Here is a 60,948-nt window from a genome sequence, read left to right as displayed (position 1 = left end):
AAGAAACAAATATTCAATCAATTAACATCTTGTAAGAGCAGCCTGTCTCTTTAAATCACAGTTTGCCCACATAAGTCATCAGCATTCTTATATATCACTAACAAAATCCAACAGTCAGAGTTACAAAGAGAAATCCCATTTAAAGTAACTACTGATAGTATAAAATATTTAGGAATCTATCTGCCAAGGGAAAATCAGAAACTTTATGAGAAAAACTACAAAACACTTTCCACACAAATTAAGTCTGATCTAACTAACTGGAAAAATATTAAATGCTCTTGGATTGGGCGAGCAAATATAATAAAGATGACAATACTTCCTAACCTAATCTATTTATTTAGCGCTATACCAATCAGACTTCCCAAAAACTATTTTGATGACCTAGAAAAAATAACAACAAAGTTCATATGGAAAAACAAAAGGTCAAGAATTTCAAGGGAATTAATGAAAAAAAAAAAATCAAATGAAGGTGGCCTAGCTGTAACAGATCTAAAATTATATTATAAGGCAGCGGTTACTAAAACTATCTGGTATTGGCTAAGAAATAGACTAGTTGATCAATGGAATAGGTTAGGTTCAAAGGACAAAACAGCCAATAACCTTAATTTAGTGTTTGACAAACCCAAAGACCACAGTTTTTGGGATAAGAATGCATTATTTGACAAAAATTGCTGGAAAAATTGGAAATTAGTATGGCAGAAACTAGGCATTGACCCACACTTAACACCATACAACAAGATAAGGTCAAAATGGGTTCATGATCTAGGCATAAAGAATGAGATCATAAATAAATTGGAAGAGCATAGGATAGTTTACCTCTCAGACCTGTGGAAGAGGAAGGAATTTATGACCAAAGAAGAACTAGAGATCACTATTGACTACAAAATTGAAAATTTTTATTATATCAAATTGAAAAGTTTTTGTACAAACAAAACTAATGCAGGCAAGATTAGAAGGGAAACAATAAACTGGGAAAACATTTTTACAGTCAAAGGTTCTGATACAGGACTCATTTCCAAAATATATAGAGAATTGACTCTAATTTATAAGAAATCAAGCCATTCTCCAATTGATAATGGTCAAAGGATATGAACAGACAATTTTCAGATGATGAAATTAAAACTATTACTACTCATATGAAAGAGTGTTCCAAATCACTATTGATCGGAGAAATGCAAATTAAGACAACTCTGAGATACCACTATACACCTGTCAGATTGGCCAGAATGACAGGGAAAGATAATGCAGAATGTTGGAGGGGATGTGGGAAAACAGGGACACTGATACATTGTTGGTGGAATTGTGAATACATCCAGCCATTCTGGAGAGCAATTTGGAACTATGCCCAAAAAGTTATCAAACTGTGCATACCCTTTGATCCAGCAGTGTCTCTACTAGGCTTATACCCCAAAGAGATACTAAAAAAGGGAAAGGGACCTGTATGTGCCAAAATGTTTGTGGCAGCCCTGTTTGTAGTGGCCAGAAGCTGGAAACTGAGTGGATACCCATCAATTGGAGAATGGTTGAGTAAATTGTGGTATATGAATGTTATGGAATATTATTGTTCTGTAAGAAATGACCAGCAGGACGAATACAGAGAGGATTGGCGAGACCTACATGAACTGATGCTGAGCGAAATGAACAGAACCAGGAAATCATTATATACCTCAACAGTGATACTGTATGAGGATGTATTCTGATGGAAGTGGATTTCTTCAACAAAGACAAGATCTAACTTAGTTTCAATTGATCAATGACGGACAGAAGCAGCTACACCCAAAGAAAGAACACTAGGAAATGAATGTAAACTGCTTGCATTTTTGTTCTTCTTCCCAGGTTATTTATACCTTCTAAATCCAATTCTCCCTGAGCAACAAGAAAACTGTTCAGTTCTGCACACATATATTATATCCAAGATCTACTGTAATCTATTTAACATGTATAGGACTGCTTGCCATCTTTGGGGAGAGGGTGCAGGGAGGGAGGGGAAAAATTGGAACAGAAGTGAGTGCAAGGGATAATGTTGTAAAAAATTACCCTGGCATAGGTTCTGTCAATAAAAAGTTATTTAATAAAAAAAAAAAAAATCACAGTTTGCTTCACCAGCAGCAGCTTGATTAAAAAAAAAATGGCTGGAAGATGGGGGGGGGGTTTCCATGTGGCTGCTCTTCTCCCACTTTTTTCTACTCCCGAATACCTTACTTTCCCTTTCTAAAATCATTCAAACCTTTAATTGCTCCTACAAATCAATCCTTCATAAATCTTCTGCATTCTCTTATCTGTCCAGCCAGAGCTTTTATGGCCAGCCCAGGCTGAGTTTGAATTTTATTGCTTTTTTCCCTTCTCTCTTAACTAGAGCCGACTGCTCCCTCTTTTTTCTTTACTTAGAAATTAATATATCAAGTTAAAACGTTTAAAATTACAAGCAATTCCCAAATTTCTTAATCATTGTTCTTAAAACTTAACAGAGCTTTTAAATGAACAAAACAGATATACAAATCACACAGACTGCACAGTTAACAACATTAAACAAAATATTTAACACAGAGACTAGGGGCTTTTCCCTAGGAATAATCCGGAGAGAAATTTGTTTCAGCTTGAGATTCTTTCCTCCTAGAATCCAAACGGAGCTTCTCTAAACTTCCAAGCCTGTTTAGTGCATTTCTCTGCCTTCATAGAGAATGCCTAGATATTCCATTCAAACTTCTTTTTTTTTAGTAAGCCAGGAAAGAGTTAAGCACCAGTTTTTTTTTTTTTCCTGACAAAATTCCACAAGCCTGAGTTCTCTTTCAATCTATGTTTTTATTTTCCCCTTCTCTCCCCCTTTCCCACAAAGCTGCTACAGTCAGCCAGAGGTAGAGAGAGAGAAAGAGAAAAAGATTTTCTTTTCTTGCACTATCCAAATCTTGAGAAGCCCAAAAATTAACTCCCAAATTACTTTACCATGATTGAAGACCAATACATTCTGAGACATTCTGAAAGAATTACTACTCTGAATGAATTCCAATTCCAACAATTCAGCCTGATATTTTTCTAAGCCTGCAACATAGAGGCTGAATTCTTATCTCTTACAAGCTTGCTAACTTTTAACATGGAACACAAAATACAAAGCAAGCAAACAAACACACACAGAACTCTATTTTCACCTTTTACATATAGATTTATACCCAAATAGTCCTGGGAATATCCTCCCAGTTTTCTTCCCTAGTTAACATCCTGATAGAAATTCTTGGACTGCTTCTATCCCATTTTACAACCTTGTCCCAAATGAGGTATCCGTGGGGGTCACCCTCATGCTCACAGTCAACTGAGAGCTTCCTCAGAAAGTCCTCTATCATTGGGGTCGAAAGCAGTCCACACCAAAAACAAATTTAGGAAGGCTAATCCCTTGGGGTCTCCCTCGACCCAGCCAATAGACCCCCAGACTCGTAAGAGCTTTACTTCAAGTTTACACATGTAAGTCTTCCAGACAGTATTGCCGGTCATCAGTACTCTACTTCCTTCAGTGTTCAATGCTGCTTTCCACTGAGTACCTCTGCCTTGGGTCGTTGTCTAAGCAGGAAGGAAGGCTGCACACCCAGAGCCAGAAACCATGGAGAAAACTGCTTCATGGGTGCCTGTCCCTGTCTGGGGTGCACAGCCTTCTCCCCCAAAGATGCCATCCCGGACAAGCCCCCAACTGTGTGGGACATAAAAAGACCCTTACCCCAAAATGACTACTCAGAGACCACTCAAAGTAGAAAGCATTGTTTATTATAGCATCTCATGAGAGGCAAGGCAGTCCCACTGAGAGATAGAGACTCATAGTAGGAGGCCCACTCCCTTGAGAATGTTCACAGTTTTTATACATTTTAGATAAAGAACCCCCAAATCCCACCCTCTATATGTTGTGATTGGCTACATAAATCTCTATTCCCCTATTTGGTCAGTGTAATGCAGTAGATAAGATGATGCTATAGTTTCCGGCCACGTGTACTTTTTTAATCCCTTCTTTGGACAATGGAATGTAGTCTAGGCTTTATCTAAAATCACGTGACTTTAAAGAAGCCAAAACTGAGGCCTTAAGGCTTCAATTAATTTAGCTAACAGTCACTGAACAATATGTGCTTGAGCTGTGAGTGCTTCACCTTTTCCACATATACTTGATGCAAAATGTCTATTTCCTCTTCAATATAACTATCCTGAAAGTAGTTTAAAAATAGTAATTATATCTTTCCTAAGTCTTGTCTTTTCCAGGTTTAATACCCAGTTCTCAGGTTCATGTTCCCCCAACCTTCACTATCCTGCTCAGACTCCTCTGGTCATTTTCCAGCTTGTCAATGTTTTTTTTTTTTCCTTCCTAAAATGTGGTTTCTAGAAATGAACACAATCTAACAAGGGTATGTTAAATATTCTGAAGTAAATAAAAAACATCTCTTTTTTAATTGTGAAATCAATTTATTCATTTGTGAGGCTAATTTGTTATTGTTTAGTTGTTTTCAATCATGTCTAACTATGATCTCTTTCTGTTGGAAAGATACTGGAGTAGTTTGCCATTTTCTTTTCCAGCTCATTTTACAGATGAGGAAACCAAGGCTAACAAGGTTAAATGATTAATTCAGTCATACTAGTGCCTAAGGCCATATTTGAATTAAAATCTTCCTGATTCCTGCCTGGTGTTCTATCCATTGTGCCCACCCAGTTGCTAGATTTGATTTTGAAGGTGCTTCTGCCTCCCTTGTCTTCTCTGTACCTCCCTTACTATGATTCACTTTTGAATTTAGGGTAGAGGGATAGAGAGGTTTCATTGTGCACCACAGAAGATAGGCACCAGAGGAAAAGATGGTAGAAAAAGGGAGTTACCTATCTTAAAGAATAGACAGACAGCAAGACAGATTATTATAATGAATCTAGAGAAGGCATAAAAAAAAGAAGTAAAGAGTAAGGGAGGCAAACCTTTAATCATCAGATTAAAAGTCACAAAGCCAGTTGCACTTGATCAAGTTGGCTTTTCAATCCATAAAATGCATTAAGGAACATAGCTAGACTAAAGATAAAGGAGAAAAGGGAAAGAATTTTGGAGGTAAATAACGTTGTAGAAGCAACCCCTTTGTCAAGGAGAAAAGCTGAAACCACGATGACTTTTTCCTTTGCCATCAGATCAGTGAAGACTTGACTGAGGACCTGAAGACCTGAGAACCTGAGCCCTGGATAAATTCACATATAGCACTACCTAGAATGTGAGACGCTTGTGTGCTGGAAAAAGATGTAGTTTAATAGGGAAGTAGTTTACAATCATTGTTCCTATTATTCAGATGTGTAAACAGACATAATTGAATTGAGCCAATTTCTTTATGATTACATTCTATTTTATGATCTCCATATTAAAGAATTATAAATTGCTAGAAATGGAAGGAGTTGTAGAGAGCATTTACTTTGCTTCATTTTACAGATGAAAAAACCCCTTGCCCACCAAGTACCAGCTTTACAATGAATGCACATATCAAAACAGAAATCAGAAAAGGTATATGCAGAACACATACCAGACAAAATAGATGAAGGAGTTTTCTCATAGAAAGTAAGATATATTAGCTCAATCAAAAGAGAAGAGAAAGTTCCTGGAAGTGTCTGGTGTAGCAAATTGGGGATAGGAACATAATGGAGACCTCCTGCTCTTCTCATATCTTCCTGGAGTCTTTTTTTCTTTCAGCAAATGGAAATGAGTTTGGCTTCTTCCATTGCTCTCTTGAAGCAAGAAGCCATAAGAGACTTAAAGTGACTTGAAATTAGAAAACTGAAAGCTTAAAAACTGAAGACAATGAAAATCTCTCCCATTCTCTCCAACACTACCCTGACTTTCATATAGACAGACATAAGGCATTCATTTCCACCAATGATGAGACAGTCTCATAACAGTGGACCTTGGGACTGAAGCTACTCATGTATCAAAAATACAAATATAGATATATAATATGTAAATACAAACTATGTAGACCAACTAGGTAATGCAGTGGATAGAGTGCCATGTCTAGTCAAAAAGATGTGTTAAAATCTGACCTCAGACACTTACTAGCTGTTTGACCCTAGGCAATTCACTTCACCCTGTTTGGCTCAGTTTCCTCATCTGTAAAATAAGTGCAAAACTATAAAGCCACTCCAGTATTTCTAATGCAAACCCTAATTGGGGTCATACAGATTTGGACAGGACTGAAAATGACACACCAACTAACATACACAAAATGAGATATTTAAGTACATATTTGTATATTTTCTCCATTAGCTGTGATCTTAAGAGCAGGGACTATTTTTAAAATTTTGTTTTAATTTTATCTGTGTATCTCCAGCAGTAAGCATAGTGTCTGGCACATAATAGTTGTTTAATCATTGTTTACTGAATTGGTTTTTAACAATAGCTCATATTTCTCTAGAGCTTCACAATACATAAAGCACTTGGTATTCACTATCACCATGTGCAGTGGAAATATAGTGGGTATTATTTTTCATTTTTTTGCTAATGAAGAAATGGAGAACCAGAGAGGACGTGATTTGCCCAAGTTCATAATAGCTGTTGGATGGCCAAACCAGGCCTGGACATCTGACTTTGAGGCTAGCACAATACATTAATTTCTCCACTTTAGGGTTGACATTATGTTCTTAACCAACTTTCTTGGCTGGATATGTATTATTATTTTGTGTGTGTGCTTCCAATTTAAAGAATTAGTTAAGTATAAAATTACATGTCTTTCATTCTGTTCATAACCCTTTTGTCCCTATTTCCACCCTCATTTTGCAAAACCAGTCATTAAAATCCCCATGGGGCAGAAAACCTATTATGGTATATTCTAGCTGGAAAGAATTGTATCCCCATTTATGATGGAAAACCTGAGGGGCAATGCTGTAATTATGACTGCACCATAATGAATGTATCTGTGTGGTCAAAATTATAGGTTTTTTTCCATGTTATTTTTCCATGCGATATGTCCTTAACACTCAATCTAGATTGTGAACTCAGATTTTACTTGGCATTTCTCATCATCATGACTATTTGGATAATCCAAAGCTAATGATTAATAATTCAAAGCTAATAGTTAATATTATATTGACTCTGGAAATCAAAATTTCAGGAAGTGTTGGTAATTGACCAGTTTTCAAATACTGGATTCAGAGAGGGCTATGCTAGTATATATCAGGAAAATAGTGGATAAATCTGGATGATTTAAGAGCCATCTCTTAAATGTAGCATGGTGGATGCAGTGCTCAATTTGAGAGTTAGGAAGTCTTGTCTTTGATAGTGGCTTTGATGTTGGCTATAAGTAAGTCATTTAATCTCTTTCTGCATCAGTTTCCTTTAAAATGGGAATAATCTTTTCACTACCCTTTCACAGGGTAGCTGTGAAGTCCAAATATGATATTGTATAACAAGTGTACTATATAGAAACAAAAATTATCATTGCTGTTACTATTTCAGTCTTATGCCTTCACAGGATAGTTTAAACAGAAACCATAACTGGGTTGATGTAATGAATAAAAAATAATACTTAGGGAGGAACAGTCACTTGGCCTTTGGATATTTTTGTTTTTATTTAACCAGATAAATTGGCATATAGTGTTGGTGAGGAAACTCCCTTCAGCAGTGCAGATTGAAATGAAAATCCATGGGATTGTTTGGCCTGATCACTATAGATTGGTGTTTGAGGATTTTTTTTTTTTTTTTTTGGTTTCATGGATTTTATGAGGTTTTCCCCCCCTCTGCCTCAACTGTTTAATGTCAGCATTTTTGCATTCTTTTTTTGTTTGATTTTGTTCCCTAATTTTTTTTTTTAGTAAAGTGAACACTGCTCTTATGTACCTTCACAGAATTTGGGGGATAATTAAAAGGGGAATCCATGTTTTAGGAGGTCAAATTTGGATGGAATAGATGTCTAATAACAATAGCAAGCACTTATTTAGTGATTACTATGTGCAGGACACTGTGCTTTACAGAGCCATGATGGCAGAAAAAAGACAGGGGCTCACCTAAGCTCTTCTAAATTCCCTCCTAACTTTTATTTTGTTTTATTATTACAGCTTTTTATTTACAAAACTCATACATGGGTAATTGTTCAGCATTGACTCTTGCAAAACCTTGTTACAACTTTTCCCCTCCTTTCCTCCCCCTCCACCCTCCTCAGATGTCAGGTAGTTCAATATCTTGCTGCATAAGGAAAATCAGATGTAGAAAGAAAGAAAAAAACCTGAGAAAGAAAACAAAAATGCAAGCAAACAACAAAGAAAGAGTAGAAATGCTATGTTGTGCTCCACACTCATTTCCCATAGTTCTCTCTCTGGGTGTTGCTGATTATCTTCTTTACTGAACAATAGGAACTATTTTGAATCATCTCATTGTTGAAGAGAGCCACATTCATCAGAGCTGATCATTGTAGAATCTTGTTGTTGCCATGTGTAATGATTGTCTGGTTCTGCTTATTTCACTTAGCATCAATTCATATAAGTCTCTCCAAGCCTCCCTGAAATCATCCTGCTGGTCATTTCTTACAGAAGAATGATATTTCATAACATTCAAATACCATAATTTAGTCAGCCATCCTCCATTTGGTGGGCATCCACACAGTTTCCAGTTTCTTGTCACTACAAAAAGGGCTGCCACAAACATTTTTGCACATCTGGGTCCCTTTCCCTCCTTTGGGATCTCTTTGGGATATATATAAGATATAAGCCCAGTGGAAACACTGCTGGATCAGAGAGTATACACAGTTTGATAACTTTTTGAGCATAACTCCAAATTGTTCTCCAGAATGGTTGGATTCCTTCATAATTCCACCAACAATGTATCAGTGTCCCAGTTTTCTCACATCCCTCCAACATTCAGCATTATCTTTTCCTGGTTATCTTAACCAGTCTGACAGGTGTGTGGTGGTATCTCAGAGTTGTCTTAATTTGCATTTCTCTGATCAATAATGATTTGGAATACCTTTTCATATGACTAGAAATAGTTTCAATTTCTTTATCTGAAAATTATCTGTTCATATCCTTTGACCATTTATCAATTGAAGAATGGCTTGATTTCGTATAAATTTGAGTCAATTCTCTATATATTTTAGAAATGGGGACTTTATCAGAACCTTTGAATGTAAAAATATTTTCATAGTTTGTTGCTTCCCTTTTAATCTCGTCTGCATTAGTTTTGTTTGCACAAAAACTTTTTAACTTAATATAATCAAAATTTTCTATTTTGTGATAAATAATGATCTCTAGTTCTTCTTTGGTCACAAATTCCTTCTTCCTCCACAGGTCTGAGAGGTAAACTGTCCTATGTTCTTCTAATTTATTTATAATCTCATTCTTTATGCCTAGATCATGAACCCATTTTGACCTTATCTTGGTGAATGGTGTTAAGTGTGGGTCAATGCCTAGTTTCTGCCATACTAGTTTCCAATTTCCCCAGCAGTTTTTGTCAAATAGTGAATTCTTATCCCAAAAGCTAGGGTCTTTGGGTTTGTCAAACACTAGATTGCTATAGTTATTGACTATTTTGTCCTATGAACCTAACCTATTCCACTGATCAATTAGTCTGTTTCTTAGCCAGTACCAAATGGTTTTGATTACCACTGCTTTATTATATAGTTTTAGATATGGTACGGCCAGGCCACCTTCATTTGATTTTTTTTCCATTAGTTCCCTTGAAATTCTTGACATTTTGTTCTTCCAGGTGAATTTTGTTGTTATTTTTTCTAGGTCAGTAAAATAGTTTCTTGGGAGTTTGATTGGTATAGCACTAAATAAATAGATTAGTTTAGGGTGTATTGTCATCTTTATTATATTTGCTTGGCCTATCCAAGAGCACTTGATCTTTTTCCAATTGGTTAGATCTGACTTTATTTGTGTGGAAAGTGTTTTGTAGTTTTGCTCATATAGTTCCTGACTTTCCCTTGGCAGATAGATTCCCAAATATTTTATCTGATCGACAGTTATTTTAAATGGAATTTCTCTTTGTATCTCTTGCTGTTGGATTTTGTTGGTGATGTATAAAAATGCTAATGATTTATGTGGATTTATTTTATATCCTGTAACTTTGCTAAAGTTGTGGATTATTTCTAATAGCTTTTTATTTTCTCTGGGGTTCTCTAATTATGCCATCATATCATTTGCCAAGAGTGATAATTTTGTTTCCCCATTATTTACTCTAATTCTTTTAATCTCTTTTTCATCTCTTATTTCCAAAGCTAGCATTTCTAATACAATATTGAATAGTAATGATGATAGTGGGCAACCTTGTTTCACTCCTGATTTTACTGGGAATGGTTCCAGTTTATCCCTATTACATATGATGCTTACTGATGGTTTTGAATAGATACTACTGTCTATTTAAAGTCCACTTATTCCTATACTTTCTAATGTTTTTAATAGGAATAGGTGTTGGATTTTATCAAATGCTTTTTCTGCATCTATTGAGATAATCATATGTTTTTTGTTAATTTGGTTATTGATATAGTCAATTATGCTTATAGTTTTTCTAATATTGAACCAGCCCTGAATTCCTGGTATTACTCCTACTTGGTCATGGTGTATTATCCTGGGGATGATTTTCTGTAGTCTCTTTGCTAATATTTTATTTAAGATTTCTGCATGAGGGAGATTGGTTTATAATTTTCCTTCTCTGTTTTTGTCCTGCCTAGTTTATGTATCAGTATCTGTGTCATAAAAGGAATTTGGTAGGATTCCTTCATTCCCTATTTTTCCAAATAATATATATAGTATTGGGGTTAATTGTTCTTTAAATGTTTGGTAGAATTCACATGTAAATCCATCTGGTGATTTTTTCTTAGGGAGTTGATTAATAGCTTGTTCTATTTCTTTTTCTAAGATGGTACTATTTAAACAATTTACTTCCTTCCCTGTTAATCTGGTCAACCTATATTTTTGTAGGTATTCATCCATTTCACTAATTTTGATCATTTATTGGCATAAAATTGGGTAAAGTAACTCCTAATTATTGCTCTAACAATTTGATTTTTCTCTTTCCTTTTTTAAATCAAATTTGCCAAAGATTTATCTATTTTTTTTTTGTTTTTTTCATAAAACCAACTCTTAGGTTTATTTATTAATTCAATAGTTGTTGTTTTTTTTTTACTTTCAATTTTATTAATCTCTCCTTTTATTTTTAGAGTTTCAAGTTTAGTATTTGATTGAGGCTTTTTAATTTTCTCTTTTCCTAGCTTTTTTAGTTGCAAGCCCAATTAATTGACCTTTTCTTTCTCTATTTTATGCAAGTAAACCTCTAGAGATATAAAATTTCCCCTTATTACAGCTTTGGTTCCATCCCACAAATTTTGGTATGTTGTTCATTATTGTCATTATCTTGGATGAAATTAATTGTGAATATGATTAGTTTCACCCATTCATTCTTTAGTATGAGATTATTTAGTTTCCAATTACTTTTTGGTCTATTTTCTGCTGGCTTTTTATTGAATATAGTTTTTATTGCATTGTGATCCGAAAAGAATGCATTTATTATTTCTGCCTTTTTGCATTTGATTTTCAGGTCCTTATGTCCTAATATATGGTCAATTTTTGTATAGGTTCCATGAACTGCTGAGAAGAAAGTGTACTTCTTTCTGTTTCCATTCAGTTTTCTCCAAAGATCTATCATACCTAACTTTTCTAATTTTCTATTTACCTCTTTAACTTATTTTTTATTTATTTTGTGGTTTGATTTATCTAGTTCTGAGAGTGAAAAGTTCCTTTGCCTTTTGCAATATCAGATTCCAGGCCCTTCAATCCTTTAAAATGGAAGCTGCTAGATCCTGAGTGATCTTTATTATGGTTTCTCGGTATTTGAATTGTTTTTTTTTTTTTTTCTGGCTGCTTGTAATATTTTTTTCTTGGTCCAATAGTCAATAGTTCAGAAATTTAGCCACAATATTCCTTGGAGTTTTAATTTTAGTGTCTCAGTAGGTGTTTGATGAAATCTTTCAATGGCTATTTTATCTTTTGATTCTTTGACATCTGGGCAGTTCTCTTTGATGATTTTCTGAAAAATAGTGTCTAGGCTCCTTTTTTCATCATGATTTTCAGGGAGTCCAATTATCCTTAGATTGTCTCTCCTTGATCTATTTTCCAGATCTGTTGTTTTCTCAAGCAGGTATTTAACATTTTTTTTCTATTTTTTAATTTTTTTTTTTTTTTTTTGGTTTTGCTTGACTGATTCTTGATGTCTCCTTGAGTCATTGATTTCTATTTGTTCAGTTCTGATTCTTAATGAATTATTTTCTTCAATTACTTTTTTACTTCTTTTTGTAATTGTCCAACTGAGTTTTTAAATGAGTTGTTTTGTTCTATGGAATTTTTTTCTATTTCACAAATTTTCTTTTTTAAGTTATTTTCTTTTCCCAAATCACAAATTCCGTTTTCTTGGGAGTTTTTTACCTGTTCCATTTCACATTTCAGGGAGACATTTTCTTTTTCTCTTTATCAAATCTTTCTTTTAATGAGTTATATGCCTTTTCCATACTCTCTTAAAGAGTTTTCCTTTCTTTCCCCCATTTTTCTTGTAGCTCTCTTTTAAGATCTTTTAAAATTTCTTCTAGGGGAGTCTTATCTGGTGGGGACCAGGTTATATTACCCTTTGGGGCTTCATCTGGAGACGATCTGCTTTTAGTCTCCTCAGGGTTTGAAATCTATTCTCTTTCACTATAGAAGCTGTCTATAGGGCTCACTTTGACTTTTAACTAATTTTTTTAAAAATTGGGATCTACTTTTAGGGCAAAGGGATTCCAAGCTTCCTCGACAGACAAGGAATCAACAGCGGCTGGGATCAATGGCTGCAACGGGAGTGTGCAGAGTCACTCCCAGTGCTGGGTGGGTTTGGCCAGGTCCTGTGAGACTCTGGTGCTTTGGGGTTCACTCTTTAATTTTTGTGTTTCTGTTGGATGTTTTATAACTTCTCTACTGATCTACTGGCTTGAAACCAGGGCAGAGTAGCCAGCACTGTGGTAGATTCTTTCCTGTAGATTCCCCACCCTGCAGAGACCCCACCTGCCATGGGTCTGCTCAGTGTATGCTGGCCTCCATATCTGTACCTAGCCTACTCTTGTTCCCCTGCCTGACCAAAACAGACCTTTTCTGGTGATTTTTGAAATTTTCTTCTGCTGGTAATTTGCTGTATTCCCAATATTTGTGAATTCTGTTGGTCTAGCACTATTTCAGAGGCTGAATTTCATATTTAGTGTGAGGGTAGTAGGAGAGCTAAGAAAGAAGCATGTGTCCTCTCCACCATCTTGGCTCCCTCTCTCCTCTAACTTTTAACTAATTTCCCCCCAAAATTCTGGAGCAGCAGAACCCATAAAAGCACAGAGTGAAATAGTGTTCCAGTCCAAGATAATTTATATGGTGGTTGGAAAGATCTGTCACACACGGGTGAGAGTGGAATGCAGTCCAATGTAGGATACACCACCTAGATGTGGACCCAGAAAACCAGCAGAAGGAATTAGGAACAATTGATCAGCACTGACAATGAATGGCTGCTTTCAGATCTGTCAGCTCACAGACAGGAGATTGGACAGCTGATCATAGATTACAAGGGTTCCTTTACTGCTTCTGAGTGTAGAACTCTCTTCTATTGTTCATACTCAGTTCTGAGCTGTAGTCCTGGCTGGCAAGAAATAACAGGACATTAGGGCTTGCAGCCACAGGAAAGTGGGAGACCCTGGTCACAGTTCCAGAGCAGAAAAATAGTACTTGTGGTCACTAACAAAGCATAACACAGGCCAGGAGAGTAGCAAACCCTCTTCTCATTACATCATACTACTTTGAAGGACTGAAAACTTGCATTCTCTTAGAATTAGCTCTGAAAAGTAGCTGATAAAAATTCTGAAGCTTGGGGAAAAAAATCCTCAAAAACTTCCAAGAATATCATGGCCAAATTCTAGAGCACTCAGGTCAAGGAGAAAATATTGTAAGTAGCCAGAAAGAAATAATCATTGTGGAGCAGGCAGTCAGAATAATATAACATTTAGTACCTTCTGCATTAGAGGATCAGAGGTCTTGAAATATGATATTCTGAGGGAAAAGGAGATAGGATTAGAATTAAGAACCACCTATCTGGCAAAAGTAAATATAATCCTTCAGAGAGAAAAATGAATCTTCAATGAAATAGGAGACTTTCAAGTATTCCTTATGAAAAGATGAGACCTGAATAGAAAATGTAGACTTTCAAATATAAAACTCAAGAGATACACAAAAAAAGATAAATAGGAAAGAGAAATCACGGGTTTCAATAAGGTTAAATTGTCTACATTCCTACTTAGACAAATATACTTGCAACTCCTAAAAATGTTTTCATTATTAGGGCAGTTAGGAGAATACATAGAAGGCACATGGGATGATTATCTAAAAAAATAAAGTTAAGGGATGAGAAAGGAATGCACTGGGAGAAAGGAGTAATAGAATGGATTAAATTATTTGACATAAATGAGGTATGAAAGAGCTTTTACAGTGGAGGGGAATGTGGGAAAAGTGGGTGGAAGTGAGTGAACCTTATTTTCACCCCCTCATTAGAATTAAGTCAGAGGGAATTACACACACTCAGTTGGATATAAAAAATCTATCTTATCTTACAGGAAAGTAGGAGGGGAAGGGCATTAGGAAAGTGATAATATGTGATAGAAAGGAAGGTGAATTAGGGTAAATAAAAAAACAGGGTGAAAGAAAATAGAACAAAAAGGGGAAAATAGGATGGAGGGAAATAGATACACAGTCATTAGACTGTGAAAAAAAATAGGAAGTTTCTCTAATAAAGACTTCGTTTCTCAAATATATTGAGAACTGAGTCAAATTTATAAAAAAGCCATTCCTCAACCAATAAGTGGTCAAAGGATATGAACAGGCAGTTTGAAACAAAGTACTCAAAGTTATCCATAATATTAAAAAATGCTCTAAATCACTATTGATTAAAGAAATGCAAATCAAAATAACTCAGAGCTTTACTACCCCATGCCTATCAAACTGACTAAAATCACGAAAAAGGAAAATGATAAATGTTGGAAGGGATATGGGAAAATTGAAACACTAATATATTGTTGGAGAAGTAGAGGTATATTGATTCAACCATTCTCTAAAGCTTTTTGGAACTATGCCCAAAGGGCTCTTATGGTTACTCACATTACAACAACATCTCTCTATGACAGGACATTTTTATTTTTATTTTTTGACAAGATATTTTTAAGCCCTATATGGTGCACAATTGGGAGGAAAAGGCAGCAGGACAAAATTCAGTACCATGAAGTAACTTGGATTTAAAAAAAAAAGATCCCTTTATATAATCCTCTAAAGCAAAGGGTTTTGTTTTGTTTTGTTTTGTTTTTTTTTGGACATCTTTTATTTTTAAATTACAAAAATTTCTCCCAGAGTCTCTTTCCCTCTCTTCTCCTAGGAAGCCATATAATAAAACAATTTTTTTTTTAAAGAAAAAGAGAAGAGGAAAAGCGCCCAGCAAAACCAATCATTATGTTGATAATAACTAAGAATATACAATGTTCCACACCTGTGGACTTCCCATCTCTGCAAAGCTGTGAGGTGGGAATGTCTTATATCTCTTCTTTGGCACTTTGCTTGTTCTTTGTAATTTTGTAACATTCACTTTTTTTTTTTTTTTTTTTTGCTAGTTCACATTGTACTCATGTATATGTATATATATGTACATATATATAGTTTTCTTAACTTCTTCACTTTGCATCACTTAATGTAAATCTTTCTGTATTGAACAAATCAATCGTTTCTTATAGCACAGAATATTCTATTTCATTCATATACATTTAATTTGTTTAGCCATTTGCAAATAGATGTGTATTTCCTTTCCTTCCAGTTCCTTGCTATCATAAAAGTGCTCCTATAAAATTTTTGGTATATATATAAATCTTTTTTTTTTTTAAATCAGTGACATCCTTAGGATATATATTCTTAGAATATATATATATATATATATATATATATATATATATATATATATATATATATATATAAATCAGGAGTTCTTAGTCTCTTTTGTGTCATGGACTATTCAGCCTGGTGAAAACTCGACTCCAAGTAACAAATGCCTGATCTAAGAGATTATCCATTTAGGAGCTAGATGGAAAATTATAAGACAAAAAGGATGAAGAGAAAGGTTGGTAGAGATGAATCAGGAGATTGCATGATTTTGGGGAGTCTAAAATTTAAGGGAAACCAATGGTTAGGTCAAGTGAGATGATTTTGTGGCAGTATTCTGGATTGTGGCAGTATTCCCCATCATATGATAGGTAATGGTCCCTCATTTGTATATTTTATAGTCCATTAACAATTTCTTTCATTGCTTTTCACCTTATAATTTGTTAAAAAGCAGAGAATATATTATGTATCCTCTGCTTCTACCACACTTAAGAAAATAAGATTGAAGAAATTTTCCCAGAATCAGGACTGTTGTTGTTCAGTCATTTTAGTTGTGTCTGACCTTTTATGACCCTCAATTGGAGTTTTCTTGGCAAAGATACTGGAATGGCTTTCTGTTTCCTTCTTTAGTTCATATTACAGATGAGGAAATTGAGACAGAGTTAAACAACTTGCCTATGGTAACACAACTAGTAAGCGTCTTGAGGCCAGATTTGAACTCAGAAAAAATATTTTACTCATTTCAGACCCAGAGCTCTATCCACCAAGCCACCTAGCTGTCCCAGAACAAGAGTTATCATGGGGCAAACAGGACTTTGTTCCAGAGCAAAATTTGGCAGGGGTGGGTATAGGGCTTATTTTGAATGGATCTTAGATTTAGGACTGGAAGTTATCTTAAAACCATCACTGTCTTCATGTTTCTAAATCCTTTGACCATCCTCTATACCTTCCTTGCTTTCTCTATAATCTCCTGAGTTTTGTCCTCTTAGTCCTTTCTTAGTCCTCTGCCATCTATACTCTGCACTAACAATTCTTGTTAGAACATTAGCAGAGCTCAGGGCTGGACAACTTTTTTAAGTGAACTACATAGATAGATGCCTGATAATGTCTTGCTCAATTGGCTATATCTTACCTCACGCCCTCTTAATGCAGATTTACTTCTCAAGGTTCTGCTGGGATGCTCTTCTTGAACATGGATGTGACTGATCAGTGGCACTCAAGATCCCTTTTATTATTAAATTCACATCCTAATATACCACAATTACTCTAGATATGCCTACTAAGGCTTCTATCATGTCATCTTTCTCCCCTACATCTTATTCTTCTCTCCTTGAAGGGCCATGCCACATTCCAGTGCAAGTACAATATGGAAGCCATTCCCTTCTCCTTCTCCTCCTCCTCTTCCTCCTTCCAACACCAGGTTTCAACTACAACCCATAGGAATAAAGAAAAGAGAAAAAATTCTAAGGCATTCCACAAAAAATATGTAATAAGTCAGTCATATTAAGCAGACAGGAAACAAACATTTACTATGTTCCAGACATTCACTGTGCTTTTCAAAGTAGCTTCAGTTTAGATAAATTACTGCTGTGGAGTGACTTAGGAAGTCCAATGAGGCTTCATTCTAATTGTTTCTCAACCCTCATCCTTTGTCCATGTAAATCATAGGTGACAGGGAAAGACATTCATAGGATCTTAGTTTTCAAGAGGGAAGAAATTTCCAGAGGTCACCTATTCTAACCTGCTCATTTTACAGATGAATTTTACATTGGCCATTCCTCTAACAAAGATTATGACATATAGCATATTATTGACTGTGACTAGAATAAGTCACTTTGCTGTTCTTCAGCTGCTTCATTTGTAAAATGGGGAGGTTGAAGTAAAAGACTTTTTAAATAATTTTTCTGGCTTTAGAACTAGAGGTTGAAGCAAAAGACTTTTTAAATAACTCTCTAGTTTTAGAGCTAGGACTCTCTCCTCTGCAAATCAAGACAGAATCCTTTCATTTTGTGCTTGGGCTCCATCCTCATCTAACAATGAATGGACTAAGATCCTTTAGTCATCCCCCTTTCATATGACTTTATACATCTAACATGGGCAAGTTGGTGGCACAATGGAAAGTCTTCCCGAGTTCAAATCTGGCTTCAGATACTACCTAGATTTGTGACTGTAGGCAAGTCACTTAATCCTTATCTGCCCCAATTCATTTATAAAATGAGCTGGAGAAAGAAATGGCAAGTCAAGCCACTCTAGTATTTTGCCAAGAAACAGCCTCCAAATGGGGTCAAAGAGAGTTGGTCGTGACTGAATCAACTGAACAAATAATTTGCATGTACCCAAATATTTACATATCTGGGTATTGAGACTCAAATGAGATAATAGATATAAAGATAATAGATAAATAAAAAGATAAATAAAAAATAGAAAAATAAAAGATAGATAAAAAACATTTTGCAAATATTAAAGAATTATATAAATACCAGTCATTATTAGTGTTATCATGAGTTTATTGACAGCTCGGTGTTCATTAGATGGAATGCTGGGCCTGAAGTCAGGAAGATGAGTTTTCTTGAGTCCAAATCTGGCCTCAAGAGACTGTGACACCCTGGGCAAGTTATTCAAAACTTATTTACCTCATTTCCTCACCTGTAAAATGAGCTGGAGGAGGAAATGGCTAATGATTCAAATTTTTTGCCAAGAAACTCCCAAATGGGGTTATAGAGACTGGGACATATCTGAACAATAAAATTAGCCACCTGGTTTCCAGTTTGTTGATGACAATAATCACTAAGCTTTCTACTCTACTCTTGCTGACCTCAAACAACATTTATAGAGCAACACAGAAGTGTGTTGGGATGCTGGTAAATGTTTAATGGAGCTCCTAGAAAGAAAAAATGTATTCTCACACACTTTAAAATTTAATATACACTCGTTTAAGTTTAGCCAGTCAACTAGAAATAAGTCAAACTGATTTGTAGTGATCTTGGCTCTTCTAAAGCAGAGCTGTCTATTTTCTCTCCCTTGAATATACACTTCTTGAAAGCAGAGATTGGGTTTGTTTTGTTTTGTTTTTATTCCTAGTGCTTAGCATCTAGTAAGCACCTAATCTGTTATTAATCACTTGCCACTTGAAGCTACTTGGGGGCCTTTTTTTTTTTTAAATATCCCTTGAGCCCAATCCTTGATACATAGAGGTGCTTAATAAATTATTGACAGATTTACATCTCTCCAAAGGCAGGAGAAACCATGATTTCCAGATAATTATTCAATAAGAACTAAAATGTACTGCTATAAAAAGCTTTTCATTCTCAAGGACAAATTCCAAATTGTAGTTATACAATATGGCCCAAACTACTTAAGCTCTTTTCTCCTTCTCATTGATGGTCTCTAATGATTGTAAATGGTGGGGAGATTAAAAGGGTAAGTAGACAGACTTTAGGAATACTTGAGGTTATGTGCAATGGGCTAAGACTCCTAGATCTAGAACTGGAAGGGTCCTTTAAGGGTCATCTGCTCTCCCATTACACAAATACAGAAATTAAGGCCGAGAGATTAAAAGCTATAAACAGGGCCACCAAATTCAAGTTTGAATTCAGGTACTCTGATTCCAAGTTCAGCTTTCCTTCCACTGCTCCACATAGAATTTTTTGGTTTTCTCATCCGTAAAATGGGGATAATTAAAGCACCCATTTCATTGTCCTTATAAGGATATGATGAAATAATACATGAGAATTACTTTGTTATTTAAATTGCTATCTAAATGTTATTACAGTTGTTTTGTCCTTTTCTCATAGCGAATACTGATGGAAAACTCAAGAAGTCCATAGGGATAATAGTATCATGGTCAGGCAGCATCAAAGGCTCTATGAGACTGTCTTGCTTTCTGCTTAGATGTACTGTTACACTTCCTCCTTTGAGCAATAAATATGTTCTTTTTAAAAAGAACTAGTGAAATTCACTAAAATGCAAAGCAAGTGATTTTGAAAAAAATAGTATAAAAATATCTTATCTTCTATGTTTCTTATAAGCAGGGCCATAATAGTGCTATGAAGAGTTTTGGCTTGGTTAAAAAGAAAAATGTCACGGGCTTCAGGCCTTTTCCATAATTCTGCCTTACCAGTTCCATTAATGTGCTTACAACACTAATGATAGTTATGTTATTTGATAATGCTTGTAATGGTATTTCTATATTTGTTTGCAATCCAATTTTGCTTAGTAATTTTCATGTAAACAGCATACCTGAAATAAATGTAAGTACTAATTAAAAAAAAACCAAAAAACTAGTCACAACTACCTAGTCAAGGGAACCTTATGCTTCTTAAAAGTTTAGTTTGATTATAGTATCTCAGATTTAGGAAATACTCTTTTCAGGGAATGAGAAAGAGAGGGAAGTGTAGAAAAGTTGGTTTAAAAGAATCAGGATATGTTATGTGAACTGGTTATTAGTTTGTCCTTAATGGAGGGATGTCTAATACTTTAAGCAACAACAAAAAAGAAAGGGATGAATAAACAAAAACAATTTGCCAGAATACAGAAGCCAGAGCAAGGGTTCTGGTGTTAAATGTTTTTCAATTAAAAAGTCCAAAGATAAAAATACAACTTCTAATATTGTTACTGATACATGTGCTACAAATTTATTATCAGTCTATAATTGCTTTTAATCACGGTCATCTCTTCAATATATTTGAAATATCTGGAGTCTCAGTGATGTGGATTCTTTTTCTGCTAGTATACATCACACCACCTTCTTGCTCAGGAGTTTTCTAGAAGACCCATCCAAAATATTGGAGGTCTTTCCATTTCCTTGACTGTTCTAGGAATATTCTGATACAAGGATTTCCATACCTTCATTCAGAAAAAAAGCTTGTTTCTTGCTTTAACCTTTCACTCAGTCTGTCAGCATCTTTTCTGGGATCGGATTTTGGGGTGGATGTAAAGCAAGGTTCCTCTGAAGGTCTTAGTTTGCGCCTCATCATAGACACCCAAGTCCCAGCAGACAAATAGCGATTTTCTGGAACCCCCCAGAGCTCCTGAGGCCCCTCCCATCTTGAACCTGCAGAAGATGCCCCTGGTAGACTACACTGACTCCTGTCAGTCCCTGTGCCCAATATTGGGCTGATGTTTGCCACAGTGACTGGAAACAGTTTTGATGCCAAAGGATTAGAATCAGACTTGGATTGTTGATCCTTTTCTACTTCCACTTTCTCAAGGGAGACCTGTGGAGATGTCCTGGAAGCCTTGTGATAGGGGGCAGCCCTTTCCATGGTAGCACTGAAGTAGAATGTAGAGTTTTCTTTTCCTCTCCCCGCTCCTCCTAGCTGTCCGGTGGGACTTTCTGCATCATTCTCCTGCCTCCAAGGTACTGTGCTTTGATTTCTGAAACCACCTTCCTGGCCATCGCTTTTACTCCATGGAAGGTCACCTTGCAAAATGACAGGCCCTCTTTCCTTCAGAGAAAGACCAGATCCTTCTGGTGCAACAACAGGCGTAACGTTGTGGCAGCGTGCGTGGCTGTGCTGACTACTTAAGAGAGTGACATAACTTGAAGTTTCCAAAGTGTTCTCTTTCATTTCTGGGACATCTTTTTGCCAGGAACTCGGATATGATGTCGTCACATGCTGTTTATGAGGAAAAGGGGATTCTTTCTCTGAAAATGAAAGCTGCATTTGTGGGCCAAAGCACTTAGTCTTTCCATAGCTGGGTGGGCAAACACAGCCTAGGCCGTCATTGCCAAAGGCTGCATTGATCTTGGACATGTTACCAGTTTTTAAGGCCAGCTTCACTAACAGCCAGTGGTGGTGCCATTTGGTCATGACCTCATCCCTTACAGTCTGACTCTCAACAGAAGCTCCCCAGTCTATGCTAAGGGAATTTCCCTGGCATGGTACTTTGGGGTCTTCCACTGGGTACAAGCCTAGGCTCTCCGATCTTTCCTCACCTGGGTTTACACAATGAAAGGAAGAAGGCTCTTTTTCTGTTTTATCACTGCCTATAGTGCTGCAGGACTTCCTTATAAATTCTTGCCAGATTTCTGTGGATTTGGGGTGTAGCTGGCTGTAATAAAGTATAAGTGAGACACAGCCTGAAAAAGATCAAAAGAACAGGAGGTTATTCACATTATCTTACATTTTCCTAATGGAATGCATCTCACTGGTAAGGTATTTTTTATAGGGTTTTTTTTTTTTTTTTAACATAACCACCAAAAGAGATTCTTATGGGAGTCCTCAGACTGACAGATCCTTCCAAGTATTAATGTTTGTGCCCTCTTCAACTGTTGTTGAATTGACTTATCTTTATGTGGTGGATATCAGACTTAGAATAGAAAAGGTCATCTTTTAAAGATTACATAGTGCAGTAGAAAAAAGCAGAGGAACTGGAGTAGGAGCATTTAGGGTTTGCATCCTGGCTCTGCCACCTGTGTGACCTTTGGCAAGTCATTTAATCTCTCTGGCCCTCAGTTTCCTCATTTGTAAAAACCAAGGGGGTTAGACTATACAATCTCCAAGTTCACTTCCAGTTCTCAATCTTTGATTCTATGTTCTAATAAAAGTCCACTCAGTTTTACAAAGGAAGAAACTGAGATCTAGCTAGATTCTGAATTATCCAAGGTCATGTGAATAGGGAGAGGCAGATAGAGAATCTGATGTCAAATCGAGCCACCCTTTCTGTGGAACATATTTGCCTAGATTAATATTTCTGTTAATTTAAAGTTGACAAATACTTTATCTATATATTTCCCTTTGTTACTTATAACAACTCGGGAGCTTTTTAACCTCCATTTTACAGATGAGGGAATTGAGAATCAGAAAGGTCAAATGATCGGCTCTAGATCAGTTACATAGCTAGTGAGTTCAGGAAGTTTAAATTTGAACTCATGTTTTTCAGAATCCAAATCTAGTATTCTATCTACTATGCTATCCTTCCATGTGTTAGGTACCTACTAACATTTTGTTAAGCTGAAATGAATTGTACCAAATTGGATTTCTAGTTGTCTAAACAATTTTTAATCACTTCCTACTAAAGAAAAGCTTAGTATTAAATTAGAATAGTTTCTCTCTTTTTTTTTTAAACAATAGTGTCTCAGGGATGTTGATTTTGGGATAAATTCTTTAGGGAGAGAGAGAGGGAGAGGGGAGAGAGAGGGAAGGGAGGGAGAGAGAGAGAGGAGGGAGAAGAAAAGGGAGAAGGAGGGGGAGAGAGGGAGGGGGGAAGGAGAAAGAGGGAGAAGAGGGGTAGAGGGAGGAAAAGAAAGAGGAAGAAGGGGGGAGGGAGAGAAAGAGGGAGGAGAGAGAATATGCGTATACATTTTCATAAAGATTATAATTTCATACACAGGGTGATGATTTAGAAGTTTAGAAGCCATTCACAAATATACTGGTTGGTATATTCCAGGAACAACAGAATCCCTAAAATGTAAGTCTAAAGCTGTTCAGGCAGCAACTCAAGAGTTCTCCAGGACATTGGAATTTCCACAACCAAAATAATACTTCCCTTGGACAAAAACATCTTAATCACTTTTTGTCAGCTCAATTTATTTTTGTTAGACGTGTTGACTTGGCAATAATTTCTTAACAGAACATTTTCCAGTCACCCTCCCACACTGATTTAAGCTTCCTGTTGTACTGGTTGGAATCTCATTTTGAGTATCATCATATGAGATATGGGGAAAGAAAATGAGGGAGCTATTGAATGTGAGGTTTAGATAAATTCTAAAAGAGTTTGGAACTTAGTTGGGCCATCCCTTTCTTTTTACCTATGAAAAAGCTGAGACCCAGGAAAATCAATGAATTTCCACAGCTGTTGGAGTACAAAGAGGTCCCATTGGATAATTCACTTAAGTTTCCTTATTTTTAAAATGGAGAGCAGGAACCAGATGAACTCTAAAATCTCTTCTAGCTCTATATGTGTATATGTATGTAGTCAAATTCATATATATGTATGTGTAGTAATACACACATTTATACGTATAGACTTATGGTGGTGCAGTGAATAAAATGTCAGCCCTAGAGAAAGGAAGACAGGTATCTGAAGCTGATTATGAACTTGCCTTCCTTTTTCTGTAAACCTCAATTTCCTCAACTATAAATGGGGATAAAAAGAATATTTAACTTTCAGAGTAAGAATCAAATAAAAATTTAAGTAAAATACTGTGCAAACTTTAAAATGCTATATGTAAATGTTAGCTATTATGATTAATGTTCTGCAAATTTCCTCCAGAAATCAGATGGGTAATTGGTATGCAACTTAGTCTTTAAAAAATTGCCTAGGTACTAAAAGTTTGAGAAATTTACCCATAATCATCTATTTGCACACAAATGTGTGTACTTTACATATACAAATTTATTTCTTTATTACATGAGACACATGCTTTTTAGAAAACGGAAGTAAAGAGAACTAGACATCCTCTCCCCCCACTCCACTTGGTAAGACAGCTTACCTCACCACCACAGTAAAAAGCCTTGAGATGTTATAGGTGAATTGGCCAAAGAAAATGGGTATGTTTAATCTGAAGAAGAAAATACTTAGGGGAAGGGAGAACATGTATCTGTATCTTCAAGTATCTGTATAAAAAAGGGTTTAGCCTTGTTTTGCATGGTCCCAAAAAGCTAAACGAGGACCAATGGGAGGAAGTTGCTGAGATGCAGATTTTGGCTTGATGTAAGGGGAAACAAAAAAAACATGTTACTAGAGTTCTTAAAATTTTACATACACATACATGGAGAGACAAAGAGAAGGAAGGGGAGAGAGAAAGAGAGACTTGAGTTTTATTCAGGTATTGATTAGAAAAGAAAGTTTCTGAGCTTCTAATATTCTGTGAGTCTATAAAAATTCTTAGAATAAAGGGTCTGGGGGGTAGTGTATTGAGAAGGAATGGCAGAAAGTCAAGTCTTGCTCTCCTTCCCCGTATCTTTCAGCTTTCCCTTTAATGGCTTGAGATCATTTTGGGACAGACCCCCCAAAGAATCCCTCTACACTGCACCTCCTCCCTCTCCCTTATCAGAGGTCGTCAGACCAAAACTGGATAACCACTTGTTGGGCATGTTATAGACTGGGATTCTTATTCAGGCATAAATTTACAGAATTACAGAATAAATATTATATTATTTCAGAGTTGCAAGGAACCTCTTGAACTATCTAGTAAACTCCACGTTAGAAAAAACACTCTTTGCTACCTGAGATCCCTTCTAACTCAGAACATCTGTAGTTGTACAGGAAGTTTTTTTATAGCTGGGCAATCCCAATACAACACAACTCTACCATATGGCATCAAGCAAGCAAAGAAGCAATGGAACATGCTCATTCCTTGGACCTAAGTTCAAGGTTGCTTTGCTCTCCCACTGGTGTATCTCACCTGATCCAGGTATCAGGGAAGCATTCCTTGAGAGGAGTAGGAAGAGCAAATCATATGAGTCACTCTGAACTGCCAAACAATAGCTATAGGAGGCGAAGTAGATGTTTGTCTCCATTGTTAATACCTGCCATGCCAAACTTTAGCTTGCCTCTTGCCCTGGCCCTTCTCTTGTTTTTAGGGCTAGTGAATTCTAGATCCCTCTGCTCCCTCCTCTTGGTTCCCCTTTCTGGTTTCAGAAAAAAGGTTTAATTCCCTAACCTGGAGGGATACCTGCCAGATTACTTTTTTGGGCAACCAAAACCTGCCCTCTACCTACTATGAAAAAAACAATATTGGTAAAACATCTGTAAACGAGCAACCAAACTTAAACATACCACAGTAGGCTCCCTTTCCCACAAAATACCTTTGCAACTACAGGACCATAAGATTGTACATTTAGAGCTGGGAGGGATTTTAGAAGTCATCAAGTCTAATCCCCCACAAGAAAATTGACCTATCTTGTGGTGTCAGGTAACTGCTCACATTTCAAGCTTCTTTCAGGATATGGTATAACAAAAATTGCTCCCTTCCCATTAAGTGTAATAATCCTACACTTATTAATATCCTCATGATAATAATCCTTTCTCTTGAAGTTCACTAAAGGAAAACAGAAGCCAGCATGTTGGGAAAGTTTCTGGTGTTCTTACCAATAATAAATCCAGACATAATGCCTGCTGTCATCCATATGGTACCCCACGACGCTCCTTGCAGAAAATCTGTGGCCAACAGCAAAAGGACTATATTTTCTATCAACATTATCTAAAAGAACAAAAGGAGTTAGCATAGTTCTTTTGATTCATGCCCTAGCAGTCTCAAACCTAGCCTTTTATCTTAGACACAAATTACATTATTTCACAGTATGTAAACATTTGGAAGGGCTCACATGGTGATCACTCATTTCAGTTTCCCTCCTCTGGCTCCTTCTGCCCAAGATAGAGATAGGGGAAAATTAAGGTCTAAAATGATAACTTGAATTGCCCAAGGTCATAAGTGTAGAATGATAGACATAAACTGGGATAAGACCTTTAGAGAACAGCTAGTCTACTCCCATCATTTTTCTTTTAAAAATTCTGAACATAAATACCAAATAAAATGAATATTTCTGTATACACTATAGAATGGAAGAGGATTTCCACAGTGATAGAACAGATGGAGAAACTGCCTGGCTCTTACAGTCTATTTTTCTTTTTAAGTATGTAATAAATTCAACATGTAATTTCAAAAGTGTCTTGCTTGTATGTAGTTTTTTCTAGCCTTCTTTCTGTTTTCTTCCTGAAACCGTTTAGTCCTAGACCTAGTTCTTCTCTCCCTTCTCAGCTTTCCTCCTACTCTTCGATGTCTCAATCCCAGTTGAAAAGAAAAATCCAAAGAATATGCGTAATCAGGCAAAACGGACTGTCATATTGGTAATGTTCAAAAACATGTGTGATCATTTTGACTCCTGTCTCAGTGAAATGTTTGTTTTGCTCCATTATCTCTCTATCCACATCTACACCACCAAAAAAGAGGAGGTGAATAAGGCACATGGACCCAAGTAATTATTCATTTATCTTCAATCAGAAATTTTTGTTTTAAATTTTTTTTCCTTAAGCTTTCTCATCTTTTTTTTTTTAAAAAGGATAATTGACTTTGTTTTAAGTTGTATGTGGTTTATATTGACATATTAAATATATTTCTTTTGCCCCTTACCCCCAACATAATTCAGTAGAATGTAAGTTCCTTGCAGGCAAGGACTGTTCATTTTTGTTTTCATAGTCTCAATATCTAACACATTAGCTGCTTAGCACATAGTTGGGACATAACAAAAGCTTGCTGAAATAAGTTTATTTGCAGATAAAATATCACTTACTATATAAAATGTGGTCATTCTATTTCTGGAAGGGCTGTCCCAGAAATTAATGTAGCAGAAGACATACACAGCTCCTACAAGCAGATTGAACAACCTCCAACAACAAGTACTGTCTATGATGTCACTCTGTTGAGCAACAAGCCAAAAGGTCATCACTAACCAATGAGCACCTGTAAAAAATTCCATAATAGAGAATTCAGCCCATGAGAGTGTAGGGAAGGAGACAGAACCAAGGAAAGAAAAGAGCAGAAGTCAAGAGCTCTGGCAAACAGTAAAATATTATTGCATCAACTAAGTCAGAGAAGAGATGTGGTACTCAGAATAAATTATGAAACACAGAAAACAAGTGAGCCAAATACAATATTAAAAACCATAGCATTTATAGAGTGCCTTAAGATTTACAAAATACTTTACAAATATTATCTTGTGATGCTCACAAAAACTTTGGAAGGTACGGCATATTATTACCCTCATTTTACATGAGAAAATTAGGAATACACAAAATAAGTGACTTGCCAAGGATCTCATAACCAGCAACTGTCTGGGGTACGAGTTGTACTTGGGTCAGTTGTGGCTTTATTTCCTGGATTTTATGCAGGGAAATGAGACAAAATGGATTGTGTGTGTGTGTATACATATATAATTTCTCCTTAGGAGGCAAAATTTCTTTGTGAAACTTTTCTTTAGTAAAACATATTGTTACTTTTGTCTTGGAGTTTTAATTCTTTCCCCCTCATTTTCAAGGAAAACAAGAGACATTGTTTATTCATGAACCTCAGTAACCAATGAACTGCAAAGACTGTTCCTTAGCAGCAGATACATGTATGTGCATACACAAACACATGTGCACATACAAACATTTTTTGTTCCATTGCTGCTGCAAACTTAATTGTTCTCATTGAAGCAATAATTCTCTTTAGAAAGTTGTTTATTTTGCTCAAGAGAGTGGGGCTATCTTAATTTGGTCTCCTTGATTACTATTTGTTTAAGAGATCTTAATATCTGCTGGGTTTCAGAATAGGATGAACGATGGAAGATAAATTTTAGAAAATGCAGCTAGGTGGTGCAGTGAATAGAGCATCAGCTCTGAAATCAGGATGACCTCTGGCCTCAGACACTTAATAATTCCTACCTATGTGACTTTGGGCAAGTCACTTAACCCCAATTGCCTCAGCAGAAAAAAAGGGGGAAAAAAAAAAGAAAAACCCTGATTATTACAATTTCTTGGCTTTCTTTTCCAGACAATCAGAGTTGGAAGGGACATTAGAAAGAATAGTCTAATCCATTATATGAGAATGAGGGAAAATGAAGTGTTCAAAGAAGGGTAGTAACTTTCCCAAGGTTATATAGATGGTAAGTAGTCAGGGATTTATTCCAAACCCAGTAATACCAGCAGTTTTGCTTCCCTATGTCAAGGACTCATAACTTTCTCAGTCATTCCTCGTGTCATCATGAAGAACTCTCAGTTTGGGAATTCTTTCTCTGATTGTACTGGATCAGAGGTTGTGTTTGAATTCAATCATCTCAACAATAAACCAGTACTTTGTTGCAACATCCTAGATGCTTCATAGATAAGAGAGTCAAATTTTTTAAAGAGTGCCAATGTTAACTTGAATTCAGGGAGACTTATAGTGAGTTCAAAGTCAAGGGAATTTCTTGATCACTGGGCAAAATGTGATCATGTAGACAGAGCTCAAGAAATATGCTTGGATTGAGAAACAGCCCCTAAATATCAGATCCAGATGAATTTTTCAGATTTTTAAACATATTTATAATGTATTTAATACATATATATATTAATTAAATATATATAACATTTTATATATATACATATATATAAAATAAAATATATGATAAACATTTAAACACAAATAAAAACACAAAATCATTTAAAAAGCAGCATGTTTGTATAAGATAATGGCTCCAACCTCATTTTGAAAATCAGATTAGGAAGGGAAGAGTCACAGAATGGTCTTGAAGGATCCTTTGAAAAGGCTCAAAGAGAAAACTGAGATACGTATTTCATTTGAGACACGTATCTGTAATTTTTTTCCCCATAGAATGTATTTGTAAGATGACTGGGAACAAAACTCGACTGCTATAGGATCTGTTGAAGGGCCTGGGGATATAAACAAGAAGATATGACTTACAGAAGTGGAGCTAAATGGAGAGTTGGTGTGTGATATTTATCTCCAAGAATATGAAAAATTTTTATTTGGAAAAAGGATAAGACTTGGCTTACTTGCCTCTAGTTAGCAAGTAGTATTGAGGGACAAATTTTTGTTTGTTGTAAGGAAAAGCTTTTTAACAATCAGATGTATCCAAAAGTGTAATGGGGCTGCCTTGGGAAATAGTGAGTTTTTCATTAGAAGGGGCTTTTAGGTAAAGACCAGATGACTAAATGTTACAGACATTAAGGAGGGGATTTCTATACAAATACAGGTTAAATTAGGTGATTGTGAGTTCACTCCAACTCTGAAATTCTGTAAGAATGGCAAAAACTCTTGGAACCTCCTCTTGACCCCAATAATTTCCTTCTTTCTATTATTCACTGATATATTTGTTTCTAGGAAATAGAATCAAAGTCTGATGAGGAGTAGCTAAGTGTGAAACTGTCTATCTGTGGTACTGTGGAGTTACCTACAGAATGGTAGTTTCAGTTGTTGCTAATCTTTTCAAGTGATTGTGAGGAAATCAGTGTTCACTTCTATAGTAAAGTATACTCTCAATACCTAGATAATGACCTGTTGCCTATACTTTGCTGGTCTTAAGAGTAGAGCATGAGCGTGCACACAGTTTGTTTAGGGACAAGATGAAACGTGCTTGAGTTACATTTGATAATTATAGAAAAAAAATTTCCTCCATTGAGGAAAACATTTTTCCATGAGTATATACATATAAATATACAAATTTAATTAAGACTCTATAGTTGAATAAGCTATCATACATATTGAAAGCTATGGAAAGGAAATCTCAGCTCACCTCCAACAACAAAGACCCAGCAGGAATAGACTTGGGAAAACAGAACTAGTGTTATGATCCTAGTTCCCAACATAGCCAATCTCCACAGGAGCTGGCACAGGAGGGCAGCCCATGGCATGGACAGATGTCCTGGCTTTATCATGCCCATGATACGAGCATAGGAGACCAGAGACAAGGACAGAGATGACCAGGACAGGACTGCACTCACACCTACAAAGGAAATGTTAGAAAAAAAAATGAAACAGAATCCTTTGGTATATTTTATATTATATTTCTAATTCATTTGACAAGTTTCTTCTACTTTATGGGAAATTTTAGCTCATTAGTATTCAAGAATATAATTAAATTTGCTTTTCCATCAAATTGGTTCTTTTAAAAGAACAGCACTAAGTATCCATAGCTTATTTTGCTTAAAACAGTTTTTTCCTCTTTCCATAAACATATGAAATTACTAATTTCCTATAGCTTGTTGGCTTATATTAACCTCTCTCTTTCTGTGTGCTTTGAAAGAAACAAGACCAAATAAACCAAAATGAAAATAGTCCTCAAAACCCTTTTTTTTCTTTAAGTAGAGAACTTTTATATAAAAAGGTTTCTTAAGTACTGTTCCCATCTTAAATTCTAATAACATGGATAGCTCATATTGCACAAAATACTTCTTATCACTATTTTGTACAATAGCTACGGAATATATTATTCTCATTTTACAAATTAGCAACAGAGATTCAGTTATGGAATCAAATGATTGACATTTATGAAGTTTGAGTCACTCTTGAGATGCAAGGCTGTAGGGATACAATGATGAAAATGAGACAATCCTCATTCTCATGAAACTTAAATACTATTGAGGGAAATAATCTGTCCACATAAAAGTTGAGCTGTAATATGTACAAAGTAAACAAGCTTCTCTGATAAAGTTTTTGTTTCCAAAATACATAAAGAACCAATCCCAAATTTATAAAACAAAGAGCCATTCCCTAGTAGATAAATGCTAAAAGGATATGAACAGGAAGTATTTGAAGAAAGAAATTCAAGTTATCAACAATCTAAAAATGCTAAAAACCATTAATAATTAGAGAAATGAAAATTAAAGCAACTTCGAGGTTCTACTTCATACCTATTGGACTGTTAAGATAACAAAAGAAGAAAATGAACAATGTTGGAGGAACTGTGGAAAAGTAGGTACATTAGTTCACTATTGGCAGAACTGTGAATTGGTCCAGTCATTCTAAAAAGCAATCTGCAACTATGCAGAGAAAGTTACCAAACTGTGCATACCCTGACTCAGCTATGCCATTACTAAGCTTATAACCTTAAAGAAATCAGAAAATGAGGAAAAGTATCTATCTGCACAAAATAATTTATAGCAGTTCTTTTATGGTGGAACTGGAAACTGGAGTGTTGTCCTATTAGGCTAAACAAATTATGGTCTGTGAATGTAACAGAATATTATTGTGCCATAAAAATGATGAAATGGATGATTTCAGAGGAAACTGGGAAGACTTCGATTAACTGGTGCAGAATGAAGTGATTTAATTTTCTTAAAGTTTAAGAATTTAAGACAAATATGTTCTGGGTCTCCATGGATAAATGGTTTATTTTGTGACTCACAATCTCTTCTTACCTGAGACAGGCTCTTTTAAATCATTTGCCATGAAAGCATATGTCTGCAACAGAAGGTGGGGCCCCATCTGGATGAGGGCTTCAAGCAGCCGAAGCACAAAGAGATCCCCTTGTTGTAGCAGCACTTTTCCCAATCCAGGAGGTTCCTCTTTCTTTGCTATGACTGCCAGGAGGGCATCCCAGTGCCTGAGCAGAACAAAATCATGCTGTCATTCCTGAAGAAATTGAAAATACCAGGAGTTGCTGGTTGGTCCTAAGATTAATATGGGGAAACAATATGACTAGCTGTTCCAAAAGCTAATACTAGGGATATGTTGAGAGATGCATAATATCTAGAATGTCAGAGTCTGATCCCATCTGAAATATTGTTTCATTCAGAGCATTAGATTTTAGGGAGGATAATGATAAACTGGAGGTAACTATATAGAGAAGGAGGATAACAAGAATGATGAGAAACCTGGGGAAACCTTAAGGTTATCAAAGGAAGGAGCGAAGGAAGTCTAGCTTGGGAAAGAGAAGCCGGAAGAAATAAGAAAGCATCTTCAAATATCTGAAGGTCTATCATATGGAAAAGGAAGAAGGCTTCTTCTACTTATCCATAAAAGATACAGCTAGATACAGTGGGTAAAAGGTACTTGATTAAAATTTCCTATCAACCAGATCTTCCCTGAAATTGTAATATAATTTATAAGTTGATATAAGATTTAAGTTTATATAATAAACATCATCATCTGTATATATTATAATCCTCTTACTATCCCAGAATAGGACAGAGGTTCTTAATCTGGGATATATGGCTAAATTTTAGGAGACCCATGATCTTGGATGAAAAAAATTACATTCTTATTTTTTGTAATTTTAAAATGAAATAGAGCATTTCCATCAATTATTTATAACATTATTCTGAGAAAGGTTCCTTAGGTTTTCCCCAGACTGCCAAAGGAGTTTATGACATATTAGACTGTAAATTCTTTAAGCAGAAATACATTGTTTTTTCCATCTTTAACTCTATGTTCCCAGAACAGACACAGGCACATAAAACACATTTTTAAAAAATATTTGTTGAATTAAACTGCAGTTCTCACCCCTAGGGTGACCAACATTATGGCCAATCCTAACTCCATATAGGAATCTTATAAGTACACTGAAAAAATAGACCTGCTTTAATGTGGATATGAATATGGATATCTAAACCTCAGATATGCTCAGCAGGTTTGTTTCCAGCTGAGGCTATCTCAGTTCTAGGTTTGAACTAGGGATGTGAAATCTTGGGGATATCTAGGCCTACTTTACACAGGATCAGAAAATTGGTTTGAGTCTACAAATAGGATGATTTCCCTAGTGTTCCCTTGGGTTAAGGATGATGTGGGTTTAGGTCAAAGTTTCTTAGGACTAAAATGAATGTCATTAGTCTATATATCCTCAGAGGTAAGCTTCCTGGAAACTTTTCATCAGTCATAATCAGTTGGTGTCTACGTATCATCTTGAATTTTAAAAATGGTTTTGATAATGTATTATGTTTTTTACTATTACTCCTGCCTACATCTTATCTATCCTTTTCTATTCTAAGGTCCATCTGGGAAGAAATTGTGTTTTGTCTAAACTTTGCACTTTCCCAAGAACCAAGAACTTTGCATACAGTGCTCAATATAGTTGTTGAATGAATGATTGATTGGCTGAATGAATGAACAAATGGGCCGAAGTCAAACTGGGTTTCATGGTTAGAGACAGAACAGGTAATAAAAGTTGCCCTTCTAATCATTCCAACCCTCTAATCTTCAAGTCTCTCCTTATCTACTAGCTTCTTCCTTGCTGGCTACAAACATCCCCTGGTTTTTCCTATTCTTAAAAATCCCTCCTATTTCCTTGAGCTATAACTTTTTCCTTTTATAGCCAAACTTTTAGAAAAAAGCCTTCTACTCTTATTGCTACAATTCTATCACTTGTCAGTCCCTTGCCAAGTAGGATTCTACCTTTACCACCTAAAAGAAACTGCCCTTTCCAATTCAAAAGAACTCTAGCTGGTAAGACTCGGGGTAACTACTCAGTACTTCTTGACCTCTCTGAAGCAGCTGACACTGTTGACAATTCTCTTTTCCTCGATAAGGTTTCCTCTGTGGGATTTCATTGCATTGAGATATTGGTTTTCCTACCTACTTGATGGCTTTCCAGATTCCTATGCTGTATCATCACCAATATCACATCCCCTAACTGTGGGAATATTCCAAGGATCTCTCCTAGGTTTTGTCTTTTTACACATACAAATACAATATTTCATATATATATCTATCTCTCTCTCTATATAGATATGGATACCCATGTATATACACTCACGCACATATATATGTATATTTATCACAAACTCTGCAAAGCATAAACAGAAAATAATCTTAGAACTTATTATTCTTAGACAACCTGTAGACATCAATCAGCCTCTAACTGGTTATGGCCCAGAAACCCAGATCATGAATTTCAAAACTGAAGGGAATCTCTGAGATCCTAATTCCTTTCATAAGGTTCTAAAAGATTAAGGAGAATTGCTGACACAGGAAATAAATGAGAGGGGCAGGTTTCCAACTTAAGTCTTCAGTTTCCAAGTCACTTTCTCCTTCTACCACAACATAACTCCTTTAAGCAGTTCACAGAATTCTATTCTTGGAGCCCATTTACATGCATATATGATCTTATGGGCTGCTTGCATATAGGACTCCTCCCAACTTTGCCTTCAACTCCCAGCTCAAGTCCAACCTCCTCCTCAGAGTCTTTCATGATGTCCCTTCCCCAAAAGAGGAAGACCTTTTAATCCATCTTTATCTTTTAGCTGAGGAAATGGAAATCTAGTGAACTTAAGTGAGTTGCCTAAGGTCACCTACTACCTTTTAGTAAGTAAAAGAGTGTAAAATATAGAGATAGAATTTTAATTCAGATCATCTGCCTTCACAACTGGTGCTCTTTCCACTAGACACATTCCTTAGAAATTACCCTATATTTGTTAGTATACATTTTGCAGTGGGGCATAATGGATGGAGATCTAGCCTCAGAGTCAGGAAGACCTGCATTTTAAGCTCTCCCTCTAATATATACAGACTGTATGATCTTGGGCAGTCACATAATCCTCCTATGCTCCCTTGCAATTCTCTATTGCTATAAGTTGCAGATGAAGGGCTGCAAAGGAAGTTCCTTATCAAGAGCTCCCTAAACTGATGAAATCAAAGCTCTGTTAAAAAAAAAAAAAAATGGAAGTATTTAACAGATGTTTAAGAACTGACTCAAGGGGCAGCTAGGTGGCATAGTGGATAGAGCACCAACCCTGAAGTCAGGAGGACCTGAATTCAAATTTGACTTCGACACTTAACACTTCCTAGCTGTGTGATCCTGGGCAAGTCACTTCACCCCAATTGCCTCAACAAAGAAAAGAAAATGACTCGGGAGAACAAGTTTCCCTGACTATTTTTCAACTAGAAGACAGAATTGCGCTAGGTCCCCAAATTTTTTAATGGACCCACAATCTCTGAGAGACAGAGAAGAAAGGGGAAAGGGAATAAATAAATATAGCTCCAATTATGTGCAAGGCACTGTGTGAAGCAAGCACTACAAAAATTATCTCATTTGATGCTTACAATAAACCTTTTGGTAGTTACCAGTATTGTCCTCATTTTACCTTGAGGGAATTGAAGAAAGCAGAGAATAAGTGACTTGACCAGAATCACATAACTATTAAGTGTGAGAGATGGTATCTGAACTCAGGTCTTCCTCAGTTCAGGCCCAGTAAGTGTTTCAGTTCAGAAGACTGAAGTCAAAGTTCTAGAGATACTCACTCCCTCAAAGATAAAAGGAACCTCCAACAAAAGAGTTTGTTCTTTCCCCAAGTTCCCCTCCCTTTGTCTCTTTAGTAATAGAGATAAACAGAAATTCATAGTAGGGAAGAAAGCCAATCCTCTGTTAGGAATTTTTCTAACTGAAGGCTTTGAGACAGTAAACTTTTCAGCCAAAATAAAATCCATTAACAAGAGAGGGATATCAGATACTTAGAGCCTGAGGGGCCATTATGTTGCTCACAGGCCAAAAAACTGGTTAATTGATATAACAGGGGTTTAGTTGATTAAATCTTCAGGGACAAAGAAAGTATGAAAACATACTTGCAACTATTTCCTTCACTGTGACACTGTGATACCCACAACCACCAATGTTACAGATATAATAATAGCTATATTTATATAGCACTTTAGTTTTCAAAGAGTTTCACAAATAGCATCTCATTTTATGTTCACAAGAATTCTGGGAAATGAATGCTATATATATTAATCAGTAAAAATCCTGGGAAATAGGTGCTATATATATTAATGAATATGTATAATTCCTCCTAGTAGACTGTAAATTCCTTGAGGATGGAGGCTATTTTACTTTTATTCTTGTATTCCAAATATCTACTACAATGCCTAGTATATAGAGACATTTAATAAATGGTTATTGATTGGTTAATTAATTAAATAACTTTGTATGTCCAGTTCCTAACACAGTTCCTTGCATAAAGAGGTATTTAAGAGATGCCTGCTGAATGAATGAATGGAGGAATGAATGATTCATTTTGAATCCCAAGATATAGGAATTCTGCTTGTTCTTACCGTTTCCATATGCCGAGATGCAAGAGATGTATAATAACCAGAGAACAGCTGACTGGATGACCATCTGCTAGGAACCATAGATAACTTAGGCCCTGAGTCAGGCATCCAGGAAGGAGAGCTGAGACAGTTAGCCATGCCCACAGATACTGCTCAGTGTAAAAGTAATAAACCACTGTGCAGAGGCCTACGAGAAGGGGGGAAAAAAGAATGCGTTATGGAGTAAAGCGGCTTCAAACTCCCCACTTCAGTGTCTTAAATATTAGTTTACTCCAATGGGAATTAGATCACTCAGTCGGTAAATTAAAAAGGAAAAAACAAAAACACACCAACCAATCAAGTAACAGATTCCTTTTGGTTCTAACTAGGGCCTGTTAGGGACTTTTATCCTAGCCTTTCAAAGATTTAAATATCTCAATGAATTATTCAACGAATTGCTACTTGAATTTTTCCTTTCTGTGGAACTCAAAGTAACTTCCTTTTCCAAGATTAAGGAATTAGATATACCACATACAGCTTATCTGAGATGTCCCAGACACAAATGTCTTGGAAGTGTTGAAAAAGATTAGGTGACATTTTGCCTCCTACCTCCCAAGGACAAAAAAAACAAAAACCAAACCAACAGTTTTATCTTTAAACATCACAGAACAAACATTAACTTGCACTTTTGACTCAGTGCTCCTCTCCAAATGCTTCCTCTTTGACAAGAAAGGAGACAATGTTTCTTCATTATGTTGTGGGAAAATAGCCATGAGATACAATATTATGATGTTATTTATGATAAAAACATTGCAGTTTACAAAGCACTTCAGCTACAACAACCATTCTAGATTCTCATTGTAATCCTCATTTCAGATATAAGGAAGCTAAGGCTCTACATCATAAGATTTTTTTCCCAAAGCCACACAGCTAATAGATAGCACAGCCAGGATTGGATTCCAAGTTTCTTGATTCCAAGTTCACTAGATCATAATGAAAAGTGGTTTAATAATGCTAACAACAACAACAACAATAATGATAGGTAGATTAGAGAGTGGAATTATGAAACAGGCATTGTAATAAGCACTTTACAAATATGATCTCATTTGAGCCTCACAGCCTAGGAGATAAGTACCATTATTACCTCCATTTTTTAGTTGAAGAAACTGGGGCAAATAGAGGTTGCAACTTGATCATGATTATACAGATCGTAAGCCTCTGAAGCAGAATTATGTAAGGTCTCCTCTCTAATTTTGTTTGTATGGGCCATCTCTGGTTCAGTAAGTATCATACGGTATTAGTCAAAAGTTTCATTTCTGGGCATTTCTGGTATGTGACTTTCTAAGAACAAGTTGCCATAGGAACCTAGAAGTAGGAGGGATCCTATAACTCAAAGCTTCTTAAATTGTGGGTTGTGACCCCATATAGGGTTGCATAAATGAATTGTAGGGGTTGTAAAAAAAAAAAACTTGGCAACACTAAAATGTTTCTGAACAACCATCAAAATTAATTCAAAATCAAATGTGTCATGAATCCAAGAAGTTTCTGGTGGGGCTTGCCAGATTAGAGACGAGGTTGCATAAAAATTTCTCTGGCAAAAATGGGTCACAAATGGAAAAAGTTGGAGATCGTACAAGAGGTGCTAGTATTCTACCATGTTCAAATCTAGTATACAATAAGTATTTAATAAATGCTCATCGATTATTCTTTATTAACTACCTATCACACTTCCCACAAGGACTGTTACTTTGAAAGCTTTTCTCCCCAATTATTGCCCCAGTCTGCATTTCTGTAGGTGGTCAGACTTTTTGCTTCAGAAAGAAAACTAAATTTACTCATTGTGAGCTCCATCTCCCTACACACCTCAGATTCTCTCTTAATTCTAATTCATCCTTGTAGCCTCAGGCAGATAGACTCCTAATTAAAAGAAGGGGTTGGGTTTGAGGATTTCTGAGGTGATTTCGAGGTCCAGAACTGGTCTTCTGGAAAAAGATCCAGTCAAGTAAACTGTCTACCCAACCAGTGCAAAATGAAAAGAACATGGAAATTGCAACCTTCTGGCTGCTTTTCAACTGTGTGTGTATACTTCTAGAGAAGGCTCCAATTGAGGCCCCATTGTGAAATCAGTCTGTACTATTAAGTAACTTTGTTCAAATCCTTGGGCAAATTATTTCACCCTCAATTTCCCTTTCTGTAAGATATGACTTTAGATCTATGATCCTATGGACTAAAAGTCCAAATCTCATGGTTAGTTTCTTTTCTTCAAACTTCCCATCTTGAGTCTTCTCTACTTTTAGGTGTAAACCTCAGTTTCCTCTGGAAAGAGGCTTAATCTGGGGTCTGGGAACTAGTTTTTAAAAATATTCCGAGAACTACACTTCAATATAATTAGCTCTTTTTGGAATCCTGTGTATTTTATCATATGCATTAAAAAATTTTTTTCCCCTTGAGAATAATGGCGTCCCTAGGTTTAACAGGACTGCTAGTGAATTGTAAGACAAAAAAGGTTAAGAAACCCTTTCTATATCTATCTTATTACAATTTCTGTTTAAATTTATCTTCCCTCTCATTCCCCCCATAACAACCTCCCAACAGCACCTTGTCCGATTCCTCCTTCTTGCTAAGGAGTTTGAGAAGGAGAACTACATTCCAATCCGATTCGTCTCCAGTAGCTAACCTGGAACAGTTAATCCTGGCCTACCAATTCTGCATAAATACGGGGAAGGTAGAAGGGAAGATCGTATTGGACAGCTGTGAACCAGTTTAATAAGCATGGAAAGAGTAGCTGTCTGAAGCCTGTAGCTTCATTAAGATAATGAGCGGGAATTTACAAAGGTGCACTGCTAGAGATTATACAGTGCCTATTATGGGTGTGTAACTGGAAGAAGTAATAGGGGAAGTTGCTTTGGGGGAAAGGGAGTTTGCCTCCAGGTTCAAGAAACTTGCTTGTTTCCGGAGACTGCACTGAGAGACTTCAGTGAGAGAAGGATGGCGGGTTCAGGAAGGAACAGACTGCGTCCACTTTGTTGGAAGGGAGGGAGTAATGAGGTTGCGTGGAAACGAGGATAATTAGTTTGCTCGAAAAGGCGGGTCGTGTGTGCATCTTGGAGAGAACGGAGAAGGGAAGTCTGCGCTCACAGACAGTCTGAGAGAGGGTTTGCAATAACAAAAAAGAAAAGGATGATGGTTACGTGGGAAGGGGAGTAGGCATTTTGCATGCGAAGATTCATGCGTGGAGGGTGGAGGCTGCCTACGAGCAATGTTAGGCATTACAGGAACAGGAGGGAAGCAGTCGCCGCTGGGGAGGAGAGAAAAAGAGCTGAATGCCGAGCCCTGCAGTTAGTAAAGTGTCCCTGCTCCCCGGCCCGGCTCCGCCGACTCACGCGCGCCCTGCTCCGCCGCCAGCAGCAGAGCGCAGAGTACTAGGTATCCCGCGGGCATCCTCAACGCCTTCCCCGAGCTGCAGCCATCCTGGGCAGGACACCGACACAGAGCAGGCGGAATCCTAGCGTTCTAGGCGCGCGCCCCGCCCCACAACCTCAGAGCCCGCCCAGACTCTTACCCGCCTTTACTCAAATTTCCTTTGGCTTATCCCGCTAGCGTTGGAGAAGGGGAGGAGAAGTGTGTGAAATCCTCAGCCTTGCTCCCTGATGGGCAGAAGGACTCACACTCCAGTTTCAGGACCCCTCCCATTTATGAGCACCCGATTGGCTGCCTAGTGGTCCTTAGCTCCACGGGAAGTAAAAATGGGGGAAGGGGAGGGCTCAGGGCTGGAACTTACGGTTTTTGCTTATGAGGCCTCCTGCAGTAATTAATACTCTGGCTATTTCTGAATTCAGTGCAGCTGATCGTGGTTTGTGCAAAGTGGTATTGTAGTCAGGATAACTACAATTCACATTTTATCGCTGTAAAATACTAGACATATAAAATTCTTTATAATCTGGTACTTTCCCACCTTTCCAATTTAATACTTTACTAACCTTCCTGTATTCTAGTTTTGTCGACATCTAGCCTAATTACAATTCCTCAAATATAATAATCTTTCCTCTCTGCTTGCCTTTGTACTGGTTAAACCCTACTCCCCTTTCTGTCCACTGTCTCAGTTTTCTTTAAGATAGTTAAATCTCACCAAATGAAAGAGGCTTGCCTTAAAACTCCGTTTTTAAACTCCTTCCCTACCTAGATGACCTTTTAACTACTGTATACATTTTATATGCTGCTTAATTTTTCCACCATTAGAATGTAAGCTTTTTTCAAAAGAAAAGGGATTGTCAGCCTTCTTTGTATTGCCAGTGCATAACAGCCTGGGATTTAGTAAATTTGTGTTATTTGAAAAGAACAAACTCAATTCTATTTGTGATTCCAACTTTGAGGTGCAAGTGGAAAATTCCTTGTTTATTTCCAAACCATGACTTCCTTTTGCTACTCATATAACCAAGGAGGCTATGAGGGCAATCTTCCTGCTCTAAGAAGAATGCTGTCCAAGAAATTGCCCTTCTCTGGTTAAAGTCTAGATTTTACTGCCTAAAATACAGAAATCCTTACTCTCCTATGTAGATAGGAGTTGGGACCCAAGAACCTATGAGCTCCCATTTGGTGCTGAGTTGTTAAGCTTATGTCAGCTTTTGACATTTGCTCAGGTAAGGAATCTCAGAGGACCCTAATTGTTACTATTTGGGAAAGTCAACTCAAAGGCTATCTTCTCTCTGATTGTATGGGTAAGATTGGACAGTTACTACTTGTTTTTGCCCTGAGGCATCACCAGAATTTCTTGTGGGGAGGAGGAACGGTGTTCAGGCTTCTTTCACTCTGAAAACTCCTCTGTTCAACTTGGTTTGGGTCTGTAAAAGGTGAAAAAGCTAAAAAGCCTGAGAGATAGTCTCTTTAATGGCACTAGTATAGAAGAGTGTAAAATGAGCTTTATCTCTCCTTGGTCCTTGCCACCCAATCATCCTGGAAGCCATCCCAGTTTCTGGAAACCAGTTTGGAGGGGTCACTTGCCCTCTTAACAAGGTAGTAGTGGACATTTTCATACTCTGTAGGGGGAGAGGTATACTCTTTTATGGGTTGATCTATCTTGTCACGTTTTATTGCTTTTTGCTAAAGGTCATTCTAAGAATTAAAGAATAAATATCAGTGACTTTAGGGTAAACTACAGTATTTAAGGTGAATTTCTGATCATGCAAATACAGCAAGTTCCAAACTTAAAAATTAAAACTACCCTAAGATTTTTTGGGATGCACCATTTGTAACGTTTCAGAAAAATTACACAGAAGGTATTATCAGGCAAATAGAGAGCCTCATGTCAGTTTTAATTTCAATATTAAAATATTACTTGATGATATCTTGGAAAAAGTCTTTAACTTGGATTTCTAAAGGATTCAGTTTCTTTATCCCTAAAATAATGATGTTGGACTATATGGGCTCTGAAACTTTTTAACATTAGATCCATCGTCCTATTTAATTTTTGATATATTTTTTGTCAGCCATTGCATATATGCGAAGAAGCCATTGAGGCTTGTCTTATATTTTGATGAGACTAGTTTGGGTGATCCTGGCAGGGTTCATGGCACTTTGGCTAGCTTCAAAGTTCAAGACTGATGCTTATGTAGTCTTTATTTCTTATATAGATTTATGTCATTGTTTGATTAAAGGTTAAGTCCAGTTCTTTAAAATAGATTTTTATTAATAATCTTATATTTTTACATTGCCTTTATTATTTCCTGTATCCATTCTCTTTCTACCCTCACAGAACACCATTTGTGATCACTGTAAACTTTATATTATTTGATATTATAGTTATAATGACAGGACTGCAATATGGAGTTGTTTGAGGCAAAGTGGTCTTAATGCCTATAAGACATTTTACTTTTTCACTGTTGTGATTTGTGGTAATCTTGTATCAGTGATTGGATAAAACTCTTGACCAATTATTCCTGTTTGTGCATTGTTCTGTCTTTCGTAGTTAACTTAGATCCTCTCTTGGTTTCTGGTCCCGATTAAAAAACAAACAAACAAACTACCCCAAAAGAGACTCAACTAAGTCTTTTATCACTAAATGACCTTGAGAACTTTACCACATCTGGGTCTGATTAGAAATGTCGCCTCCCATATTTGACACTGATTACTTTTCCTCAACTAAACTAATGTAAAGACTATGTAGTTTCATTGTATGAATCGGAACTTTGAGCATATTTCCTTTCTGACACATTTCCCTTCCTCTGCAACTGGGTGAATTCCTTGCATCTGTAAGGATGAACCTCAATTTATAGCATCATATGGTGTGTATTGTGTGTGTGTGTGTGTGCGTGTGTGTATGTATGCCTTTTTATTTTTTTGCCTGCTTGCTGTGTAACTCTTGTTTATATCAACATTGGTAATTTCTTGTAACTCCTTAAAATCAGGTAAGTGATGTGGTAAGGCCAAATAAAGCACCATGCCTCATAACAAAGAATTAAAAAAAAAAAAAAAAGAAAAGGGAAAAAAGATAGAGAAGACAAAATTCAGGAAAAATCAATCAATACATCATCTCCCCCCCCCCACCAAAAACAATACTAACAAAACAAAACAAAACAAAAATGACAAAAATCCCTGTTCTATGGAACTCAATGTTCAATGAAGCCTGGATCATTCTCTTTACCTCATACAGAAGAACAGAGTTAGGCAACTTGTCATCTATTCTTTGGGGTCAACTTTATTCTTTATAATTTCAAAACATTGTTTCTTCTTTTTTATTCATTTTTTAAAAAAAACATTGTCTGATTTTCAGTTCCAAATTATTTCTTTTCCACTTTTCCTTCTCTTGCCATTGAAAGAAAAACAAAACTCTTTATAAATATGTATAGTCAAGCAAAACAAGTTCCCTCATGGGTCATCATCCTTCCCCCAAATGCTTCTATCTTCACTGTGAGACCATTATCTCTTTATATGAAAGTAAAGAGCAAGTTAAATCATCTGTTTTTTAGAACTGTGACAAATTCAGCTTTTTTTTTTTTTTGAGGTCTTTGTTTTTTCCCTTCATGTTCTTATCATTATATATATTATTTTCCAGGCTTTGCTTATTTCACCCAGCTTCAATTCATAAAAAAATTTTTCCACATGGCTGTATATTTATTTAGTGAACTTTCTTACGGCAGAAAAATATTTCATCACAATTTAGTGCAGTTTTCTAATCTATATCTATCTTGTTTTCATTTCTTTCTATCACACATACAAAACAAAGCTGTCATAAATGTTTTATTTTGCTTTTTATCAGTTAACTTGTTATGACTGTAATTCCAGAGAAACTGAGTCAAGATAGATATTAGAGAGTTTTTAATATTTTATTCAAAAGGGAGAGATTTACAGGGGCCAAATAGATCCATGGTTTGGTCCCAGGGTTGAATGAGACTATCATCTCCAAGAATACAAGAACTCCAAGAATCCAGCATGCAGCAGCCAATGTGAGTTCTCAATGACATATTTATACACAGCTAAACAAAGGCAGGGGGTGGAGTCCAAACTCTGATGAGCAGGAATCTCCAGACAGGAACCATCAATCCAGTTCTGACAGGTTAGGGGATAGGACCATAAATTCTAACAAACTGGGAGGTAAGAAAGTGTCTAGCTAGAAATACAAAGTCTAGACCTCCCTTTTTGAGTTTACACATTGACAATTTATAACCTCTGAGATATAACAGTCTTAATGAACTAGGAGGTGGGGGGGGAGGTGTTGCAACTAAGGGGATTGAGGCAGAACAATTAAAAGAGAACTGGCATAACATGACATAGCTAATAGTGTAATCTTTGTGTTAGAGTATACACATTTTAGTCATTTTATTTGCAAAATTTCAATTTTTTTCCCTTTATGGTTTACTTCACAATTCCACCATAATGTGGTAGTATGCTTGTCTTTTTTTTTTTTTTTATATAACCCCTCCAATGTTTATTATCCTCACATTTTATCTTCTCTTATCAATTTTTGTTCTGTATTTATTGATAATAATAGTGTTTAAATGTTAGGATTTGCAAAGAATTTTACAAATATCTTATCTTTCTATTCTCACAACACCTGAAGGTGAATACTATTATTACCTTCATTTTTCAAATGAAGAAATTAAGACAGACAGGTGAAATGACTTGCTCAGGATTATATAGTCAGTGTCAGAAGTCAGAAGTCTGATTCTAGATCCTATGCTCTATCCATATAGCTACTTAACTCTTATAATTATTTGGAACATTCTTTCATGTGCTTATTACTATTTTGTAATTCTTCGTTTATAATAATAATTATAGTATTTATTTGAGATTTTCAAAATACTTTTTAAATATTATCTGATCTCAGCAACTTTTTTAGGTGCTATTATTATCACCCCCATTTTGTAGTTGAGAAACCTAAGGCAAAAACAAGTTAAAATACTTGCCCAGGACTGTTTGGGAAGGTGGGTGTTATTGGTTAACTACTTTCCTAGGGTTGTACACCTGGTAAGTATCTGAGGCAGATTTAGACCCAGGTCTTCCTGACTGTTGATTCTGTACTTGATCTACTGTGCCCCCTAGTATCTCATCATTTTATGGTGAATAGCATGAAGGTAGTTAGATGTTACAGAAGATGGCATGTTGGACTGGGATTTAGAAAAGTCTGGGTTTGAATTCTGCCTCAGACATTCACAACTGGACAAGTCACTTACCTGCTTTTAGCCTCAATGGGGATTGTAGTATTCTGGTTGGTTTTCTGGAAGTCTTAGGAGCAGCCTTTGTTTCAGCAGATTAATCACCACGAGAATAGCCAGGTATTAAATTCCAAATCCTTTATTATCTCCTTCAAAGTCTTACCTCCTTGACTGGGGCTTGGGCTACCTTTCTTGGAGGCCCTTCAGAGTGGCCTTGGTCTCAGTGGGGGAAGCAGAAGGAGGAGAGGCCTGCTACCGGTCGTATGAGATGGAGTGAATGAATCTGGCTCTGACCCTGGCTGACTTTTTTCCAGCTTATATGCTCTACACTGAGTATAAACCAATCATTATATCACTAGGAAACCATTATTTGTTGTAAGATAAAATCAGTCATACTGAACTAGAGAACTATTAATCACCATGCTCAACTAGATAACCATTGTTGTAAGAATCCTTGTTTCTAGTACAAAAGTCCTGGCCCATAACATGGATAATAATAGCAAGTACCCCACTGGGTTAATTGTAAAGATCAAATGGGATAATACACATAAAATACTTTGCAAGTCTTTGGGGAAAAAAAAAAGGAATTATCTAGGGTCACATCTAGTAAGGATTTGGAGATAGGTTTGTAGGTTTGTCAGGCTTACCTGACAATAGAGTTAGTGGTCTAGCCACTGCATCAACTAGCTATTTACTCAGATTTTTTTTTTTTTTTTTTTACTATTTATTGGGAAATGGTTTTTGTTCTCACATATTTCTGTTTATGTGTATATATATATATTATATATATATATATATAATATATATATATCTGGAATGCAAATATTTTTCAGAGATATTCAGTACCAAGATTTTTTTCCCCCTTAGATCACTTCCCTTCCACTCAATGCTCTAATTTTATTTGTGTAGTCACTTTTCAATTTTATGGAATAAAAATTATTTATCTTTTGTAATTGCTCACATGTCATACTTTGTTAAGAATTCACCTACTTAAAGCTGTAAGAAGTATATGATTTTGTTCATATTTTTTATGGTATAATGTTTTATCAGATAAAGTACCTATTTTGAATTTATTGTGAAATATGGTATAAGGTGTTAGTCTGGCCCTAATTTCTAACAAACTGTTTTCTGGTTTTCCCAGCAGTTATTAAATGGTCAATTTTAAAGTACAACTAATTTTCTGTTTCTCTACTAAAATCTTCTCTGATCTTGTCTTACATAGAGTAGAATTTCAAATGTAATGCTGGTGACAATGAGCCTTACATCCGAGTACAGCTGGAACTGAAGAGAGAACCCCTAAACTCTGAAAATCCTTGAAGGAAAAAATGTCTTTCAACTCTGCTCAATGAGGGACCCTGCCCAAAGGACAGACAGTTTCATCTTTTGTTATCTAGGTGGAACTCAGTCCTGAAACTCATTGAATTCAATTCAAATTCCAGTTGGAAGCTGAAACCCAGTGAAGAGACAACTTGGGATTCCAACCATGAGTCCCCTTCAGCTTGTAGCCAAAGCCCACTATTATAAAAGAGCCAAACAAAACCCTCTCTTTGCAGAGGTTCCAAACATGCTAGCAATACCATGCTTGGCACCCCAAGGAGTCTCTGCCCACTGGAATACTCTTTTCCAGTGCCATATTCTCTTTACCCTCACCTATTTCCTTTACCAGATTTTAACCTTGCATCCAATCCCCATAATAGACCTCTTTTATCAATCTAGGTTTTCGGGTCTGCAAATTTCTTTACAGAGAGCCTCTGTGCTACCAGAAGGGAGTTCCCCAAAACTGCCTACCCTTGCACTGAATCCTGAGGGGTTGCAGGGGAGCTAAACCCCTCCATTTGATTCCCTGAACCTCAAACCAGCAACTAGACCTCATTTAACTTCCTGACCACCAGAAACCCTAATTTCATTTGGGTTCCCCAAATCTAAACCTTATCAGAACTAGATTAAAATATAGTTGGAAAATATTGAATGAAATAAATAAATGCAATAAAACAGAGATAACATTATATTTTGAAAGTAAGTCAATTTATGTCTTTTAGAGATCTATTTCTGTTTGAGTTTGATACCATTAGTATAGACTATAGAGGTAGCCCTGGGTTCTTGAAGGCTATTCCAGCAGAGCATAATTTCTTTCAAGTCCTACAAGCTGGGAAGGCTTTGGATCTAGGTCTGATGATATCTGTCTCTCTGTTTGAGGACCAGTCTGTTATGTTGTAAAAGCTCATTACCACATTAAATATAAAATGAATTTTTTGGCCACAGAGGCCATCCAGAATCATCTCTTAAGTCACTGAGAGATCTTGTGATTTATATAATTGGAGAGAAGAACCCATGGATTAAATCATTGATATCTGAAATAGAAAAATAATTCTCTTACAAAATAAAGTGGCCAGAAAAATCTAAGGATAGAAGTATGGTACATTGGGAATAATTCTGAGTTTGACATCTGAGGACCCAAGTTTAAATCCTCCAAGAATTGAATCAGTAACTGCTATATCAGTATCCAATACCACTTTTAATATAAAAGAAGTAATCTCAAAGTTTCCTATATGTAGCATATAGCAGGTCTTGACATTTTTCTTCTATTCTCCTTGTCTCTTTTTCCTAGAGGTTTTTCCTTGAAAGTTCCATAATGTCACTCCCCTACTCAGTGAACCTCAGTGACTGCTTATTGCTTCAAAAAAAAAAAAAAAAAAAAAAGCTTTGCTTGATATTCAAAGCCCTTTATGACACTTCCCACCCCCTTATCCTTTTAGTCTTATACCTTACTCCCTACTGCACACTCTTTGATTCAATGACATGAGTCTCCTAGCACACTCCATTTTTCAGCTCAGGGCATTTTCTCTGGCTGTCCCTCCTACATGCTTTCTCTTTTGATCCTCTTGGCTTCCTTTAAGTCTCAATTAAAATCTTACCTTCTGAAGGAAGCCTTCTTCAGCTGCTCTTAATTCTAGTGCCTTTGACATTTTTTTTATCATGTATATAGCTTGTTTTACATTTCTTTGTTTACCTATTTTCCCCATTTGATTGTACCGGTAATATAGAGACAAAAAGTACTTAAAAATATGAGACAAATCAGCTTAGTCTGAAGCTAGTCCTTTGCATCTTCCTTTGGTAGAAATTCCAGAAGTGTGGACCATCACAAACATATTGGAGATAAGAAAGACAAGCTGGAAGAGGAATACTTAGAAGTCTATTGCAGGAATGGTGAGGACTTATTCTTGTGATGGGACTCTTGATTGTTGCTCCCAGGCCAAACCCCACAGAAATCCTTAATCACTAATGGATAGGGGATCTACACAATCTATAATTCCATCATCTGTTAAGTCTAGATATACCATAGAAATCTGCCAATAAAGAAATAGCGCCAAGAGGATGTAAGCCAGGACATTAAACCACAAATTTTAATTAATCTTTCCCCTAATATGGCGACTTTGCATTATCCTTTTCTGTCCTTTGGGAGAATTTATGATGAAGTCAGGCAAATTATAATGTCATTAACATACATTAATACCCTCCCTCCTCTCCCCCCCCACCTCTCCCCACCCTTTTCTGTATGTAACCACATTCCCAGTTTCATCAAAACTTTAGGACCTTCCCATGTTAGTAAACTCCTCCTGTAACCTTAGAATCTGCATATTTTGTGATGTAATTAGATTCCATAAATATCTTTGTTTTACTTTGTTGGCCTGCTGGCTTCTGCTAACTCTTTCTCTCTTTTCTGCTCACTCTTGGTAAATTTCTAAAAAGAGCACAATCCATTCTGAGTGTATGACTCTCACTTAAACTTAATCAATGCCTTTTCTTGATTTGGAGATGGTCTAAATTCTGAATTTTTTCAAAGATGACACTACAGATTATCTGCTTTAACCAATACTGTAGTTATAATGGAGAGACTTTTAAGAGAAAGTACTGTTACCACTTGGTCGCTGGTTGGAAGGAGGGAACACACCAGAATGACCAAATCTCAAAATTGGGAGAAATTTCAGGATCTATTAAATCCAATTGAGCAGGAATCTTTTTTTTTTTTTTTTTTTTCCTGAGGCCAGGGTCACTCAGCTAGGAAGTGTTAATTGTCTTGAGGTCAGATTTGAACTAAAGTCCTCCTGACTTCAGGGCTTGGTGTTCTATCCACTGTGCCACCTACTTGTCAGGCAATCCTTTTAATAACATTCCTGATAAGTAGTCATCTAGCCTCCAAGCATGAAGGAGACACCAATTCCCAAGGCATCCCACTCCACTTTTGCAAAACTAATTGCATTGAACCTAAAATCTGACTGTCTAAAACTTTCACTCAGTGCCCTAGTTGTTCCCTCTGGGTCTAAAAAAGAGCAAGCTTAATTAATCTTCCATGAACAATGCTTCCAAGTATTTGAAAACAACTTTCATCTTCCTGAAGTCTCAATGAAGGAAACTTGATTCCAGTGTTTCTAGCCTAGGTGACCAAGAGAAGGGGTTATATCAGTGGGTAGAGACAAAGAAGACAAAGAGTCAGTTTGGGGAGAAGATAATTACTTATTGGATGTGTAATGCCAGAGAAACTGAGGCAAGATAGAGATTACCGAGTTTTTTAATATTTTATTTGAAAGGGAGAGATTTACTGGGACTAAATGGTTTGGTTCCAGGACTGAATGAGGCTATAGTCGCCAAGAATCCAACCTCCAGCCAGCATCCAGCAGCCAATGCGAGTTCTCAATGACATATTTATACACAGTAGCTAAACAAAGACAGGGGGTGGAGTCCAAACTCTGGTGAGTGGGAATCTCTAGGCAGGAACCATAAATCCAGTTCTGACAGATTGGGGGGTGGGACCATAAATTCTAACAAACTGGGAATTAAGAAAGTGTCTGACTACAGACACAAAGTCTGGAGTTCCCCTTTCTGAGTTTACACATTGACAATTTATAACTTTAGAGCAAATAGCCCTGAGTTATATCAGTCTTCATGAACAGAGGGAAGGTGTGCAAGTAAGGTGATTGAGGCAGAACAATTAAGGAAACCAAGGCAGGAGCAATTAGGGAAACTGAGGCAGAACCAGTTTAGGAAAACTGAGACAGGTCCAATTAGAAGAGAACTGTGGCACAACAGATGTACTGAGTTGGGGGTGGGTATCTAGTAGCCAACTGTAGATTAAGAACTGAAGGTAAAGAGTCAGATCAGTTCCAGAGATGCACATGGCGATATTAGGATTCTCTAAGGGCCTAGTTAAATGTTGGTAATGTCTCAGAAGGATGCTTTTATACTAGAAACTGTCAAACATCATGGTGGTGGGGTAGGGTAGTGGTAGTGTCTTAAAAGGAACAGCACTTTCTTGGAGTTAAGTTTGTTGCCCCCGATAAAGTAGGAAGGTTTGGAAATTTGGTGAAAATATGAAAAGGTTTTCAATGCAGACAGCCCTTGGCTGTTCCAGAATGGGTTTATCTCAGAAAGGCTGATTTAGAATCACACCTCAGGGGCTAAGGCTACAAGGACTTTAGTTGGTAGTTGTATAATATACCCTTTCCATCCCCTCCACCCCCCCAGCTCCCACCCTGCCAACCGCTTAACTTCTCTGGGGCTCACTTTCATGAAATGGAAAGCGAAGATATTATTATCTTTGTCACCACATTGTGTCCAAGGAGGTAGAACATCACTGAGAGTAGAAGGGATAGTAGAGAGAAAATTATTTCATTTTATAGATACTGAAACTCAGAGAATGAAATTGCTTCCTCAAGAATACACATGTCTTTAGTAGCAGAGCTAGGATTTAAACCCAGTTCTTCTGCCTCAAAATCCAGTGCCCTGCGTATTGCTAGAGGTTTTCATTGCTCGGTTACTTGGAAAGTTCATGATTTCTTAAACTAAGATTTTTGGTCCAAGCATTAGAGAAGGGCTGTTTCCTTATTGCAAATATCCAGCAGGTGGCACCATTTGCTAACAATCTCATATATAAATAAATTATATTTCTCTGCACACACATCCCCACAATTTTTTTTTTTTTTTTGTATTTTTGCCTTAAACTGTTCAGTAGTTTAACAAGAAAACTCCAAATGAGGTCACAAAGAGTAGCATATGACTGAAAAAAAAATGATTGAACTGAATCAACTTAAATTCCTTAATTTCCATTAAGAGAGAACTAGCGTCCCAGACTCAGGAGGTAATAGTCCCTCCTAGTCAGAATATTTCTAGAGTAATGTGCCCAGTTGTGAGGCATCATATTTTAGGATGGACAAACTGAAAACCATTAAGAGTAGGGAAATGAGAATAGGAAAGATCTTGAGATCCGAATCCCTTGCTAAGTATAAAGCATTAGGGATACAAATAGAAAAACAAAGACAATCTCTCTTCTTATGGCATTCACATTCTAATATAGAGACTATAAGTCATATGGGATGTTTCAATTCTGAGATCCATGGCTCTTAGAGCTTTTAACAGCCTCAAAACTAATGGAAAAAAGCATCTTCTTTAATGACTTTTCCACTGATAAAACGACACTGATAAAATGTTGAATCATTTTATAATGCAAGGATATTGCTGGTGTGAACTTTTTTCTGGTTCTTCAACTTCTATAGCAGGGGAGGAAGGAACTAAAAAATCTGGTCAAGCAGGTGCTAATTTGCATTCTCCCAGAGGCTGCTTCATGGATAAAGGCTATTGGGGTTGAATTAGAATTAAGGTCTCTGTTCTGGGGGAAGGGGTAGCTATTGTCAGGGCTCTTGATCCTGAGCTCCTGGGCTATTTCAGTCCCGGTATGAGAAGAGGTTGTGAGTAAGGTGTTGATAAGGTTTTGACTTGGTTGGCACATTGCCTCCTGTCTTTCCTTGCTGTTTTAGCTGTCTGATAAAGGAACTGGTGGTGTTGAGCTAGGAAAGGATAATATTTTTTGGGGGGAGAATCGGATATGACAAATGTCTTATAAGTATTTAAAGGGTAGTCATGTGAAAGGGTTGTGCCACAGTTCCTTTTAATTGTCCTGCCTCAGTTTCCTTAACTGTCCTGTTTTAGTTTCCCTTAATTGTTCTGCCTCAATCCTCTAGTTGCAACACCATCTTTCCTTCCTGATTATTAGAACTGATATAATTTACGGCTGGCTACGCTAAGATTATAAATTGTAAATGTTTAATCCAGATAAGGAGAAAGACCTCCTATCTTAGACATCATGACCCCAGACTTTGCCTACTTATCAGAATGTCCAGTGCCTCCCCCCATTCTGTCATTGTTCTTCTTGATCCTAACTTATCAGAATGTCCATGTCTCCCTCCACCCTGTCAGAACCGGATTGATAGTCCCATTCCCACTCTCAGTGCTCTGACTCCGCCCCTGCCTTGGTCTACCCCCTGGTATCTTGGAGAACTCACATTGTTTGCTGGATTCTTGGAGCCGATAGTCTCATTCAGCCCTGGGACCAAATCATGGAACCATTTGGTTCCAGTAAATCTCTTCCTCTCAAATAAAATATTAAAACTCTCTAATCTCTATCTTGCCTCAGTTTCTCTGGCATTACAAAAGAAGAACTGGATTTGTTTTCTTAGGCTCCAAAGGGCAGAATGGATGGAAGATGTAAGGAGTAGGATTTAAATTGGATATAAGTAGGATCATAGGTTTATCTCAGGAGAAGTAGATTTCTCTTCATGGAGTTTGTTCAAGAAAAATCTGAATCATCTTTCATAAACCCTAGAATTTTAGATAACCATGTTCTAATTTATTGTTTTTGTCTATCTTATACTCAGTTATGGTAGTAAATTCAGGTCAGTAATGATTATCTACTATCATCTTTCCTGCAAAAAAAACCCCTTGTTTGCCCCCTCCCCTGCAAAAAAGATGCATATTATCTTTACAAAAATAGTACAAGAGTCTCATTGACCCATTTAACATCAAAGGGTATTCCATGGATATGATCTCTGAGAAAGAGGCATCTATACCTTATTTATCTGTCTCTGTCTCTTTCTTTCTCTCCTGGCTCATTCATTTCAATCTCCACTCATGCTAAGGTGGCTGGAGGCCATAATCAAAGTCCGATAACATAATCTCAGATTTTTAGGGATAACCTGGTATATGCAGATAGGATCTGGTGTGAAGAGGAGGACCCTCCTATGACTCTTTATTCTATCTTCTAATCCTCCACTTTGGTGCTTCTTATTTACAAGAAGACCTCACTGACATTAATTCTAGATTTTTGAATATTTAATTAATGAGAAGACAAAGGCAAACTCAACCTAAGGTTTACTCATAGTAAACAGAGTCAATAAAAGCTTCATGCAACCTATAACACAGAGCTATATTCCCCCACTAATACTCACAGGATAGGAAAGTGGGACTGGGCATACACAACCTAGTGATGAGGCAGAGGAGTAGAAATATCTGTCTCTAGAGCAACTCTTGATTGGACTGCAAGACCACATGTCCAAGGTCTCTTTTAAGGAACATGAACCACCTTCCTCTGAGGCTTTCCCTTCTCCTGCAGGAACAGGCTGCTGATATCATATTAAGGTCTTTTAAATAAAGCTGGAGCATTACGCTTTTTGGTGAAATCTGAATCCCAAGGCTAGGATGGGCAGCTTTCCAGATCTGCTTCTTTTATTGAGCACTAAACTAATGTTAAGATGGTTCCCTTAAGCTTAAGAATCCACAAAGGTCTTCAGATCTGCTTTTTGGGGAATGTACTTCAAACCTAATTGCTTATCACAGAAGAAAGTAGGTTTCTACTCTCTCCAATAACTAACCAGAAGTTTCAGAATTTTCCTTCAAATACCTACATTGGTGAATGACAGTTTGTCTGTCCACAGTCCATTTTGACACTAGGTGACACTAAGGACCAATAAGATGAATCAAATCTTCCCTTTTCACATAGCAGGATTCTGCTTTCCCCAAGAAGCTCACAGTACTCCTTTCAGAACTCCCCTAAGAAAGCATCTCCTAGAGCCACCCCAGAACTTAGCTTGTTTTAGTACAGAGTGGCTGCTCTTCTTTACTAAAGCACTCTGCTGGACTTCTTTCAGCAGCACAGAATAGTCTTTGATGGGTTTCTGTCTTTGGTATCACCTTCCCTCTTCCCTTTGGTATCACCAAACCTCCATGATGTTTTCTCATTCTTGGGCCTTTAATTTCCAATGCTTCCTCTCAGGACTTCCTTGTGATTAGATCAACAGTAAGCTAAGATTAAACTAATTACATAATCCAAGAAAAGTTAAATCACCCCAAAACTAAAAGGGATGTTAAGGGATTCCCTAAACTTGTATTTTTGACTGCCATATTTTCCAGAAACATTTGAACTGACTCAATTCTGTATAACTCAGTCTACATTCCCTGTATATACTTGGGAGTAAAGACAGGCACTACTGAGAAATTGTTTCTGCACCTGGAACTCCTGTAGATAAGCAGACCAAGATATCTTCATAATCTGGCAGTTGCAAAGGGAACTTTTGCCATTTTACTTACTCATGATTTCTCCTCCCCTTTGTAAGAGTTTTATTCCTTCATCCCCCTCCCTTATGACTTTCCCTTTCCCTCATTTCCAAAATATATAGAGAATTGACTCTAATTTATAAGAAATCAAGCCATTCTCCAATTGATAAATGGTCAAAGGATATGAACAGACAATTCTCAGATGAAGAAATTAAAACTATTTCTAGCCATATGAAAATATGCTCCAAATCATTATTAATCAGAGAAATGCAAATTAAGACAACTCTGAGATACCACTATACACCTGTCAGATTGGCAAGAATGACACGAAAAGATAACGCGGAATGTTGGAAAATAGGGACACTGATACATTGTTGGTGGAATTGTGAACACATCCAGCCATTCTGGAGAACAATCTGGAATTATGCCCAAAAAGTTATCAAACTGTGCATACCCTTTGATCCAGCAGTGCTACTACTGGGCTTATACCCCAAAGAGATACTAAAGAAGGGAAAGGGACCTGTATGTGCCAAAATGTTTGTGGCAGCCCTGTTTGTAGTGGCCAGAAGCTGGAAAATGAATGGATGCCCATCAATTGGAGAATGGTTGAGTAAATTGTGGTATATGAATGTTATGGAATATTATTGTTCTGTAAGAAATGACCAACAGGATGAATGCAGAGAGGAATGGTGAGACTTACATGAACTGATGCTGAGTGAAATGAGCAGAACCAGGAGATCATTATATACCTCAACAACGATACTGTATGAGGATGTATTCTGATGGAAGTGGATTTCTTTGACAAAGAGAAGATATAACTCAGTTTCAATTGATCAATGATGGACAGAAGCAGCCACACCTGAAGAAAGAACACTGGGAAATGAATGTAAACTGCATTTTTGTTTTTCCTCCCGGGTTATTTATACCTTCTGAATCCAATTCTCCCTGTGCAACAAGAGAACTGTTCGGTTCTGCACACATACATTGTATCTAGGATATGCTGTAACCTCTTTAACATGTATAGGACTACTTGCCATCTAGGGGAGGGAGTGGAGGAAGGGAGGGGAAAAATCGGAACAGAAGTGAGTGCAAGGGATAATGTTGTAAAAAATTACCCTGGCATGGGTTCTGGCAATAAAAAGTTATTTAAAAAAAAATGACTTTCCCTTTCCCCTCTAACTTAAATACTAAGACTTTTCCTGCACTTCCGGGTTCCTTGATATAGGGAATTTTTACAAGTATGTGCCTTTCTCTTGTAATAAGTTTAGATTTAATGCATATCTCATGGATTGTGATATTATTTTTGTTTAACAAACTTGACAAATATTTGTTGACTTATTGATTAAATGATCTTCTGATGATTACTAACAAGTGATTCACAAAGTAGGGAGACATACGTTTACTCAAGGTGTTCACTGCTGTCATGAAGAAAACCCAGTGAAGAATTCAAATCAAATAGGGGTCACATTTTAGATACTGAAGTCTTCCAGCTGCACTTGCTTGTGGATAATCTTGTGCTTGTTAAATCAAGCTACTGAATATAGCAGATTCCGTTGGATAAAATCCTTTGTAACATAAAATAGCTTTATAGGAATGAATTTTTTAAAAGTATTTATTAAGCACTTTCATTTCAATCAATGGCAATGCAAATAGAAAAGCAACTCAGTCCTTGCACATTTTTATGGGGAAGACAATACAGGAAAAACAAATGAATAAAGAAAGGCTGTTTATTCAAGGTATCATATGTATTTGGATGGAGAACCTATAGAGCTTATCCATTATTTATGTGTGTTTATATGTGTATAAGTATTTATACACACACTTATATGGCCATCACTATATACGTATATATATAGGCACACATGTTTTCACACATGTATATAGGTCTTTACAGACATATGTGTCCATATATGTATGTCTGTGTATGTATGCACAAATGTTTTGGACAGACAGTGCAAAGGGATCAAACATTTTGTCTGTCACTGAATAGAAGCAGAAGAATGGGCTAAATTACTTTTGGGAAATTACATAGTTCTTTTCATGACTGCAAGCTTACTCATTTAAACAAAGGCCATCCTTCCAATACCAATATTTTGCCAGTGTTGTTTGTCATTTGGTTTCAAGTTATAGAATACTATATATATATATATATATATATATATATATATATATACACATACACACACACACACACACACACTAGTTTCTAAGGATTACAAATGGATGTAGAGGACAGTGTAAAGGTGCACAATGAGTATAAGCTGTAAAGAAAAAACGTCAAAGAAGAAATAGAGTAGTTCATAAATGAAATAAGTGTATGGTTGAAAAGAAAATAGGCTGGTCACAGGAATGGTTGATCTGTGCTCTCCAGTGGTATCCTTGTGATATTAAAAGCAAGGAAAAAAGGAAAGAAGGGAAAAGAAAGGAAGGAAAAAACCCAAAGAAGTATGCCTAGTAAACATTTGGAAAAACACAGACAATAGTCATAACACATGTGCAGATATGATAATGATCTGATTCATTAAATGGAAAATGCCATTTGATGAAATCAGATCCATATATGTATATATATTTATTCAAATTAATTTATTCAAATAAATGAATTTGTAAAAAGGAAATGTTGATTACTTTTCACAAATCTCAGAAGTTCAGGTGAAGACTATAAATCCACAAGTAAGTAAGTATAGATTAGTTATGTCTTCCCTTTGGGGACTGCTGCTTTTCTTCCTCCTAGTTGCCTTATGTATCTGTAAAAAAAGGAGAGCAACCCCTTTAAATTGGACAACTCTGTCCCTATCTACAAACAAAAACAGACAAAAAATCCTGTCTACTTATAAAGAGGGTCTGGTTGGTTGTTCAAGGTCTGAAAATGCTTCTTCCTCACCATACCTATTTCTTTTCATTACCTTCCTTGATATTCTAAATCTTTTGGTTTTCCAGATGAATTTTGATATTATTTTTTATCAAATTCTACAAAGTATTTCCTTGGTAATTTGATTGGCATAGTATTAAAGGGCTAAATTAACTTTGGTAGTGTTATCAGTTTTACTATATTGGCAAAATGAGGAAGGTAGAAGACAGTTATTGTATTTTTGTTGATTCTTTTAACTTGCTGTGACTCCTGGGTGTCTTTAGACCACGAAGATGGATGAATTTTTAATATATTTGATGAATAATTTCTGTTTAGAGGTGGTGAGAGGTTGTGGTAATCTGAGAAATGACAAGTCCTCCATTTTGTCATTCATGTGACTCAGAATGTGAATTTATGATTGTGCTTTATGAAAAACAAATCTTTTATCTCTACAAAGGAGAAAAAAAACAAAAATCATTTCTGCCTTAGAAATAATTCTTTCAGCAAAAGGACTTCCTTTATTAAAATAAGAATAAGCAATATTGTATGCATTTCAGATCCTGACATTTTCTAACATCTTTTCCATTCATACCTCAGACCTTCCCTTACTAGATTTTCCTTTTTATATCTTAATTTTCTTATTTATATCTTACTAGATTTTCCTATTAATATCTTAATTAGCTATAAGACAGCTGTCCATTTTGCAATAGTTGTCCATTTTAGTAGTGGCACATGATTTATATAGTCTAGAATCCTTTTTATTGGAACAGTAGTCTCCTCTCAGGTGACATAAAAAAAGTCAAATGGCTTGCAATACCCTATGAGAAAAAAAAAATGTTTTAGAATCTTTCTTAAGAGACACATCGGAAAAGAGATGTTATGTTGTATTCTGAGTGACAATTTAGAGGGGTTAGCCCCACACATGGCATTCGTTCATTTGGATTTTTAAAAAATTGATTTTTGGATAAAAGAGATATGTGGTATAATGGACAGAAAACAAGAACTGAAAATATGAGAACTACATTCAAATTTCTTTTATCTGTATCTTATTAAAAAGCATCTTTGAACTCGAGTTTACTTATTCATCAAAAGGAAATAATACTTTCAAAAACTTACTTAACAGGATTATGAGAATCCAATAAGGTGAGTAACTGAATTTGTGAATTCAATGGTGTAGGACATATGTGACTAATCTATTTGGTAAATTGATATGGTTCTATATTACCTTTATAATCAAATATAGATATCTTCATTTTCCTCTAAATTTGCTCAAAATTAGGTTCCCTTGTATTTTTTTTTTTTTTTTTGGCTTACTTAGGGTGTTCTTTTATACACTCTATAGTCTGATGTTAACTTTGTCTTTGTTTTTCTTAATAGTATTGTATTTATCATTTCTGTGACATTGTGGAATCTATTTTCTGTATCTGGAATGGACTTTTTCTTACTTGACCTAGAATAACTAATTTCCTTCAAGACTTATCATCTATGCTGCTTTCTATATGAAGCTTATTAAAATTCCATAACCTCCTAGTTGTCTCCACAAACCATATTACCACGTTTCATATATCGATATTCATATACATACATACTACACATACATATACACATAGCCATGCATGCATACATACAGCTATACATATTTCTACTTATGCATATATGCCTACACATCTATGTATGTCCATGTGGCCATCTCCAATAGAATGTAATTTCTTTAAAAGTAGGGATTGTTTTACAATGCTTTAGGATTTTCTATGGGTATGTACATTGACAAATGCCCTACTGCCTGGCTCCATATCTAACACAGAATACAAATGAAAAATTTTCTGAATGACTTATTCCTTTCCTGGGTTCAAATCACACATTCGCCACAAGTTCTTGGGCCTCGGACAAGTTATTTGTACCCTGGCATGAGTTTATTTTAATCTATAAAATGAGAGGATTTTAACTAGAGGATCTCTCAGTTCCCTTCCAGCTATGATTTTAAAATCTTCATGTGTTGCTAAAACGATGTTGGAGATGTCCTCTTCTTCCCTCCTCTGCTCTTATGTCATTTAAGGATTTTTAATGTGTATAACCATCTCTCAATGACACTCAGTCCCCTGTTTTCCAAGAAGTTCCTCCTTCTGATCACAAATGTAGTATTTGTTTACTTAAATAAAAATGTCTGTCCAAATGAACTCCTTAGCCTAAGGAGTTACCTCAGTCCCAGCGCCAGCTACTCTGGATCACTGAAGAAAGCCACCGCTTTGAACCTATCCTTAGCCTTCTTATCCATATCCCTTCTCTTTTCCCCTCCCAGCTTTTTTATGAGTCAGCTCATAGCTTGCACTTCACCTGTACCAGCAGAGGAGCACCAGAACCATAAATATCAGATAGAGAATTCTCATGACTGGTTGGTTGGAACCTGAGAATTAATGGGAGAGGTTAGGGAAAGCCAGCTCAGGAGAAGATGGAGGAGGATAGGGCAAATGATACTAGGTGAATTCAGTCTCAGCTTACCTTGTCTTGGGTCAGATCAGCTCTATACACCTGAGATTGACAGAGAGAAGTTTTGCAAGGACTTAATGTATCTGTGAATTTATAGGGCAAGGACATTACCCCAAATGATACTGATGATAAAATTGCAACTATTGCAATGTACAGTGAAATTTAAATAATCTCACTCGTTTGACCATAAGAAAATCCAAGTCCTGTAAACTACTTTTCTTTTAGATACAAGTGAACTGGTTTAGAGGGAGGACCAAATAGAATGTTTTTTCAAAGTCAGCTTTTGTCATAGAGAAGGGATGGAATGAAAGAATTTTCCCTTCTCTCCTGCCAGAATTTCTGCTTGGGTGCATAAATAGTTGAGGGAAAATCTCACCCAATTGTAAGATTGATGGTCAAATATTTTGAGTCTTATGTAAGAGAGTCAATTGAATTGAAGGTAGTTTAGAGAGACACATAACTGGAAAGTGATTCCTCCAAGAAAGAATTTAAGAATTGCTTTAAATGGAACTTGTACTTTGATATCCAGATCCCACCCACACTTACTCTTAAAGGTTACACAACCAATGAGCAATTTAGGATAAATAACATCTACTGGAGTGTGAGTGGTAGAGGAACATTTATGGATTGTAAACTTCCTCCATAACAAAACTTTTTGAAAACAATTGAAATTTTGAGGGCTGCAATGTTATTGCATCAAAAGAAATAATACAGAAAGTACTTCTAGCTGGTCTACTGATAGCCTTAGAATCAGTTTTCATGATTCAGTGTTTCACCTCTCCCATCCATCCTTCAAACAGGTGCCAAAAAGATGTTCCTGAAATACAAATAAGACTGTACCCCTTCTCTCCTCAAAATGTTGCTTGCCTGGTATGGAAGGCTTTCTATTATTGGACTCTAACCTATACTTCTAGCATTATTTAACATCATTCCATTCATGTTCTACCTTAACTGGACTACATGGCTGTTTCTCAAAATTGTAATCTATTTCTATTTGCCATATCCATGAATTTTAACACAAACTGCTTATTTGCTTGGTACAAACTCCTCCACACCCTTAAACTTTATTTCTCATAAGTTTTTTTTTTTAATTAAAGGTTTAGCTCAGGTGTCTGTCATTTACTTTACAAAGCTTTCTTATTTAATACACAGTTTCTAAAAGAAAACATTTCCCAGAAGCAAATGACTTCATGTAATAGCTAACTCTTAACACATCAAAATAAATT

General features: G+C 36.4%; 1 protein-coding gene across 1 annotated transcript; it reads right to left on the bottom strand.

Moving 5' to 3' along the window:
• Positions 1-19,035: 19,035 nt before the first annotated feature.
• On the bottom strand, positions 19,036-39,891 carry XKR5 (XK related 5). Its single transcript, XM_003758981.3, has 7 exons — positions 39,733-39,891; positions 36,374-36,557; positions 31,750-31,934; positions 30,126-30,335; positions 27,144-27,313; positions 25,942-26,053; positions 19,036-21,985 (listed from the first exon to the last, which is right to left on the bottom strand). Exons 1-7 carry the CDS (start codon positions 39,788-39,790, stop codon positions 20,751-20,753), a joined length of 2,154 nt encoding a protein of 717 aa, XP_003759029.1. The 5' UTR covers positions 39,791-39,891; the 3' UTR covers positions 19,036-20,750.
• Positions 39,892-60,948: the final 21,057 nt, after the last annotated feature.

Source organism: Sarcophilus harrisii, chromosome 2, assembly GCF_902635505.1.
Source record: "Sarcophilus harrisii chromosome 2, mSarHar1.11, whole genome shotgun sequence".
NCBI classification, from domain to species: domain Eukaryota; kingdom Metazoa; phylum Chordata; class Mammalia; order Dasyuromorphia; family Dasyuridae; genus Sarcophilus; species Sarcophilus harrisii.
This window is presented reverse-complemented; position numbering and strand designations above follow the sequence as displayed.

What these genes read in the sequence shown, in the direction of transcription:
- XKR5 (XM_003758981.3), bottom strand. Translation starts at nt 39,790, where the DNA reads ATGCCCGCGGGATACCTAGTACTCTGCGCTCTGCTGCTGGCGGCGGAG. An exon ending in CATCTCGGCATATGGAAACG is followed by an intron (nt 31,935 to 36,373) that starts GTAAGAACAAGC and finishes TGTTCTGCTCAG; the next exon opens with GCACTGGGATGCCCTCCTGG. An exon ending in TATGTCTGGATTTATTATTG is followed by an intron (nt 21,986 to 25,941) that starts GTAAGAACACCA and finishes GATCTTTTTCAG; the next exon opens with GCTGTGTCTCACTTATACTT.